The sequence below is a fragment of the Peromyscus leucopus genome, chromosome 1 (assembly GCF_004664715.2).
Source record: "Peromyscus leucopus breed LL Stock chromosome 1, UCI_PerLeu_2.1, whole genome shotgun sequence".
NCBI classification, from domain to species: domain Eukaryota; kingdom Metazoa; phylum Chordata; class Mammalia; order Rodentia; family Cricetidae; genus Peromyscus; species Peromyscus leucopus.
Window position 1 is genome coordinate 178300550 of NC_051063.1, and position 69470 is coordinate 178370019.

Sequence of the window (69470 nt, forward strand, 5' to 3'; positions counted from 1 at the left end):
ATCTCTCCCCAAAATTTACAGCAAGTTCTTTGCCAAGGTTCACTTTCTGTCCATAATTTGTCATTTTTTCTTTAATTAAAGGTGCTACACTTACTCCTTCATCTATTCATGCTAATTGACAGTCTGAATTTTCCTTTTAAAATTAAGTAGATCTTTTCCACATAAATTTTTAATTTTTTACCAATTTCCTTGGTAGTAATATTCATTCCAGTATGTTGTCATCCCTCTGCACTAAAATTCCTGTAGGATAATGCTGAGACTACAAAATAACCAAAATGTAATCAAGCCTTTGATCCACACAATATACATGTCCTTCTTGTACTATCTATTAAACCAAGGCTAATTCTTTCAGCTTCACCTGATAATTCTCTTGGACTATTAAAGTTCTTTTCACCTTCTAAGGTTTTGACCAAATTACTCAGTTCATCATTTTTTACCCCAAAATAGTTTGTGTATGGGAAATGTTTCCAAATAATCTTTGAAATTAATTAAGATTCTATAATAGATCTCTCCTAATTTGCACCTATTGGGGCTAACTTTTTGTAGACCTATGTTATATTCAAAGTAATTAATAGATTCTCCTCTTTGTATCTTTTCAGGAGCAATTTTCAGTTCCCAACAAGGCAAAATTTTATTTACTTCTTCAAACATTTCTTGTAAATTATCTGAATTTGAATCATCTAGTAAAATGTTGTCCATGTAATGATAAATATAGATTTGAGAAACAGTGTATGTATTACTTCCAATGGTTGTTGTACAAAATATTGGCACAAGCCTACCTATAATAGGCTATCCTTTAGGTAACAGAGTAAGCAAAGGAATTCCAGATTGTAGAGATCACATTGGCTGAATTACTTTGTCAATTGCCCTTTGTTCTGTTATCATTTTCCATTTACCAGATTTCTTTATAAGAACATATACAGGAGATTTCCAAAGGCTGTTTGATCCTTTGATTTAATTCTGCTGATATTTAACTGTTCTTGTACCAGGTTTTCTAAAGCCTTCAGTTTTTCTGTTGTTAAAGGCCATTGCTAAACCCATACATCTTATCTGTTAACCATTTTAAAGGTAGAGCTGTTGGTGTCTATGAAACATCAATAGTTGTTGAGTCCTGTACTTGTACAATCTGGATGACCAGTGATCTCTCTTTGTAATAATATCTCCTAATATTTCTCTCAGAAACATATATTGGTTTATGGTTTGCTTCTGAGCTTGGAGGAATGTTAATCAGAGTATTCCATTGTTGTAATAGATCATGGCCCCATAAATTCATAGCTATGTTAGTCACATATGGCTGTAATTTTCTTCTCTGTTCTTTTAGACGTATACATTCTAGCCATCTAGAGATCTGTTTCACTTGTGATAATGTTCCCATCTCTAACAGCTGAACATTTATCTCCTGAAGAGGCAAATTTGGATGCCAAAATTCTGGTGCAATTAGTGTAACATCTGCACCTGTGTTTAACAAATCTTCCAAGAGATTGACATTTTTCATATTTTTAATTTGGTATTTGTTCATTTATAGAATTTTGCTAAAAAATTGCTTTATGATTTCTCCTGCAATTTCTGTTTGCACTGCTAAAGCTGTTCTATCACCCTGAGCAGCCTGGTTTATTCCAATAGGCATTTGGTTATTTAATTGTTCTGAGAAGGGGTTTCTTCTATGTTGACAGGAAAGGTCTGAACTTAATTTGCTGTGGGTACCTGCATAAGACCCCTCTGGGAGTTTCCCAAGGGTAGAGGAAAAGGATTACCTTGTCTGTCCATTATTGATTTACATTTGTTGGTCCAATGTTTACTCTCACCACACTTTCTCCATAATCCAGAATGGAGGGGCCTTCTGTTGCTGATGTTCCTTGAATTAACATTCTTTCTAGGAAAACCTTGTTTATACTCCCTTTTCAAATGACTTTGTTTCTTAAACCTGAAACATCTGACATTATTTTTCCTCTCTTATCCACATCTCATCATGGTCATGAGACTCAATATTAATTGCATCCCTGATCCAATACTCCAAGGTTGCTGATCTGGCCTTTTGCAGCCTGATTATTCTTTTCCATACCGCATTCACATTTTCAAAAGCCAAATATTCAATTATTATCTCTCTGTCTTCTGAATCTGGTATCATTCTATTTACTGCTGAAGACAGCCTTTGTACGATATCCATGAAGGATTCTCTGGGGCCCTGTATAACTTTTGTAAATGATTCAATTTTATTTCTTGCTTCCTCAATTCTGTCCCATGCGTTCATGTATGCCACTTAGCACAGAATAAAGGTTTTGTTATCATATAAACATTCTCTTTGTATATCAGTGTATGTTCATTCTCCAAGAAGCTGATACTGGAAAATTTCCACACATCCATGCCTACATTGTTGCTGTATTGTTTTAGCTTCCTCTTTGAATAACATTCTCCATTGTAATTGTTCCCCAGCTTCTATGACAGCCATAACAAATTCTTTCAGGTCCAGAGGGAAAATTCTGTTACAAGTTGACCAAAAATTTAACTCAGCCTAACAAATGGAGAATGCATACCATATGAAACTATAGCTTCTTTATATCTCCTTGAATCTAATATTTCAACCGGAGTCCAATTAACTTTTATAGGCCCTTGAACAGGTAATTTCTATAAGGTTACCAGTAGATTAAGTTTGTTTGTTTGAAAACAGGCTATATCTCTGTAATCTTATAATTCAATCCTGAAATAATTTCACCTTTAAAAACTTCTGTGTGGGTCTAAATTTCTCTATAAGTCATTTAAACATGTTTTTCCAAAGTCAATTTTAGATGAATTTCTAGTCAGTCTTTTAAATAAGAAACAGAGTGCCAAATACAGGACTGAAAGCTGAAGAGATCAGAGAAATAAGCAGAGTCATCAGCTAACCTTAGGTCAACATGCTTCTGTAGCTTCCAAAGCAAACCAGCTTCTTCCTGTCTAACCTGCACCTTTTATTGTCTTGCTGTCCTTCCTTCTCATTGGCTTTTACCCAGCCACATCGCTTCCTCATCAATGCCTGTCTGTACAGACCTTCAAGTCTTTATGGTTGGCACTGGGATTAAAGGTACATTTCACCACTCTTGGCTGTGTCGTTCAACAACACAGAGATACTCTGCCTGCCATGTGATCTTATTAAGGACATGTGCTACCACTGCCTGACTTTTGTTGATGGCTAGCTACATCCTCTGATCTCCAGGCAAACTTTATTTATTAACATACACATAAAATATCACCACAGTCAATCCTGAGTTAGGTTAACATTTTAATTCTCCTCACTGGGTCTGAATTTCTATATTATTCATTTTAACAAGTTTTTCTAAAACTCTCATCCTGGCACTTAAGTTGATCAAACACTTTTAATACTATAATAAAGATGATTAAATAAATAATATTCATAATTGATGTTATATACATCCCATCAACATTAATTATACTCTCATTTAATTGTTCCATGTTCAGACTCCTAATATCTTATCAAACAGAGACCAGATTCCTTCCCTTGTAAAAATATTTACCATTTTTTAATGTGGGAAAAGTTTGTTTTTGAACTAATTTTACCATTTAAGATATCTTAATTGACTCACCCAATCTGTTTTCTGCATAGAACTCTACAAAACTGAGGGAATTTCAAAGCAGCTACAAATTGTTGTGGCAGTACAAGATGGAAATCCAGCGAGAGGCAGCGGTGTTTGGAGTCTGCTACCCACAAGTAGAGAGAACACCAAAGAGATTCTGGCCACATGCTTGGGCCTGAGTTGTGCAAGGAGTAGTGGAGCTAGGGACTCTGTAAGCCCAGAAGCAGTCTGGCTGCATGTAGCTCTGGTCACTTGCAGTTCTAGCTGAGGGCAGTGCCTGGCTCTGGTGGAGCTGGGGCCCTGCAACCCCACAGGCAAGTGGATTTTCTGTGAATTCCTGCCCCACAGTTGGATACTAAATGTAGACAAGTCTCTAAATTGTCTTATTAAATAAATAAAAAAGCATGGAGCCAACTATAGGGGTGAGAGCCTTAGAGAGATCAGGTAAATAGGAATAGCCACTAGCCATCCTTACTTCACCAACTCTGCAGCTTCCAAATACGAGATACTTCCTGTATACCCACATCTTTATATGCCTTGCTTTACTACACTCTGGTTGGCTCTTAGCCCAGCTACCACACTTCCTTGTCACTGTCTGTCAGTACAGACATCTAGGTCTCTATAGTTGGTACTTGGATTAAAGGCCTGTGTCACCACACTGGCTCTGTTCTCTAGTATGGGCTTGAAAACACAGAGATTCTGCCTGCTAAGTGATTAGATTAAGGGCATGTGCTGCCTGACTTTGTTTACTTAAAATGGTTGGCCTTTTAACCCTGATCTCCAGATAAGTTTTATCAGAGCACAAATAACTATTAAAACATTTCAGCACAAATAAAATATCACTACATGGTCTAACAAAATTAATATTTAACTAGTATTGTTAGTAGTCAAAGTCAATGTCTTTCTAAAATAAGAAAGGGGGTATGATAGAGAAATGTGTTATATGGAAATGATAAGTTAAGAAATTTGATTATTGAATCTACTATAAAAATATAGAAATGATAAGTTAAAAAAGTACATTGTTGAATCTACTACAAAAGGAAAAAAAGGGATATAGAAAAGAGGTAGATTACTGAATCTTCTCTAAAAATGTCATAGAAATGATAGGAAAAATGGGTAGGTTACTGGATCTAATCTTAAAAATCAACTAGTAGTTTTAAATATTTTACATCAGATTGGATTTTTGTATGTTGTATACAGATTTTGTATATGAATACAAATTTGATTTGTTAGACCATGTAGTATTTCTTCTTCTTCTGAAGAGTTCTCTGAGATATAAAGTAAGCGATTTGGTAGACACAGATGATTTAGGGCTGATTGTCCAAGAGCATCGAAAACTCTCTGTGTTGTCTATCTGTTTGTTCCCCACTGCTTTGGGAGAAAATTTATCTAATGATGACTGAACAAGTGACTAATCTGAACATAGCAGAACATCATTAGTCATCATTTTCACAATATTTTAGACCAGTATTATTTGGTTTTATCCCAGTCTCTTGTCACCAAAGCAGTGTCTGGAATGCATCCCATCTCATGGAGCGGGCCTTAAGTAAAATCTGTTACTGGTTGTTTATTGCCATGAGATTTGTGGTATCATTGGCCTATCATATCTTGCAAGATTGACTATGTAAATCAATGTTTCCTGTTCTAATTGTCTGGTCCCAAATAAACAACACAAAGTCTGAATGTGAATTATGAATGATTAGCTGATAGCTTAGGCATTTTACTAGCTAACTCTTACCTTTAAATTTACCCATTTCTATTAATCTATGTATTGCCATGTGGCTTCTGACTTTACCTATCTTCTAGTATGTTTTGCTTCCTGGGTCAGAAAATTCCATTAATACTAACAGAATAGCATAGAATAATGGTTTTTTAACTGAATTACATGGAATTTGAACCACTTCACTTATTTGTTTTTGATTTGAACAATTTAAGGCAGAATCGAATCAGCTTTCTTTATAAGTTAACCTCTATCACTTTTGGGATATTTACTTAATCTCTTTCCACATGTTTATTTGGAGGCAGGGATTCCAAAGGGTATGTCAATAAGGGTGTCTCAGTCTTGGCATGTAGCAGAGGATGGTTTTAAACTATTGATCCACTTGATGAATATGTTGCATGAATGTTGTCATTGAAGGCTTGCACCATAATAGTCAGCCTGGATATTTATTATTTTGTTACATTTTCATTGATGTTTATCAGGTGATGAGACCTAATGGCTGGATGTAAAAAAAAAATCTATGTGTTAACAGGGAGTAATGTTCAAAAAGCAAACAAGTAAATACCTGCCTCCTGGTGAAGTGTGCTATGAGGACAGAAAGTTTACATGACAGAAATGGGAAGAATGATATTTTGTATGACATTGGGATGAATGATTCCCATCAATACCAAAACATGTTGAGTGAAAAGAATTGACGGTATGAATCAAGGTTATATGACATTGTTAATAATCACATCAATGAACAGAGTGAGGAGAATAAATTATCTCATAGAGACTGGGGTGGAGAAGCAGAGAGGGAGTGGGAAAGATAGATATGGGGGAGCAGAGAGAGAGAATGGTTTACATGGGCATTCAGATAGTATGAGACGCACTAGAAACTTGTAGTTAATGAAATCATTTTCAAGAGATTTATTTTTATTTTTATATATGTTTGTTCATAACCAGAGGAGTGTGTATGTGTGAGTTTGCCTGTGTGTGTGCTCACTGAGGTTTGCAGAGTTTCAGTTCCCTAAGCTGGAGTCATTAAACAATTTGAACTACTTAACGTGAGTGCTAGGAAACACATGCCACTCTTCTAAGTACTTTTCTCTAAGTATTTCTAAGTACTTTTGATTACTGAAGTGTCTATCCAGCCCTAATGATATAATTTTGAAGAGTAAGTTATAAAAACAACTTTATTTAAGAAGGAAGTGTAGAAATTTTCACAGATGACATACACAACAAATAATTGTAAATAAAGTAAATAAATATACAAAAGAGAATGATGGCATTATGAGATAACAATGGGTAAAAATACACATTGTTCATTATAAACCTGATGATCAAACTGTCTCTGTTACTCACTTATATCAGAAGTAGAAAAGTAATTCTGCAACATTGTTCTCAAGTTTTCTCAAATGTTCTTTGAAATTTGTGTAACCACACAGCCACACATGCACACATACACACAGGATCAAAATTAATAAGATATTTTTATGGCTGGGGGTGGGAGGAATGAGGAAGGTGGATCTAAGTGTGGTATGTGGAGTGAGTAGAAAATTTCTTAATAAAGAAAAATGAAAAAAAATTAAAAAATGATTTTAAAAATGTATGTTTAAAGGAAAAAAAATAATAGTGTGAAGGCAAGATGGCAGACTTGCGACAATCCAATAAAAACAAAGGTAACATGATATGAAGATAAAATTGGGAATTCCAGGATATCTATCATCCTATGCAAAGATGAAATATAAGTTCATAGGTGTAGTAAACATTTTATGATCATTTCTTGTAATTAGGAAATGAGATATTATGTTTAGTAGCTTTTGATGTTAATTTAACACATCCTATATCCACCTTAAAAGAGATTTTCAATGAGGAATCATCTAGATTACATTGGCCTGTGACCATGTCTTTGAAAGAGTATCCTGATAGTTCATTGATAGTGTAGAATGATGAATCTCATTGTGGGCAGCATTATTCCCTACTCATAGGAGTCCACATAAGTATAAGGGAAGAGAAAGCTAGTTGTAGGTAAGAAAGCAAGAGTAAATACTTTGTCTGTCTGATTTTGACTGTGAATACAGTGTTTTAACTTCCTACCAAGACTTCTTATCAATGATATTCTGTACTCTGGAGTTGTAAGTAAAACAAACCCTTTTCTTGCTAAGTTGTATTTTGTTAGAATGGATACACATTCAGATACAGACAGAATTTAGAACCTCAAATAGACAAGACCAGAAAAGAACCACCTCTCAAAATAGTATATTTAAATAAAAAATATGTATTGACATTGGCAAGAGAGAAACATCAAGACAAAATTAAAGGAAGATCTGTCAGAATAATAGATTTTAGCTGAGATTTTGAAAAGCAGGAGAAGCTGGAAAGCTGTATTTCATGTTCTAAAAGACAGCTAATGACAATTCAGACTACCCATCAAAGCTGCTTGTTATTACTGAAGGAGATATAAAAATTTATATGCTAAAAATATGCAAAATGAAATTATGACCAACAATACAGCTCTATAAAGCATATTTAAAGACAGGAGTTTTTACAGTTAAGAGAAATATAAGTGTATCCTTAAGAGTGCAACAAGCAAAATTTATTTCACCAGTCAACTTGACACAACCTAGAATTATCTGAGAAATCCTCAGTTAAGCTATAGACCTCATCAGGCTGACATGTTACAAGATGTTTGAGATGTCGTCTTCATTGATGATCATTGTGTTTGGACCCACAGCATAGGTAGCTGAGACTGAGTTGTATAAGAAAGAAACTGAGCATGAAACATTGATGAAGATAACAAGCAGATTAGTAAAATGGTGTCTCCTTCAGTTCCTTTTGGAGATACTGTCTTGACTTCTCTAATAGATAAATTGTGACCAGAAAGTATAATAATTTCTTCCCCTACATTGATTCTAGCAAGAGTGTTTTTTCACAGAAACGATAAAGCAAAGTAGTGCAACAGCTCAACAAAAAATTATGAAAGGAAAACAGCTTGAGCACATTGGCAAAATGATCAAAATTGCAATCATGAATAGGCACCTTTCAGTAATATCTTAATTATAATGGAATCAATTCCTTAATCAAAAGACACAGGTTAGGAGATTAGAATAATAAAGTATGAAGTATTTTTTGTTGTACATCATCATAAAAGACATATGTAACCTTAAAATGAAATGTTGAAAAAAGATATTTGAGGCAAATGAAGCTTGAAAACAAGCAATTGTTGCTGATGCAATCTGACAAAATAGACTTTAAAACACATCTAATGAGAAATGATAAATATCACTTCCTACTGATTAAGGGAACAATTCATGGAGAGAACTGTACAGTTCCACACACAGGTACACCCAGTACTACACAGAAAATACTACTAGATGTAAAGCCAAAATCTATCACAGGCATCATAGTAGTTCATTCTAAGAATTAATCTTTCATCCCAAAACAAGTAGACAGACTTAAATGAAATCAAAGGTAAAATGGCCTGAAAAGACAACTATAGAATATTGTATCCAAACATTGTAGAATACAAATTGTTCTCAGCAGCCCATGGAACTTTCTTTAATATAGATCATATATTAAGACACAAATAACTTCGGAGCAAATAAGTAGAAACTGAAATATTTCCTTTTAATCTACATGACAACAATGAAATAACTTCAATAAACAAGAGAAACACTAGAAGGTAAAGAAACTCATGGCGGTTTAACAACTCACAACATAATCATGAATGATTTCTTGAAGAATCCAAGAGTAGAAAGACTCCTATAATAACATGAAAATTAAAACCAATCAATGTACTTTAATCAGTGAGATGCAATGAAAATAGTCCCAACTGAGATATTTAAAGGTCAACATGCCTACATTAAAAAATTAAAGAGATTTCTAATAATTTAGTTAATGATTCACCTTAGGGCTCTGGAAAAAGAACAAGTTACACATCAAAATCAGGAGCTGGAAAGAAAGCACTGACATTAATGAAATCAGTGAAATGCAAACAGCTGAAAAGGAAACAAACCACAGAGTCAATGAAATTGATTTTGGTCCTTCAAAATATAAACAATATTGACAAAATTTACATAAACTATGCAAAAGGAAGCATGTAAGCCAACGCTGAATATGTAAGATTCAAAAATGGAGTCATTATGACAAGCAGCAGTCAAATTCAGAAAATTATTAGAGTTTACCTTAAGAACATTCCACTAAACTGGAAAAATCTAAGACATATGAATAAATTTCTAGAGAGATTAAAAACTACCATAATTAAACTAAGGTGATGATTTAAACATTTAATCAATGTGGATAGGGATAAGGCTCAGCAGTTAAAAGCATTCACTGTTCTTGTAGAGAACCAGGATTCAATTTCTAGTGCCTGTTTAACAATTCACAATGCCATTGCCTAGATTCTTGGGGCACCAGACATTTTAAACAAACACATATATGCATGCAAGAAAATCACTTCTACACATAAACTAAAAGGAACCTTAAAAATAGTCAGGACTGGCTCTGCCCCTTGCTCATCACCTCTGGGGTGGAAAAGGGACAGCAAAGACCATCACTGAATAATTCAGCTACAACTGAGGCCCAATCTACCAATGAGTTGGGTCACCCCAACATTGGCCATATCTATGAGCTGGTGGAGAAGGTAAAAAGGGCTGGTCCTTCAGAACCTAGTCACAGGATATCCATGACTGTGTGTGATAGTAACATATCCAAGATGTGTCTAGGTGAGGATGCAGTATTGATGGTGTAATGGAATGCGGAGGCCCTGTGTAGCACGAATCTTAAAAGTTCTTATTAATAAAATCAAACCCGAGGCCAGGTATTGGGGTCAATGCTGGTAGATCAGAGAGACAGAACAGGCCACAGCTAATCTCACCTGGCCAGATCCTCAGCTGGTCCTGTTTCCTCAGACTAGAAGCTTCTGTGTCCTCATCCCAATGGCTCTCAGCTGAATTACTGCTCAAAAGCCTTAATGCTTAACCAGCCAAAATCTTAACCAGCCAAATGCTTAACCAGGCCAAAATCTTCTTGTTTCTGGTCCTCATGCCTTATATATATATATCTTTCTGCTTTCTACCACCACTCCCTGGGATTAAAGGCTGGCTTTCTGGGATTAAAGGCGTGTGTCACCATGCTTGGCTATTTAAAATGTGGCCTTGAACTCACAGAGATCCAGAGGGATTTCTATCTCTGGAATGCTAGGATTAAAGGTGTGAGTGCCACCGTTTTCTAGCCTTTGTATCTAGTGGCTGTCTGTTCTCTGACCCCAGATAAATTTATTAGAGTACACAATATTTTGGGGAACACAATACCACCACAGCCCTGAACTAGACCACCAGCTCATTGCAATGTACATTATCAGTAAGTAAAGCTTTTCAGGCAAAATGATATACTGCATGACACTCCCCAGTTCCCTATGCCATTATGATGAACAAATAATGGAGATGTGGGGAAAATGGAGTAGTAAAGTGGGACAAGTAGGTTGGAACTGAAGGCATGACATGTTTGACTGGTATGAGAGAAGACTGCTATTGATAGTGTCGCATATCCATAGCCAGAGTGTTCGACAAGATTTGATTTATGGTTTGTTTGTTTTTCTTTTCATTTTAAAATAAATTTACTTATGTATATTTTTACATTCAAGCCATAGTTTCCCATCCCTCCTCGCCTCCCAGGAACTCCCTGAACCTCCCTTTGTAGGCACCCCTCAAACAATTCTTTCTATATTTCTGATTAGGAAGGGGCAGGTCTCCCATGAATATCAACAAATCATGGCCTATGAAGTTGCAGTAAAACTAAGCAATTCCCTATGTATTATAAACACAGTTGCTGTGAACATAGTTGAACAATATCATTGTTGTATAATTGTGCATCCCTTGGATATATGCCCAAGTGTGGTATAGCTTGGTCTTTTTGTAGGTTGATTTCCAGTTTTCTGAGAAAACTCCACACTGACTTTCAAAGAGAATGTACAATTTTCCACTCTGACAAGCAATGGAAGAGTGTTCCCCTTACTCTACCTCCTCTCCAGCATGAGCTGTTTGATATAGATACATATAAGATAAAAGGGTAGATTGTTGAACCTACATTTAAAAAGCAACAACTTGTTTAAAAATGTTTTACATTTCTATGGATTTTAGTTTATTGATACAAATTTAAAGTTAATTTTGTTATACTCTATATATATTTTTACTCTTATTTAAGGTATTATGTTCATCTAACTTATTTAAATTGTAATAAAACAATTAGTCCTCTATGATAGTCAGTCTTCAAGGACTTGAAGTTTTTGTCATGCAGGTCTTTCAATTGTTTGGTTAGAGTTATGTCATGAATAAATTACTTCTACTTTAGTAAGTTAGCCTTGAGCAATGGCATATAACATTTTCCCAGTCCAAATTCCTGTTTTCTTTGTATGGTCTAATATGAACTCTCTAGCTATGTGTTGTTTGATAGGTTTTTTAAATAACAGTGAAAATGCTGAAAAAAATAAGAAACTAATACTCTTGACAATAGATTAAACTATACTGGGAGGAGTCTCGAAAAAGGAAGTGAAATTAAATACAGTAAATATTTAAGACTTAAAGAAGCACCTAAAATGAACAACATGAACTGGGATGACACTCTCCAGCAATACACTCTTTACTGATTGACAAATTCAATATTATGAATATGATTAAATTAGCACAGAAAATCCATATTAAAATTTTGTCAAAATTCTAATTTCATTTCTTATTTTAAAAAGTTGTTTCAAATTTATTACTTAATTTTTGAGTGTTATAAATACATGATTATCTGGGTACCTCATGCATTTTGGGTGCCTGTTGAAGCCAGGAGAGATTATTGGATTCCCTAGAACTGTAGTTACAGATGGTTGACAGTGACATATGGGTGAAAAGATGGAATCTGTGTTCTTTGGAGGAACAAAATATACTCTTAACAACTGATCTACATTGTGCCTCTCCCATTTTATAATCTTCCTATAAGTGAGAAGATTTTCCACAAAATCAATGGAATATTTACTTCTCACAGTCCTAATATCTTGTATCTTCACCCATGACAATTAAGATTTGTTTCTTAGATAGTGTTTCTATTGTAATGAAGAAATAAAATGACTTCAACAACTCCTATAAAGGAATATATTTAATGGGTGGTTAGTTTACGCTTCAGAGGGTTATCCCATTAACCTTATGGTAGCATGAAAGGTAGCAAGCAGACAGATAAAATACTGAATCTGTGAGTCCTCACATCTTTATAGAATGACAACAAAATGTGGTCTGAATCACTGGGAGTAGCTTGATCATTTGTCAAATCACAAAGCCCACCCCAACAATGTCACACTTCCTCCAACAAAGCCAATCCTACTCCAACAAAGTCATACCTCTTAATATTACCACTCCATTTGTTGGACATTTCGTTTCAAACCAACACAATTTGGTATCAGATAATAATAATTAGTTAGGAAGCAAATCAAAATGATACTCTTTTGTCATGGCATATATTCTATAATGTTAGTTTCACTATTTCTTCAAAATGAAATCCTGTTAAATATCAAAATAATAGGTAAGATCAAATTTTATTCAACTTGTGGGGCCTAGTGTTTCCTAAAATTGATACTAAATATATTTTGAAAAGCCATATGAAAACCCACTAACTTAGATGCTTTCTAAAGTAAATAAAATAATTTAAATTGTATTATGACATATAGGGATGATCATGTCCCAAATAGAATTTATATGCTGTCAATTAAAATCTATAATATCAGGTATCTGTCAATGTTATTGGTTACTTTATACAACCTGATGATAAGGCCCTATTCCTGAAGACAGAACTTCACTTATATCATTCACCATGGAGAAACTGCGCTGGTGTCTAACAAGAAGCTCCATCTCTAATGATTATCATTAACAATACTGGAAGGTACTCTGCACACTACAGGAGGATAAAAGCAATCATAAATATCATATATCTACAAATCCTGTGACCTATACAAGTGACCTACCTTCCAGATTTATTGGTACTTTAATAGAAAGAAATATTATGGGAATAGTCAACATCATTATTACTGGATTTAAATCCAATTCCATCAGAAGGAACCCACATCTGACACTGATAATGAGGCTAAACCTGATCCTAGATTGGTCATGGACCTATAGGAAAATCTATAACAATTACTGAAACATGCCCTGACTCTGAAACCATTACCAAAGAAACACTCTTGGTCCCTAGAATCAGAGTCAGTGAATGAAATATTCCCTACCCTTAGAATTAGGTTGAAAATGCCAAGAAAAGCCAGTAAAAGAAACAAAGTTTGGTTCTGAGATCAAGGCCAACTCTGCCCCTAACCCACAAACTAACCAATTCCTGAACAGAAAAAAACTAACCAATATTTGGTTGACTCTATGCCGAAGATATTCTATATAAAGCACCCTGAATGTTCAATTGTGGGCTACTCTCTAAACCTTGTTAGAGGAAGCCACTCTACTAGACTACTCCTTTCCATATAAATTTCTTTCTCAAAAGAGTTTTAGGTGTGAAGATCTCAGTTCACCCTTTCATGCTGAGCTGTCCTAGAAGTTAGAGGCCTGACTCTCCTGAGCAGTCAGAATACCTTCCCTTCCAGGGCTGAGCTGTCTCATTGTAGATCCAGCCATCAGAGCTGTCCTAGCAGCTCAAGATATCTGGGAGACCTTCCCCTCCAGGGATGATCTGTCCTAAGCAAATCAAGGTATTTGGGATACCTCCAGGGCTGCACTATCCTGTCAGCTTGAGGTATCCCAGATACCTCACCCTTTAGGGCAGAGCTTTCTCATTGCAGCTCCTGCTGTCAGGGCTGTCCTAGTTGTCATCTGACTCTCCACATAGTTAAGATACCTTTCACCCAGAGTTGCAAAATTTATAATTTGGTGCCAAAACCTGGGACCAAAAGAACAGAGTTGCAAAATTCACTTACATTTTGGTGCCCAAAACCAGGACCAAACCCACAGAGTTTCAAAACTTTTTTTTACAATGAATCCTTTCTACCTAAGGCTTGTGAAAAACACAGAGCCTGAGGATATCTGTTGGTAGGATATATCCTACAGACATGACAGAGCAATACACCTTTGAACACTCACCAGTATATTTATACAAATGAACCACAATAATGGCACAGTTGTTCCCCAAATAATGATAGGGGAAATTTTGCATTGTCTTATCCATAAAGGAAAAAAAACAAACACAACAAAACAGGTCAATGAAGGTAGAATCAACTGCCTCAGGAGGGGAAATCGCATATTGGTTATTCAGTTCCTAGCGCTCATCTAAGGATATATTCACATACAAACAGAATTAAATGGACTCTGCATGTTATGTAAATGTGTGATCATATCAACAAAGCAGTGAAAATTAAAGAAGGGATCATGAATACGGGAAAGGAAAAAAGGCAATGGAGGGGAAAAATGAGGCTGAGGTGTATCGAAGCCACTATATTTATCCAAAACAATCACTACTTTTAAAAAAATGATTGTACATGACAAGTTTTTTCAGAGCAACATTTTTTATGGTCTCTGTAAATTTTTTACACATTTGAAACCATTGGCAATGCTTAATTGTATTAGAAAATATTTTAACTATGCCTCATTTCAATGTCTAAATAGTTGTTATTGAGTTTCTGGTTTGGGGCCATGACCTCAGGCTCACAATTATCTAGAACAATCTCTAAATAGGTTCACAGTTGCTTAATACAGCAACCTTTGACTGGTTTCTGCAATCTGTATTTCTTCCTATCAGCAGCTCATTTTGTACAAACTTTGGGTGTTAATGATACTTGACTGCACTATAAATTTTACCTCTCAGCATTTGCTTTAATCTGAACAGGTGATCAATGCTGGAATTCCCACAGCACCAAGAAAGAGTATTTTGGGATGTCAGCCTACTTTTGGTTTGAAGGAATACCTTTCCCTGCTACATTGTATAAAAGAGAAATTATTAAAGAAAGTCGTGATAAGTTTGTGATCAGAGATGAAGACACTGTCATAGTGAGTTATCCAAAGTCAGGTAAGAACATCATTGAGAATGATCCTGAACTGTCTGTGGAAATTTTGGGCTTTAATCATCCTTCATTTAGGTGGTGAATGGAATGCTTTATATATCTCATGTGTTCAATGGTTTGTGGGCTTGAAGACCTGTATCAGAGCATTTTCACTCAGAGGAAGAACTCTAACCTAAGCAATGTAGTCAGAGGAGCAGCTAAGGCATTAGCAGTTCCTGAGCTGATCCTGGGGGCAATGGCAGTGTTTCCTAAAGCAGACTGTGGCATTCGTTTCTCTGTGTGGAGGAGATATTGATGATAATAAACAGATAAAAGAACATCAAGAAAAAAGGCATGAATGTAAGATTATGTGGAGGAGAGGACAAGGTCAGGTAAAAGAATTAACATGGATGATCTTCAAGTAGAAGAAATAGTCTCAAAACTCAAGGAACCAAGAAAGGCATCATGATCATTGGGGGAGGAGTGTGGTGGGTGGCAGAAGCAGTAAACATTGGTTAAGTATTAGGTTGCTAACATCAAAGAGCAATAACATGGAAAATCTAAGGACAGTGGACTGCAGGAAAGGGATTCAGATAATATCCCAGAGAATAATGCTAGAGAAACACTGATTGACAAATGAGCATATAATCACAAATACATTGTGTATGGTAAATAGACCATGGAATTTATTTAATCTAAAATGAAGCAGTACCAATACATACAGTGCAGGATGATGCACTTAATGATACTGTATTAAATAAAATGTTCCAATCTCTAGGACAGATACCATGACTGCATCCCTGACAAATATCTGGAATAGTTGAATTCACCAAAACAGAATGGTTCTTCAAATGAGTGTCACTAACTTTTCCTTCCTTTTCAGGTACTAATTGGCTGATTGAGATTGTCTGCTTGATTCAGACCAAGGGAAATCCCAAATGGATCCAATCTGTGCCTACCTGGGAACGTTCACCCTGGATAGAGACTAAAAAGGAACTTTCAATGTTGATCAATATGGAAGGACCACGCCTCATGTCCTCCCACCTCCCTTTCCATCTTTTCCCCAAGTCTTTCTTCAGATCCAAGGCCAAGGTCAGTGTCCAGTAGTTGAGAAATCTTTGGACAAATGCTCTTTGCAATTATTCTACTTCATTGGGCCCTGGAACTCTGCCTGAAATGCATTCTGTGTAGAATCGAGAGGGAAGTTGGGATTTTCATGCACTAGGTGATGCTAATCTGTCCCCTCCTCAGACTATATCAGAATAACAGAATATCAACCACCTCTCAGTGATCCTTGGCAGATATAATGTGAAAAATTTTGTTATCACAGTAGGGCATTCAGGGACTACACACACAGGTCAAGTAGAGCTCAAACTCTAGTGTACAGTGGATATTACTGTTTTGTTATCATCAAAGACATTTAGTTAAAATTGGTTCTATATATAGCCAAAACTTAATGGATGAATCACCCAAGCAGGGTTGCTCATAGGGGAAGCAGCCTGAACAGGCTCTGAATGCTGTAATTTGCGAGATTGTTCAACAATCATGGCTTATCTGTATCCATTGTGTCTTGCTGTGTCTAGCTTTCCATTAAGACCAGTAGTCACAAAAATCACTGACATCACTGATAGAGGATCTGCTAAGGGAATCAGAAATATCCAGGTTCTGACACATCATTGCTCATTGTTAATAAGAAAGTTTTGTGGAAATCCCCATACCTTAGAAACTATAATTATTTATGCTTAAGCACAAAGACAAATGTAGAAAATAATGTCTCTTGAAACTATCACAGTGAAGTTGTGATCATAAGGCTATATTTATGTGTCTTAAGTAGATTTAGAAAACTTATGTCTGGAGAAATTAAGGCCCAAAAGATGATTTATATAATAATGTCACAATGAGCATTGGGACAAAATATTTATTTCATTTCATTAATTTTTTAAAATTATTTTTTCTGTTTTGAGATTATACTATAATTACATACATTATTCCCCCTTCTTCTTCCTGTTCTCAGGCTTACCATCATATCGCTCTTTTCTGTCTTTCAAATTTGTGTTTTTTCATTATTTGTTGTTACATCTGTATATGTATCTACATAGTCCTAAGTACCTTGGTACAATCTGCTCAATATTTGCAATGTTACTTGTATTATGTTTTCAGGGCTAAGAAATTGGTATTGCATAACCAATTGCTATGCTTTTCCCATTTTTTCCCATCCCAGCATTTTTTAGGTGCTCATGGGTTTTTGTGTTCATCATTTTTCAATGAAACATTAGCATTAAACTCTGCATAATGATTCTTTTGAGAGTATTCTTTTATAGTTACAGTTACAGAAACCAATTAGGTTGTCATTTTTAAGATAAATTTAGCATAGTATGCATAATTCCGTGTATATAAAATATTCTTTCAGAGTGCATGGATAGGCAGGCTTTCACCCTGTAAAATATTGATCTTTACAAGTATTGAATCAATCTTGTCTTTTTATTGCTGTTGTTGGTTTTATTACAGTATTACTGACCTAAGTCATTTTGCTGTTACATTTTTATAAACAAATAAAATTATAAAAGAAGATTCTGATAAATAAAAACATTTTGAACTTATGTTCATATTTTGTTCAAATAAAAATAATAAATATTTTTGGAAACCTCATTGATATTTGATTGACTTTTCATATAAACTAAGCCAGACCAAATTGTTTTATGACTATATTGACCTTCATTTACATATTTTTCCATTTAAGGTGATCTATGTCATCAGAAATCCCAGAGATGTTCTTGTGTCTGCTTATTTTTTCGGTCGTAACACAAACCTTATTGATAATCCAGAGTCACTAGGAACTTACATTGAATGCTTCCTCAAAGGAAATGGTGAGTGTCCTGTTAAATACAGGGGTTGAGGGAGGCTCAGTTACATTTATGAAGATAAGGTGTGATACAAATTAGGCTGGCCTTGAATTCTCTATGCAGATAGGAATTACCTTGAAGATCTGCTCCTCTTTCCTGTACTTCATGAGTACTAAGACTATAAGTACTCACTTCAATATTCTGTTTATTTAATCATGGGATTCAACCCCCAAGTCATTTATGTTATCTAACTTGGTTACAGTTCAAGCCTTTAGTATATTCTATAATTTTCTCTTGGCTCAATCTTATTCCTCTACACTCTACCAACCTATTGATCCAAGGATCATTACCATAACAAACCTAATTGTGAAGTCTTCCTGTTCTCACAAGCCACTGCATAATGGCACAGCTACAGCTTGACCTATGACTAACCATCCTGGCAATATTTGGAGTAGCTAGGCTTTCTAATATTAATGAAGATGTTATACCTTGTGGTTAACAGAGCAACAGTGATAGCAACAACACTAGGACCTATTTCCTTCTCATCATGAATATTTGAACATGCTGACTATATCAGATGTGAAGTCTTATCAATCAGAAAATGATTGGTTACTCTGATACCACAATTGCAGTTATTGCACCAATGGGTGTATGTTGTATGGATGGTTGAATTATAGAGCAGTGTCAATAGCTCAGTAATATTATTGACAAGATTCTCCCACTAGAATCCTACATAAACCTTTTGTTACAATGAGGGCTATACAGCAGAAAGATATATTTCAGCTCATTCCCAGTTTTCTTTCCTTATGTTGTGTGACAAGACTATGAGATTGGCTTTAGGAATAGGGTCTTAGCCAGGTAGTGGTGGTGCACATCTTTAATCCCAGCACTCTGAGGCAGAGCCAGGTGAGTCTCTGTGAGTTCAAGGCCAGCATGTTCTACAGAGCAAGATCCAGGACAGGCACCAAAATTACATAGAGAAACCCTGTCTCGAAAGCCAAAAGAAGAAAATAATAATGAACTAGGTCTTACCAACCAGTTTTTGTGGGCAATTGACAATAGTGACAATTGCCTACATTATTTGGATCCCCAGGCCCATTTTAGGCAACAATTTCTAGTGAGGAATCCTAATAATAGCAATACAGCTTTCATTTTATAACCAATAACTTTTGGGAATATTAGTACCTGCTCATGAAAGCTGCCTTGATATAAACTCTTTAATAAATTTTTAAATGAGCTTACAACCTAATGGCATTTTCATATATTCTGGGTTTTGGTTAATTCTATCCCTAATTTACCCACCCCATCTTGCATCCACACAATCAGTCTCATATTCCCTTCCTTCATATTGATACCATATGTGTCCTGGTGCTTCTCTCTCCTTAAGGTCTCTTTTTTTCTTGCTACTCTTCTAATGGTTCTTTTATCCCTTCCTCTCCTTTATATAGATCAAGGTAAACATGCTAAGAATTTGTCTAGAATCGAAATATGAGAAAAAGATGCAGTGTTTGTCTATCTGTGCTTGTGTTACCTCCTTAGGTATATTTTCCAGTTCCAAATATTTTACTGTGAATTTCATAATTTTGTCTTTATAGCTGAATGAAATTTTATTGTGTGTACATATAACAATCTCATATACTTTCAATTGATGGGCACCTAAACTAAACATGTTCTATAGCTATTGTGAATAGAGCTTCAATTAGCACAACTGTTCAAGTATCTATGTAGTTGTATATACCTAAGTCTGTAGTAGTATATACCTACCTAGTTTGAGAATATACCTAAGATTTTGCAGCTGCATCATATGGAATTTCTGTTTTCAGAATTTTAAATCTTCCCACAGTGATTTAAATAATGGCTGTGCAGTTTTCACTCGCAACAGTGTTTTTCTTTCCCCACAATTTTTCTGAAATTTAAAAAATAAGTTTTATTATAAAGCAACTTGTACATAAATAGAAACCAGATCCAGCAAAATTATTGAGATTCAAAGTCTATACAATTTAATGAATTCATTTACAGTTAGAATTGATATCCAAAAGGAAGCTGGGAAACATCATATTATGTTATAATTTCAATATTGCTTATATTTCACCCAATTTTTGACCACAAAAAACCCAAATCCATGAGAAATTTATAGCAAGGAAAACATTGGCCTATATGCTCATTCAACAGTCTTGTCCATTACTTACATCTACTCCTTTCTCATCCCTTTATATTTAAATTATCTCCTCTTTTCAAACATTTTCTACATTTACTTCAAAATTTTTTTTTCCTTTTTGTCTTTTTTGCTGTTGTTTCTGAGACGCATTTTCTCTGTGTTCCAGCTCTGACATATTTTTTTTAATACAGGTGGCATTCTGACATAGATAAGATGGACTCCTAAGTAGTTTTTAGTTTTTATTTGTATTTCCTTGATAGGTAATGTTGATGAACACTTTCAAAATTCATATGAGGCATTCTCTTTCTTTTACAGTATACTTTTTAGTTCGATAAAACAAGTTTGGATCAATTTCTTTCTTTATATTGCATATTTTATTATCTTTAATTTTTTATATACTAAATACACATTGTCTTGAAGCATATAACTAGCAAAGCTTTCTTCCATTTTATTAGTTAAATCTACACATGGTTAATGATTTCCTTTGGTGGATAGGAATCTTTTAATTTCAAGTGGTCCCACTTGTTGAGTATTTGCCTTATTTTCTGAATGAGATGAGTAGCATTTAGAAAGTCCTTACCTGTGATTACCCCTCAATGTACACTTCCTGTATTTTCCTCAACTGTGTCAGAGTTTTGTGTCTTTTGTTCAGGGTCTTGATAAATTTACAATTGGTGTGAATGTCTCTCTCTCTCTCTCTCTCTGTCTCTCTGTCTCTCTCTCTCTCTCTCTCTCTCTCTCTCTCTCTCTCTCTCTCTCTCTCTGTGTGTGTGTGTGTGTATGTGTGTGTGTGATGAAGGATTAAGAACGAAATTCATTCTTCCACACATAGCAATCTAGTTTCCAAAATAATGTGTACTAAAGATACCAAGTTCTTTCTTCCAATGCATGTTTTCAATATGTTGTCAAAAATAGAGTGCCTGCAGTTCTGTGAACTTATGTCTTGGTTTTCTATTCAATTAATTCACGCATTTGTTTTGTGTCAGTGCTTTGCTGTTTTCATTATCTATGTGGTATAACTAGAAATAAGGAACTATCTTATTCCAAGGTTGCTTTGATTATCTGCAATTGTTTGTGCTTTTGTATGAATTTATTATTGAACTTGTTCTTTAGAAATTACAAAGATGTATATATTATATTCTGCTTATTGAAACCCTTTTCCCTCTCTAATCTCCCTCTCACATTTAGTAACCCCCATTCCCTACAGTTCTCTTTTATAACTTACATCTTTTTATTGGTGACCCATTCAATTTAACCATGATTTTTATCTTCTGTGGGAATGAGGGGGGTTTTGACCACCAATGGAAACCTAGTTGGCACGTCACTGGGGACACAACTTAAGACAGTGTCTTCCTACCACCCAGAATCATTCAGTATTCATAATTTTATTTTGGAGTTGTAGTGTCCAGTGAGTATCTTAACTGCTCTATGATAGCTCATTTTTGAGCAAGTCTTATGCAGGATCTTTGCAGCTGCTTCAGTTGCTTTAAGATCATGAGTACACTTGTTCTGTCATGCCCACACGTCAGCATTTTCTAGCCCTTCTCTTTCTCTTTTTCAGCTTCTACATTATTTACACTGCCTTTTCTGCAATGATCCCTGAGGATTAGAAACAGTTCTGTAGTGTTGAGTTTAAGAATGAGCATCCAACCATTCCATAATAATTTGAAGATTATTAATTTTTATTTCTATTGATAACACTCTTGATTGGTATTGTATTGAGTCTGTTCATTGCTTTCGGTAGGATGGACATTTTTGTAGCCTGAATTTCTCTAGTCTGTGACCATGGGAACATTTTCCATCTCCTAACATCTGCATAAGATTCTGTCTTCAATGTGTTGAGGTTTTCAGTAATGAGGGCTTTGCCTCCTGGGTGTATTCATTACTTTTCTATTGCTGTGATAAAACACCATGAACAAGTCAACATATTGAAAGAATGCTTTGTTTGGAACTTATGATTCCAAAGTGATAAGAGTCAATTATTACCATTAAAGGAAGTAAGGCACCAAGGAGACAGGCATGGCATGGGCGTAACACCTGAGATCTCACACCTCAATCCACAAACAGGAGGCAGAATGAGAGCACTCGAAGCAGTGCTAGTCCTTGAAACCTTAATTCCCAACCCTGTGACATATTTCATCCAGCAAGTTCATACTTGCTGATCTTCCCATAAGATACACCAACTGTGAACCAAGTTTTCAAACCTAAACATTATATGGGAAATTTTTAGAAGCTGATACACTTGTTTAGATTTATTCTGAAGTGCTATCTTTAAACATTTGTTAACAGACTATCTCTGATTTGTTTCTCAATTTGTTCATCATTGATATAGAGAAAAACTATTTATGTTTGTTTGATAATTTTGTACCCTGTCACTTTGTTAAAAGACTTTATCAGATCTAAGTGTTTTCTGCTAAACACTTTCAGTGTTGCACTGATAGAATCAAATCACTCAAGAATAGGTATTTGACTTGTTTTTTTTTCCTATTTGTACAGCTTTTATTTGTTTATTTTTTTTCTATCTTGGTATTTGGCACTATATTAAAAAAGAGTGGAGTAAGTGTAAATCATTTTCTTCTTGCTTGTACTGGAAATATAGTGGACTCCCCCTATCTAGTGGAATGTAACCTACACTTTTCCTACATAGGGCCAATACTATGCTGAAATAATTTCCTTCTATTATAGTTCTTTGGCATTTTATACATGAGGTGATGATAAATTTTATCAAAAATTATTTTCTTTATCTACACAGATTACAATGGGTTTTCTGTTCTTGAGTCCATTTATACTATTTAATTTATATTGATTGATGTCTGTGTATTGAACCAGCCCTTCACTGAGTCTCTGGAGTAAAGATCATGGTGAATGGCTGTTTAGATAGTGTGTGTGTGTGTGTGTGTGTGTGTGTGTGCATGTGTGTGTGTGTGTACTTGTGCATGTGCAGGTACATATATATGTATATTGTGTGGGTCCATGTATACCCAAATATGCAGGTGCAAACCAGAGAAAAACTTACAAGAATGTGTTCTATCTTTTGACCATGTGGATTTTCGCCTTAGGTTTGGCAATAAACAACTTTACTGCTCAGCCATTTTACTGTCCACTGATAAGATCCTGAATATGTTAACAAAGTATTTTATTGAGAAACTTTGCATCAATGTTAATCATAGATCTTGGTCTATATGGTTTGTTTGTTGGTGAATATTTTTCTGTTCTTTGTATCAAGATGATACTTCAAAAAATATTTTGGTAATGAGCCTTATTTTCTTTTATATAATAGTTCAATAATCTTTGTGTTCTCTGAAGGTCTGGGAAAATTCATCTGTTCTGAACATTTCTCTTTCTTTAGAGATTTTTAATTATTTTGCAAACTCGTTGATGTTATAGGCCTTAGAGTATTTTTACAACATAATTTTTATTGATTCTTTGGAAGTTTTCATCATGCATATCATTCCCACTCATTGTCCTGTCCTTTCATATCTACCCTCCACCCTTGTATCCTGACACCCAAAACATAATAAAAAAATGAAAACAAAAATAAAAACAAAAACAAAAAACAAATATCTCACTGACCCCTCTGGGGAATGAAAATCTCTGCTGTCAGTCAGCAGTTTTCTCTCATACCAGTCCCTGCTGTCACGTCTCCAATTCTGGCATAATTGTCCCTGTTCACTCCTCTGTACTCCACATCTACCCACCATATATTTGTTCATTATAGTTGCACTGGGTGCTGCTGTGTGTCACACCACATACCTTTTGCCCAAAAAGCTTTAATTTGAAATGTTCATTGCAATAAATGCCTGGTCTGGTTCAGGGCCTCTGGCTTCTACTACACCATTAATACTGGACCCTCATCCATACTCCTCTCAGATATCCTACTATATCTCAAATTCAAGGAAATCCTGTGTCCATGGTTCCCCAGGACCAGCTCTTTCCATCATCTCCAGCAGCTCATAGACAGGGTTGATGTTGGAGAGAGCCAACTAAAGGCTGAGGATATGAACTTCAGTGATAGCTGATTTGTTCAGCCTCAGTATTTGCTGTGCCCTCCCTTGGCTCCTGAGGTAGCAGATGAGAGGTAGGGTCAGGCATGACTATTTTAAGGATTATTTTATGTTATGTGTAGAAGGGATTTGTCGCACATATGTGTGTTTTTTGGACATGTGTGTTGTGCCCACAGAGGCAGGAAGATGGCACTGTGAGCTATCATGTAGGTACTGGAAATTGAATCCTGACCCTCTAGAAGAAAAGTAATTATTTTTAACTGCTGAGCCTTGTCACCACATCAACACATTTAAAATTTTAATATGACATTTTAGTTTTATTTAGATAGGTTTTAACCTATGTAGAAATTTAATCCATATATTTTAGATTTTTCTGGTTTAGTGGAATGGTTTTAATGTAAACTTTAATAATTCTGTGAAATCACTGGTGCTTGTCATAATGAGTGATTTCTTTTCTATGTCTTAAATGTATTATCTTTTGCTGTTTCACTTCCTTTTCTTAGTTTATCCATGGTGATATTTTATTTGTGCTGAAATGTGGTGACATTTTACTTTTGTATTAATAAATAAAGTTTACCCTGAGAGAAAAGGAAATAGCAAGCCATTTTAAGTAAACAAAGAAGTCTGGCAGTGGTAAAACATGCTCTTAATTCTATCACTTAGCAGACAGGGTCTCTGTGTGCTCAAGGCCACACTAGAGAACAGAGCCAAGCATGCCTTTAATTCTAGTACCAACCATAGAGGCCTGGAGGTCTGTACAGATAGAAAATGACTAAGCTGTGTAGGAAGAGGAAGTGAGGTATCTGGGCTAACCGACCAATCAGATGGCAAACAGCAAGTCATATAAGACTGGTTAGATGGGAAGTCACTCTCCATGGAAGCTGCAGAGTTGGTGAGTTAAGGTTGGCTGGTGGCTTTCCCTTGTTCCCTGATCTCTCTAAGGCTTTCACCCCTATATTTTGCTTCGTGTTTTTTCTTTAGTAAGACCATTTAGAAATTCATCTACATTTATCTGAAGTTTTGTCAATATTATTTATATGTTGAAGGAAAAACTATTTCATTGACTCTCTGGATTTGTTTGCTTGCTGTTGCTGTTTTCATTTCACTAACTTTTTTTAATATCAGTGTTTTCTTTCCAGTTTGTAATTTTGATGTTTGACATATTCCTTTTCCAAAGCCCTAAGGGGATTCCTTAGCTAATTTATTAAAAATATCTTTGACATTATAATGTAGTTAATTTGAACTTTAAACATCACTCTTCGGGCATTTTTCATTGCATCTCATAGGTTAAAGAATATTGTGGTATTTTTGTTTCATTTCATTGTAAGAATCTTTCCATTCTTGATTTCATCAAGAACTCTTTCATCATTAAGTTTTGAGTTGTTTACTCTCCATGAGTTTGTTTATGTTCTGGGTTTTTTCTTATTTATTTATAGTCATTTTATAATTTTGAGGTAGAACATAAGGAATTATTTCATTTTCACTATGTTTTTTAAGATGTTCTTTATGACCTTGTATATGTCTATTTTATAGAAAGTTCCATGTACTTCTGAGAGAACATGTTGTATTCTTCAGTGTTTATGTTCAATATTCTATAGATGTCTTTAAAGATCATTTTACTTGTGATGTCAGCTAATTCTAATTATTTTCTATTGTGTTGAAGTGTTAACTATTGGAAATGAAAGTACTGTGATGCTTGCCTATGGCTTTACATCTAGTAGTATTTTCTGTGTATAATTGGGTGAACCTGTGTTTGTTATTGTACAGTTCTCCCCATGAATTGTTCCCTTAAGCATTAGATAGTAATGTTTATCAGTGCTCAATAGATTTCAAGTCTATTGTGTCAGATAAGATCAGCAACAAATCCCTGTTCCATTTCCCCAGAATCTTTTTTTCCATTATTTCATGGTAAGGTTATACCTGTCTTATATGATGAACTACAACAAATATAAACATCCTAGTACTTTAATCCAATGTCCTCCACTGTGTCTTTTGATTAAGGAATTGGCACCATTTATATTCAGTTACTAGTGTGTAGCTGGAGTTTTCTTGTGTCCTGGCCTTCCAGTAGTCAGGGCAAATCTCTCCCACTAGTGTCCCCCATGTAAACACACAGAGACTTATATTATTTAAAAACTGTATGGCCTAATGGCTCAGGCTTCTTGCTAGCTGTTCTTATATCTTAGATAAACCCATTTCTATAAATCTGGACTGTAGATGTAACCAACCATCTTATTAAATAAGAAACACAGAACCAATGCAAAGAAGAAAGTCAAGAGATCAGAGCTAAGAGCCTTACCCATCTGCTGCAGCTAGCCTCTTCAGCCAAGAGACCTACTTCCTGTGTTTTTGTCTTTATATAAACTTTCTGTTCTGCCTCCTCATTGGTTGTAAACCAAGCCACATGACTGCCTCGTCACTGCCTGTCTGTACAGACCTCCAGGTCTTCTATGGTTGGTATTGAGATTAAAGGCGTGTGTCTCCAATACTGGCTGTATCCTTGAACACACAGAGATTTACCTAGCTCTGCCTACCAAGTGCTGTTATTAAAGGTGTGCACCACCACCTACCAGCTTTCACTAAGGCTTTAACAGCTCTAACCACTGGGCAACTTTATTTATTAACCTACAAATAAAATCACATTTCAGTACAAATAAAATATCACCATGCTATAATTTGCCATGTGGCTTGTGGCTTACCTGTACTTTACATCCTCCACCCCATAGCAGGATGGCACCATCTCTCTGACTCAGCCTTATTCCACCCAGCATTCTCGCTCTCCTTGTCCTGCCTACACTATCCTTCCTGCCTGACTACTGGCCAATCTGTGTTTTATTTATCAATCAATCCTAGCAAGATATATTCACAGTATATATGATATCCTCAACACTTCAGCTACACTAGTGAAAGATCATTGTTGATTCCTCTCATTTTGATGATTTTACGAAGGTGATTGACTTGTTGTCTTATTTAACTATTGGTCTAGTTTGCTTTATGATCTCTTGAGCCAGAAGCAATATAGGGGAGGAAATTGTTTATCTGGCTTAACCTTTCAGATTGCAATTATCTATGGGTGAAGTCAGAGCAATTTCTCCAGAAAGAACTGAAGCAGAAAACATTTTACTAATCTGCATGTTAGCTTGTTTCAGTGTCTTATGCTGAGCTGTCTTTCTAATAAAATCCAGTCACAGAGACCTATGCTGTGGGACCTAACAAACCAATCATCAATCAGGACAAAAACTCAAATACTTTGTCATCAGCCAATCTCATCTGTACAAACACTTTTTTCCCTTTTATTTTATTTTACAATACCATTCAGTTCTACATATCAGCCACGGATTCCCTTGTACTCTCCCACACTGCCCCCTCACCTTCCCCCCCCCACACCTCCCATTCCCACCTCCTCCAGGGCAAAGCCTCCCTCAAGGACTGAGATCAATCTGGTAGACTCATTCCAGGCAGGTCCAGTCCCTTCCTCCCAGACTGAGCCAAGCATCCCTGCATAAGCCCCAGGTTTCAAACAGCCAACTCATGCAATGAGCACAGCACCCGGTACCACTGCCTAGATGTCTCCCAAACAGATCAAGCCAATCAACTGTCTCACCTATTCAAAGGAGCCAATCCAGTTGGGGGCCCCTCAGCCTTTGTTTCATAGATCATATGTTTCCATTCACTTGGCTATTCGTCCCTGTGCTTTATCCAACCTTGGTTTCAACAATTCTCGATCATATAAACCCTCCTCTTCTCACGAGTTAGACTCCTGGAGATTTACCTGGGGCCTAGCCGTGGATGTCTGCATTCAGATTCCTCAGTCCTTGGATGGATTTTCTAGCATGACTATTAGGGTGTTTGGCCATCCCATCACCAGAGTAGGTCAGTTCCGGCTGTCTCTCGACTATTGCCAGCAGTCTTTTGTGGGGGTATCTTTGTGGATTTCTGCGGGCCCCTCTAGCACTTTGTTTCTTCCTTTTCTCATGTGGTCTTCATTTACCATGGTCTCCTATTCCTTGTTTTGCCTCTCTGTTCTTGATCCAGCTGGGATCTCCCGCTCCCACAGGCTCTCTTTCCCTAGACCCTCGCCCTTCATTACTCCCACTCATTTCCAGGTTGTTCATGTAGATCTCAGTCATTTCTCTGTCATTATCCACCATGATCAAGTAGGCTTCATCCAAGGGATGCAAGTATGGTTCAACATACGAAAATCTGTCAATGTAATACACCATATAAACAAACTCAAAGAAAAAAACCACATGATCATCTCACTAGATGCTGAAAAGGCATTTGACAAAATCCAACACCCCTTCATGATAAAAGTTTTGGAGCTATCAGGAACACAGGGAACATACCTAAACATAATAAAGGCAATTTACAGAATGCCCCGAGCCAACATCAAATTAAATGAAGAGAAACTCAAAGCAATTCCACTATGATTTGCAGAAACTCTTAAATGAGTCTCTCTCAGATAATTCTAGGCTGAATCAACTTGACTTGGAAGTTAACATTTGCTTTGTTGCAGCCTTATGGATTCATTTTTTTTCTCTTTACTGGAAAAGATTCCTGTAAGTATATTTTGTAGAACTGTTTTGATGGTCATAAATTCATTTTGCATATTTTTAGCATAAATTTTTTTATCTTTCAATTATGAGAAGCAGTTTTGATGGATACAGTAGACTGAGTTGTCATTGGTTGGCTTTAGAACTTGAAATACAGCTTCCAGGCCCCTTGGCATTTTAAAATCTCTGTTGAAAAATCTATTATTCTGACAGACCTTCCTTTACATTTGCTTGGTGTTTCTCCCTTGCTGGTTTCAATATAATTTCTTTGATTATAATTTTTTGAGGGAAATATATTTTCTGGTCTTGTATATATGGTGTTCTATATTCCTCCTTTATCTTAACTGGCATCTGTTATAACAAAAACAACCTAGAGAAAAAACGGTTAATTTTGTGTATGACTCCAAGTTACAGTTTATTTTTTGAGGAGAAGTCTAAGAAGATAGTTAAGGCACTGTGTTCACAGACAAGAGTAGACAGACAATAAATATGCTTGCCCTTGCTTTCTTGTCCTCAGTTTATATTCTCTTACTTTATGCTTTCCTGAACCCACCTGAGTAGAAAATGGGGCTGCCACAATAACCCTTCTCCTTTTACATTATCAAGTAACAATCAGAACAATCTTTCATTGATATACCCACAAGCTTTTGTGATCTAGATAATTCCTCAATAAAAATCTGTTCCAAGGCAGTTATAGGTGTTATAGGTTGTAGCAAGTTAACAGTAGGTAATTTTAATGTAACATCTCTTAGATTTGTTTTTCCATGGAATGACAGATATCTTGGAATTCCCACTCATATCTTCTTCTTATATTATCTCTGTTCTTGTTGCATTGCCCCACATCTTTCACTTTGCCTTCATACCGTGATATATTTTTCTTTTAAATTTTTCTTATTTATTGTGATCTATTGTACGTGTGTGCTTAAGTGTCTGTGTGGGTATACACATCTCACTGAACATTTGGAAGAACCGGAGAAAAACCTTGTGGTGTCAGTTGTCCATTTCTAATTTATATGGTTTACAGAGACTGAGGTTTGGTCATCAGGTTTATATGATAAGCATTTTACCCATTGTCATATCATTATCCCACCATTCCTTTTTATATCACTATTTAATTCATTTACAGTGTATTTGTTGTGGAGATCATTTTGTGCTACTTTATACTTTTCATTGTACAGTATGAATTATTATTTAAAATTATATTATCATAGGAGTATAACAGATGGCTCTGGCTAAAAGAACTTAATGTTTTTTAGAAGAAGGTGCTTTGTTTCCCAGAATCCTCTTAGAGTGGCTTTCTACTTCCTGTAACTCTAGCTTCAGTGGAAAGCAACAGTCTTACCTCTGTAGACACACACTCACAGACTTGTACTCACATAAGAACACATAAACATACAAAAATAAAAATACAATAAACCATTTAAATTTATTTCTTTAACTACAAGTTTCTAGAGATTTGTATATTCTCCAAATATACATGTTTACAATCCCCAGTCTCTCTCTCCTTTTCCTGCTCTCTCCTTCTCCACTTCCCCCATATCCCTCTCTCTCTACCAGTTCACTTTTACCTCACTCTGGTCATTAATGTAATTATTAATGTGGTCATAAAACCTTGATACATACCTTCATTTAATTTCACTCAACAGGTTGCTTTATTGATGGGAATCTTCCTTTCTGTCATATTATGAGTTGCCATGCTTTACATATTTGTAACTGGAGCTTTCAGACTTCCTCTGGTAGTTTTCCAGGTGGCAAGTATTTACTTTACTGGTTATTGAATATTACTCACCACTGACACTAAAATTTTGTTGTTGTTTGTTGTAGATACAGCCACTAGGTCTCATAATTTGATAGCTATCTATTAAAATATCAAAAATAATAAATTTACAGGCTGAGTAGGATGATGTAAGTATTAATTGGGTGGAGATGAATAGCTCAAAAATTCAAGACCATCCTTGTTTACATACTAAGATTGAGGACAGCCTTGTGATGGGGAAATGTCTTTCTGTATTCTTTGAATATGTGTTGCTCTGATTGGTTGATAAATAGAGGTATCTGGCCTATGGCAAGGCAGCTTAGAAGCAGGCAGGAAGTTCAAAGAGAGAGACAAGAAGAGATGCCAGCGAGCTGCCCAAGGAGCTACAAGTATTGGTATGCAGATAAAGCCAAGGACGTGTATAGATACATAGATTAATATTTATGGAATAATTTAAGATATAAAAAATAGCTAGCAAAAAGTGTGAGCCATGACCATGCATTTATAATTAATATAAGCTTTGTGTGTTTACTTGTGGGATACAAGTGGGAGGGATATGTCCCTACTGCCAGAAGGTCAGGACACAGGAAATCTTCCAACTACAGCCTTGTTGGCATACACTTTGTAATTTATGTCCCCAAACAAATACCTTTTAAAACAACTTCCAAAGCAGAAATGCTATTAATTATTATCAGTATTTATCACTGGATTATTTTTGGTGCACTCACTAAGATGCTGTCATTTTTGTGTTTTGAGACAAGATCTGTTGTATCCCAAGTTGACAAGAAATTCATTATGTAATTGAAAATCACATTGAATCCCTGGTATTTGGGCTATCCCTTCTTACTTTTCACATTACATATATGTGACACAACATTTCACTTGGCTTCTAGCTTTTCCTTTTATGCATGTATGTACTTGTGTTTATGTTGATGTATATGCAAATGTGAGAATTTAGGTGTTCTTATGTTAAAGACAGATGATAATATCATGTTGAACCTTGATTTCTATCTTGTTTGAGACAATCTCCTTCTTCTTGTACATCCCTGTTTGTGGCATATTGGCAGGTCCTAAGCTTGTAGGCAATCTCTTGTTGCCACCTCTCATGTCATAGAAGGGGTACTAGGTATAAAAAAACAGGCTGCATCACCATGTTTCAATGGTTTTTGAGGATCCAAACTCAGGTCTTGTGACATACAAGGCAATTGATTTCCATTGAGCTATCACATGAGCCCAGCTTTCAATCTCCTTAAGTGACTTAATTCTCTTATATATTACACAATTGACTTTATCTCTACACATTCTCTGTCGATCATTAATCACCACCTGGTTTCAATCAAATCTTAGATTCTCTGAATTCATGTATCCTACTTCTCTGGCTCCTGAATTGATTTAGTTGGTTCTTCAGAAAATGGGGAACAATACAAGCCTGCAATGGAGAGTGAGGCAGGAAGAGACAGCACAACTAGACCAGGAACAGTTAGAACACTCTTATTATTGAAAACACATCAACGTAGTACTAGGAATGTAAATGAAGCATTTAGTGAATGTGGGAAGCTATGCCTTGAACATCTCTTCCTGCCTATGTTTTGGTGTCTTTGGTCTTAAGGAGTCACTATTCACAAGTTGTGGAACCTTAGAGGTGAAAGTGTGTGGAAAGAGATCTCCCTCCGAAGGGATTAATAGAGTTCTCCAGACATGATGGTAATAAAAAGTCTCAAGCTGGACATGCTCAGAATCCTCTGACTTCCTGTACTGTTGTGATCACATATTACCAACTCATGCCTTTGTCACTGCTACGTGCCAATAGGATGTCTCCTTATGGCATCATTAGTAAATCTGTGAGGTGATGAGTTCACTAATGAACTGGATTTTATCTGCTTACTAACTGTGTGTGTGTATGACAAATGATATCATTGAAATGATGACCAGATTTCAGGAGCTCAAGGATTGAAGGGGAAGCCTTGGAGTCAATAAACTAATCACTTAACTTGACTTTTTTATCTGAGGGTGTAAAACATAATTTGCTGGGGCCAGAGAGAGAACAAAATTTAACAATCTGGGGCCACCAAAAAGAAAAAAAAATGCACAAACATTTATAATTCTCCATCATGTTCTCTATTCTTCCTCAATGTTTCTCTTACAGCTTTTATATCTGAACAAAATTTCTCAGGCAATATAAATCTTACAATGTGGAAACATTCTATTTTTCAAGTGCATGACTACAATGAGGCTTATTCTTATTTGTAAATACATGGGCTTAGTTTGACTTGTTTCTTCCCAGCTTTCCTTAACTTAAATAATCTCATCTACATTTTGCCTCTGGGATTTTTCCATTCTCTTACATCTGTAAATCTTACTCTTACTCTTACTCTTACTGGCACTGGCTCTGTATCTGGTTGGCTGACTTTGATGTACTCCTTCTTCTCTCTCATTCCTTGATCTGTTTTACTCCCAGAATTCTACATATTCTCTGCCTGCCAGCCCCTTCTTTCCTTTCTCATGCCTTACTCTTGCCTTCAGATCTTTATTAGACCATCAGGTGATTAGACAGGTACCATAACATAAATTCAGAGAGTTAATAAATGCAACATAAAAAGTAACATACTTTAAAATAATATTATTCAACACAATGGTTTTTCTTAATCATTAACTTAAACCACAATCCATATGTAACCTCAAATAAAACTACATATGTGAAAATTCCTTCTTCTTGTTTTCTATCCTGGGCAGGATTTACCATGGGCAGGGGAAATGCCATATCTTGCTTTTGACTTTATTAGTTTCCCCACTAAACTAAACTCTATCATAATCAATTACTATATTTATTAAAGAACCCAAATAACCAAAATCCCATTTAAACTGACACTATTATTTTGTATAAAATCATTGCACTAAACAGAATAGCTTAGGAGGAAATCATTTTTATAATAATCCACAAATAAAAATGCCCAGTAGAATGGGATATTTCCCAGAGATAGTCATAATAAATTAAGGGAATTGGGGATCTTCCCGCATGCATTCACACCATGCTAGATATCATAGGAAAATAGCAGTGGCATAAATGTTAAGGTGCAACATTAGAAGAAGACATTCTAGATCCAAAGTCTTTGGGCCTTAACTTTCTGAGACTCACCCATTAGAACTTTCCTTCCTGGTGGACCAACCTACTGATCTTCAGTTGCCACCTACTGCTCGTCTGACATGGCTACATAAAATATCACATTAAATGTAGTAAATACTGGTTTTGTTTTTCTTAGTAAAGTCGTCTGCCTATTGTGGAAAGTGATTAATAATAGGCAGACCTTAATTTTATTCTTTGTAATCAATAATTCCCTTCCCCTTTCACACAGTGCCATATGGATCATGGTTTGAGCACACCCGTGACTGGCTGTCTATGAGAGAAAATGACAACTTCTTGTTACTGAGCTATGAAGATATGAAAGAGGTAACTGTCATTCTTTCAGAAATCACAAAATCCTTTAGCAATTCATACCATGCCACATTTTTCAGTATCCCTATTCCACCTTCACTATGAATAATGAAGAGAATAATGAAGAGTCAATAAATGTGAGATTATACCCTATTTCCTTTATTAAGGTGCATCTGTCATTTATTCTCCAGCCTTCTGGTCCACCCTACTAGACCCTGAATTAGGTTGGGAAAGCTCAAACTTGTTCTAGTGGTGTTTCAATCCTATATATGCAACATTTTTGATACAGCTGATAACCCAGTGGTAGTGGGGAAGAAGTAAACAGTGTCATACCATTGGTGTGCTAAAATGTATGCCATCTCCCTTTGATGAAAAGAAGAGGGACAAAGGCATGCAATCTTTCAGGAGGAAGGTGTCCTGTGCTCTGAAGTACTGAGGGTTTCTGCATGGTGAGCTAGAAGACACTGGAAATTTCAATAATCTTATAAGAGAATATCTAAAATGTTTCAACACTAAGTAATGAAATGTATCTAAATATTCTGATAGGCCACACCCTTATGTTATTTTGCAGATTTCATTTCCCTGAAATGTCCCACTGAAAGTCTTAAACATGTTTGAGTAATATGTGCATGTCATAAATATCTCTTACTTTAAAAATTAAAAAAAAAACCTTATCTTGGCAGGGTGTCACATGATTGTAAACCTTGCACTGAGAGGTAGAGACTGATTCGGGACTACAGGCCATCCTTGGATGTCTAGTGTGTTTGAGGCCAACCTTGAATACAAGAGAACTTGTTTCAAAAGACTACAAAGGAAATAATTATGAAGTTCATTTTTCTATTTTATTTTCATGAAATTAAAAAAATTTTCCCTCTAATGATGGCCACATAATAATGAAACCAAGCATATAAGCAAAAAAGTATTCTCATTTGATCAGCAACTCTAAAATTTAAGTAGTTTGAAAGTTTTATGTGATATGTAACCATCATTTACACATTTATATACCAATGATAAAGATATCAAATGTACTTTTTACTGAGCAAAACAAAATTGTGCTGAATAAACAGTCAGTTAGAAAAAATACTTGTCCACCATTAGAATTCTTCAAAAATTTAGTTAAGGAGAAGCAGTCTTTTTTATATATAATTAATTTAATTTTGCATATCAGCCACGGATTCCCTTGTTCTCCCCCCCTCCCACTTGACCCCCCACCCCACCTCCCTCCCAGCCCACCCCCCAATCCCATCTCCTCTAGGTCAACGGCTCCCCTGAGAATTGAGTTCAACTTGGTAGATTCAGTCCAGGCAGGTCCAGTCTCCTACTCCCAGGCTGAGCCAAGTGTCCCTGTATTAGCCCCAGGTTCCAAACAGCCACTTCATGCGCTTAGGACAGGTCCCAGTCCCAATGCCTGGATGCCTCCCAAACAGATCAAGCTAATCAACTGTCTCACTTATTCAGAGGGCCTGATCCAGTTGGGGGGATCCTCAGCTATTGATTCATAGTTCATTGTCAGGGATAAGGACAGATTCTCTAGTTATTGGAAAAAATACAGACCCCCGATAAGACAGGGAACTGCAACATCTTATGGACAGGTTGCCCAGCAAAAGGACACTGAGTCAGAGCCCTTGACCTTTTCACCCTGTCAACATCTTGCATAAACAACCTATGCAAACATCCTGCACCTAAGTTGGCTTGCCCCACCCTATGCAGATAATAGCTTCCTGCTCCCCCCACCGTGCAGGAACTATATAAACCCTCCTGGAGAAAAATAAAGTTGCACCTTGATCATAATCTTGACTTGGTGTATTTCTTTTGTGTCTCTGTCCCTATTATTCTGTCCTTACGGTGGTCGAGAACCCTTTGAAGGCCTGCTGGCCGGGGCAGTTCATGTCTTTCCATTCGTTTGGCTATTTGTCTCTGTGTTTTTTCCAACCTTGGTCTCAACAGTTCTCACTCATACAAACCCTCCTCTTTCTCATCAATTGGACTCCTGGAGCTCCACCTGGGGCTTGGCTGTGGAACTCTGCATCTGGCTCCCTCAGTCATTGGATGGGGTTTCTAACACAACAATTAGGGTGTTTGGCCATTCTATCACCAGAGTAGACCAGTTCAGGTTGCCTCTCGACCATTGCTAGTAGTCTATTGTGGGGGCATCTTTGTGGATTTCTGTGGACCTCTCTAGCACTTTGCTTCTTCCTATTCTCATGTGGTCTTCATTTATCATGGTTTTTTATTCCTTGTTCTCCCACTGTGTTCTTGATCCAGCTGGGACCTCATGCTCCGCTAAGCTCTCTTTCCCTCGAAACTTGCCCTTCATTACCCCCACTCACGTCCAGGCTGTTCATGTAGCTCTCATCCATTTCTCTGTCATTGGGCGATCCTTGTGCCTTTTTGGGGGTCCTGTTTTCTAGGTAGCCTCCCTGGGTTTGTGAATAGCAGTCCAGTCATCTTTGTTTTACATCAGTATCCTCCTATGAGTGAGTACATAACATGTTTGTCTTTTTGAGTCTGGATTACCTTACTCAGGAGGATTTTTTTTCTAGATACCAACTTATGCCTGTCAGAATGGCTAAGATCACAAACACTGAAGATACCTTATGCTGGAGAGAATGTGGAGGTAGGGGAGCTCTCCTCCACTACTGGTGGGAATGCAAACTTGTACACCACTTTGGAAATCAATATGGCGCTTTTTTAGAAAATTGGGAATCAATCTCCCCCAAGATCCAGCTATACCACTCTTGGGCATATACCCAAGGAATGCTCAGTCATTCCACAAGGGCACTTGCTCAGCTATGTTCATATCAGCATTGTTTACAATAGCCAGAACCTGGAAAGGAGAAGCAGTCTTACAGCCACTGCTAACCTTGTAGAAGTAGACTCTGGAGATGACAAAGGCTTCTGATAGATGTAACTTCTTGTTTGTTGCTTTGATTTATCTTACATTTTTTATTGTTTAAAACAATTATATATTGTTTTAAACAATATATATATATATATATATATATATATATATATATATATATATATATATCATCATCATTTTTGGGAGACAGGGCTTCAATGTGTAGATTTTGGAGCCTGTCCTGGAACTCACTTTGTAGTCCAGTCTTGCTTTGAACACACAGAAATCTGCATGCCTCTGCCTCCTGAGTGCTGGGATTAAAGGCAAGCACCACCACACATGGCAATTTAAATATATTTTCATCATATTCTTTCACTCACACAATTCCTCCAAATCATCTCCTCTTCCTTATACACCCAACTTTAAATTCCTTTAAAAAATCTCCAAATGAAAACAATAGCAAAAGAGAAAAACACCATGAGACTGGACTAGGCCCTCTACATAGGCAAGACAGTTGAGTAGTTTGCTCTGCTTAATGGGTACCAAGACAGTGGGATCAGGAACCATCCTTGGTGTATAGCAGGCTTTTGAGAGTTCACACATCCTAGCGTGGGACAACTTACACAATCTTGGTGCAGGAGTAGGGACTTGGACCAGGCTCAACTGAGTGTATTAGGCTCTGCTGACTCCCCATTGTAGGTCTTGCATTGGAGGAGATGGAATTGTGGGTATGGGTTCAGAGGGATGGCAATGGGGGTCAGAGGAAGGTGGGGAGGGGATATGTGGTCACTATGTAAAGTGAATATAAAAATTCTAATACTAATAAAAAAGGAACAAAAGAAAAACAATAAAGTGTAACTAACTGTGAGCTCCTCCCCGCCACACACTCAAACAAAACTATGGAGTCTATTATATATCGGTCAATTAGTCCCAAACATGAAGACTGCCCTGGATTGGTTGATATATACAGGGTCACTGCACTGGAGAAACCTGATTTTTCCTCTCCCAGAAGGAATAATTGACAGATCAGGTGTTAACCTTTACCCTAAGTGGCTAGATTTTCATCATTCATTCATTCATTCATTCTTTCTTTCATTTGTAAAATGTATAATAAAATAAAGTACAATATGATGAAACAATACTATCATCTTAGAGTTGGACAAGACAAATCAACAGAACAAAAACATCACAAGAAATGGCACAAAAATCAGAGATCTGTATGTTTGAACACTTGGGAAACCCGTAAAATCATGAAACTAGAAACTCTAATTTATAAGTAGAGAACTGGTGCAGACATGGAGCACAATGCAGCATGCTGCAGAATGTGGCTTCATATGTGTTTTTCTCATGCTGATGTGGAAGGCCTTGTTTTCTTCATGTCCTCCCTCCTCTCTGGCTATTACACTTTCTTCTTCTTCTTAGGAGTCCTCTGAGCTATAGAGGGAGGGATTTAGTCATCTGGTTGGGTTTACAACCAATGAGAAGGCAGAACAGAAAGTCAATAAAAAGACAGATACACAGGAAATAGGTCTTTTGCTCAGGGGAAGGACAACAGTGCCTGGAAGGGTAAGAAGGTGGTTTTAAGTCACAGCTCTTACTACTGCTCTCACCTATTGGGCTTTTAATTCTGCATTTGGCTCTGTGTTTCTTATTTAATAAAAAGACTTTTAAATTTACAGAGATGCCACCATATTCTATTGTCTCTCCTAATTCTCTCTCAACCCATCCACCACCCACATGATCCCTCCTGTTCCCATATCCATTCTACCTTCTAAGTCCCTCCCCCATCCACTAGCAATGTCCATGTTACTTCCTCACAGTGAGATTCATGCATACCCCCTTGTGCATACCTAGTTATTTAGTTTCTCTTGGTCTGTCAGTTGTAGCTTGGATCTCCTTTACTTTCTACGTAATAGTCATTTGTGATTTAGTACAAATCATTCTTGTATTTCTGTGTCAGAATTGCCTTAATCATGACTATCTTTTCTACATCCATCAGTTTGCCTTCAAATTTAATGATGTCATTGTTTTTAACAGCTGAGTAATACTCCATTATATAAATATACCAGATTTTCTGTATCCATTTTTCTATTGGGGTTATTTACAGTTTCTGACTAATAAAAATAAAGCTTCTATAAACATAATAGTACAAGTGTCCTGTGGTACAGACTGTTCTTTTGGACATATGCCCAGGAGTTGTATGGTATAATAACTGAGTCTTGAGGTAGATCGATTCCCAAATTTCTTAGAAACTGCCATATTTATTTCCAAAGTGGCTGTATAAGTTTGCACTCCCACCAGCAGTGGAGGAACATTCCCCTTTTCCTATGTGCTCTTCATCATAAATCTGTCAATGGTAATTTTGATCTTAGCCACTCTGACAGGGGTAAGATAAAATTTAAGTGTTGTTTTTAATTGCAGTTCCCTGATGGCTAAAAATTTGAATATTTCTTTGACTATTTCTCCGCCATTTGATACTTTCCTGCTGAAAATTCTCTGTGTAGATCTGTACTTCATTTTTAAATTGGATTATTTATGTTATTGATATCTAGTTTTTTGTGTTCTTTATATGTTTTAGGTATCACACCTATGTCAAATGTAGAACTGGTTAAAATCTTTTTCCATTCTGTGAATGGCCTTTTGGCCTATTGACAGTTTCCTTTGCCTTACACAAGTGCTTCAGGTTTATGACATCCCATTTGTTAATTATCAGTGTTAGTGCCTGCTCAATTAGTATTCTGCTCAGGAAGTTGTGTCTTGTTTCAATGTGTTCAAGGCTATATCCCACTTTCTCCTTTATCAGGTTAAGTGTATCTGGATTTATGTTGATGTCTTTGATCTTCTTGGACTTGATTTTTGTACAATGATAGATATACATTTATTTGCATTCTTATACATGCAAACATCCAGTTTTACCAGTGCCATTTGTTGAAAATGTTGTTTTTTCTATTGTGTGATTTTGGCTTCTCTGTCAAAAATCAAATGTCCACAGGTGTGTGTATTTACTTCTGGGTCCTTGATCTTATCAAAAGAACAATCTCTCTGTTTTTAATGACAAAAGCATATGAGTTTTATTACTAGTACTTTGTGGTATAGCTTTAAATCAGGGATAGTGTTGTTATTTTCTCGTCCAAGATTGCTTTAGCTATCCTGCTTTTCTTTTTATTTTTTCATACAGAGTTATTTTCTGATCTGTAAAGAATTGTGTTAGAATTTTGATGGGTATTGCATTAAATCTGTAGATTTCTTTTTATAAACTGACCAGTTTTACTATGTTAAACCCGATGATCAATGAATATGGGAGACATTTCCATGCTTTGAAATCTTCTCCAATTTCTTCCTTCAGAGTCTTTAGGTTCCTGTCATACCAGTTTTTCATTTGCTTTCTTACAGTTACACCACGATATTTTGTCTTACTTGTGGCTATTGTAAAGGAAGTTCTTTTCCTGATTTCTTTCTCACCTCATTTATCATTTGTATATATGATAGTTACTGGGAATTTTTTAGTTATTAATGTATCCAGCTACTTCACTCAAGATGTTTATCAGATTTGGATCTCCTTGGTAGAATTTTTGGGTTAGATTATGTATCGTATTGTATCACCTGCAAATAGTATTTTTTTTACTTCTATTATAATTCTTTTCCCATTAATCTCCTTAAGTTTTCATATTCTTGTATACAACATTTCAAGTGCTGTGTTAAATAGATGTAGAAAGAATAGAAATCCTTGTCACATTCCTGTTTGTTTTTTGTGGAATTGCTTTGATTTTCTCCCCATTTAATTTGATGTTGGCTAGTGGTTACAATATATTGCCTTTAGTATGTATAGGTATGTCCCCATATCCCTGATCTCTCCAAGATATTTATCATGAAGGGATGCTTCTGTTTGTCAAAGGAATTTTTGTTTTGCATCTAATAGGCTGATCTTGTGGTGCTTTTCTTACAGTTGGTCTATATGATGGATTAAATTAACAGATTTTCATATGTTGAATCATCCTTGCATCTCTGTGATGAAGCCCACCTAACCAGGGTGGATTATCATTTTGTTTTCTTTGATTCAGTTTGTGAGTACTTTATTGAGTGTTTTACTTTTATGTTCACAAGAGAAATTGGTCTGTAATTCTATTTTTGTTTCTTCTTTGTGTGGTTCAGATATCAGGTAACTGTGGCCTCATAAAATAATTTGGCAATATCCCATCTATTTCTATCTTGTGGAATAATTTGAGGAGTATAGGTATTAGCTCTTCTTTGAATATCTGGTAGAATTATGTACTAAAAATCTAATCCTGGCTATAATTGGTTGGGAGACTTTTAATGATTGCTTTTATTTACTGGAGGATTATGTATCTATATATATTGTTTTGAACTTCAGATAACTTCAGTAAGTGATATCTAACACAAATGTTGTTCACTTCTTTTAGATTTTCCAAGTTTGTGGTGTAAACATTTTTGAAGTATGACCCAATGACCTCTTTAATATCCTAAGTGTCTCTTGTTATGTCTCTCTTTTCATTTCTGATTTTGTTAATTTGGAAATTCTCTCCCTGCCTTTTAGTAAGTTTGGATAAATGTTTGTCTACCTTGTTGTTTTTCCTCAAGAACCAACTTGATGTTTCATTGATGATTTGCATTGTTTTCTTTATTTCCATTATATTGAGTGTTGTCCTCTATTTGATTATTTGCTAAATTCTTTTGTAGTACTTGTGTCTGCTTATTATTGTTCTAGAGCTTTTTTTTTTTTTTTTTTTGGTTTTTCGAGACAGGGTTTCTCTGTGTAGCTTTGCGCCTTTCCTGGGACTCACTTGGTAGCCCAGGCTGGCCTCGAACTCACGGAGATCCGCCTGGCTCTGCCTCCCGAGTGCTGGGATTAAAGGCGTGCACCACCACCGCCCGGCTGTTCTAGAGCTTTTAATTGTGCTGTTAATTATATGGTATGAGAATTTTCTAATTTCTGCTATCAGGTTCTAAGTGCCATGAGCCTTCTCTTAACACAGCTTTAATTGTGTCCCATTAGTTTTGGTAGGACATGAAATTATTTTAATTGAATTCTAAGAAGTGTTTATTATATTTCTTTCTTTTTTGACCCATTATTAATTCAGGTGGGGATTTTCAGTTTTCATGATTTTATAGACTTTCTATATTTTCTAAAATGCATATTTTACTCACAGTGGGCTCATTTTATATTGTGGGTTATTTCAATTTTTTTTTTAATCTGTAAATACTTGATTTGTAACTGAGTATCTAAATGATCAATTTTGGAGAAGGTTCCATGAGGGAATGAGAATCAAGTATAAGCTTTTGTGTTTGGGTGAAATGTACTATAGATGTATGTCCTGGTCATTTGTGCCATAATGTTTGATAATTCCATTATTTATCCATTTAATTTCCTTCTGGAAGGCATGTTCATTTGTAGAAATTTGATGCTGAAGTGTCCCACTATAAGTCTTTGGGATTTGGTGTTTGATTTAAGTGTTAGTCATATTTCACTTACAAATATGGGTGCCATTGCATTGGAGAATAAATGTTAAGAATTGAAATATCATCATGGTGGATTTTTATCTTAATAAGTATAAAATACCCTCCACCTTCTCTTTTCAATAATTTTGGTTTGAATTCTCACTTTTACATTTAAATTAACCCATTTTTATTCATCTTGGTATTGTCACAGGTCCTGTGGCTTTACCTGTCCTTGAGCAACTTGCGCCTTGGGCATCTCAGATGTATATCTCCACTGTGCCCTTCTTCTTCCCCTCTGTAGTTCAATTTTTCCTCCTAACCTCATCTAGCCAGGGTATTGGTCAATATGCTTCTTTATTAAACCAATCATAACATAATTTACACAGGGTGTAGAAATACTCCACAACATTTCCCTCTTTTTTTTTAAATTAATAGGAAGGTTTTAGCATTAACATAGTAAAGCTATATAAAATGGAAAAAGTTATTAAGATTTACAGTACCAATACCCAATCCATTTGTGTTTAGCAAAAATAGATAAAATAATTATTTAACTTATCTTAGTCTAAAGATTTGTATCTAATTTTCTTTCCATTATAACTAAGGAATATTTATTTATAAATATTTATTTTTCAACTCCATCAAATCCCAGAAGAATGAAATATAACTCAATGACAGGGACATCAGGCTATCTCAACAGTCACCCAAAGATCCTCTGCAATGATGGGGCATCCATCTTTTGCGTACAGGCCTGGAATATCCTACCGACTTTACTGTGCAGCAGACAATTCTGAAAGACTTCCTACCTTGTCTTGGCAAAGTTTGGCTGTCCCCACTTGTTGTTTTCCCCTATCCAGTTTTTACAGTGACTGTCAGCAATTGAAGCAAAGGCCGTTTCTTTGCCCACATTGCTAGCTTTATTCATAAAAAAAAAATAAACTCCATACAGTTTCTTTGATGTTCACCATCTATTCTGAGGTAGATTGGTGCTGCAAGGACAGACTTATCTCACTTTCATGAAAAGCTTAAATTATTAAAACATTTAAAATGTCACATTTTGTACTTCTTTGAATGTTTTGAAGATTGCCTATCTATTTAAAGTACATGATTCTATACCTAGAACATCTAACTAACAAGACTATAAATTTGAGTATTATCGATGACTACTGATCAGTATTGCCTAACTATACATTACATTTATTACTGAGTTGCATAAAAATTACCTTAAGCAATTGTGGTAGTATACATACATTATAACAAAAGGAACTTTAAATTTGTAAAAATAAAGTGAAATTCATTCCAACATAAAATATTTAGAGATTAACAGTTTTTTGGGGGGATTAAATATTCCATAATCTACTCTTTTTTTCCATCATAATAATCTAACATTTTTCTATCATTTCTATATCATATTCCCTTTCTTCTTTTAGAAAGAGATTATGACCAATTTCAATTTATAAACATCCCTTCTTAAATGAAAACAAACATTTATAACAAATATTTTGGGACTGTATATCTAGATTCCTAGACTATTTTCTGCTGATTGGTGGGTTCTGGTAAACTTTCAGGAACTCTGAGAAAATCCGGATCATTGTTAAGGTTTGGCTTGAATATTTTGTGAGGCTAGATCATCACAGCTAGCAATATTAAAGCTATTTTGGATGTTGGATCACCCTCAATATTTTTATAGTTGTTTTGTCCTCTTGGTCTGAAATATTTAAAGGTTTTATATATATATATATATATATATATATATATATATATATATATACCTTTATTAAAAATATAAACTGTGCATTGTACACTATATATATATATATATATATATATGTACCGTTATTAAAAATATAAACTGTGCATTGTACACAAACTAGCCAGAAATAATGGTTTTTTGTTTTATTTTGGAGCAGGTAAAATATACACCATTTTTCTTGAATTTACTTTAGGTTTGTTTTTTCATGTCTGTAGTCAGGATTTTAGGGGATCTTTCTTGATCAAACCTGATTTTAGTTGACTCAGGATGAATTCACAGGCTCTTATTTTCTGTGGAAACAAAAGCATATCAAATGTCTCTGAGACATTACCACTCACTCATAAAGAGTCAAAAAATCTAAACACAACACACAACTTTATATAGAATCTAGACTCTGTTTTTGATCTATATATGGCTAATAATAATTTTTATTGTTCTAATTATTTTTTAAGGATTTTACTTAATTGTTTTTAAATCATTTAAATCTATGACTGTTTCTATTCTTTCTCTTCCTCTCCCATGCCTATACACATTTTTCAAACATGCTGTGACCCACTTAGAGGCCTTTATGTCTGAATATGTCCTTATTTTGTATCTCTAATACTTTCTGTCTTTATGAACAAAAAACATAAATTTGCCACCTGCCATGTGGCTAGAAGATGCCTATCTGTATCTCATCCTGTGTGAAATTGTGATGACTTGTCATGCTTCAGCTCAAGCCCACATGTCACAGCCAGGAAATGTGTCTCTGTATAGTGGCACACATGAGAGGCATGAATGATAATGCTGGTCTTGGCTCTGTTTTTGTGTGTCTAGAAGCCTTTTTAAGACATCTCACACTGTGGGACACACAGTGGTTGCCATTTGTAAATCAACATTTCTCTCCCACATGCCAGTTCTGAAATTATCACTCAGAGGTTTATATTAAATTCAAAATGCTCATCCAGTAGCTCAAGCTTGTTACTAACTAGATCTTACATTTAAATTAACTCATATTTATTAATCTATGTTGTGCCACATGTTCTGTGGCATCAACTGCCTATAACATCTTGCTTCTTAAGTGGCTCACTCCCACTCTGCCCTTCATTTCCTCCTCCATAATTTGGTTGTATTGCCTAACCATATCTTGCTTGGCTATTGGCCACTCAGCTTTTTCATTAAACCAATCTGGGCATAATTTATACAGTGTACAGGAACATTCCATGGCACTTAGAAAAGGGGGTGGCCTATGAGTGGTAATAGGAAGAACATCAGGATGGAAGATAACAGAGTTTTCCACAGGAACTACATAGATAATCACCTGGAAATGGGGGCACTGAGTGAGGACAGGCCACAGCAAAATTTTGATGTAAAGTTGTGAATGAAACTGAATGATTGCCTTGAGATAACAGAGGTAGATTGAGGCTCTATATATAGCCTACTTGCTTTCCTGGTCAGAGTGGTTTCTTATGGAGTGTTTTCTTGATTTGGAGGTGAGGGGAAAGCAATGAGTAGGTAGAAGGAACTTTGGAGAATAAGACCTATGTTATACACATTATATTGGGTAATTTGGGGGAGAGATGATACCAGGTGTTCTGCACAGAGATGAGGATGAAACTAGGAGAATGGACTTGAGGAGGAAATGGAGAGATAAAGCTCTGCATTGAGTCTATTATTTCCATGCCCAGTTTTGCCTGTGAGTTCATGGGAAATGGTTGATTGAGTTGAGGTGTATAGCAAATCAACAATTTATGGTAGGGGTATTTAGGAAGGTCTCTGAGATCCACTAGAGATGGAGGAGGCTGATGTAGGTGTTTTGATGTAGAACTGGGGATAATACTGGGGGATGGGACTCAAAAATGGAGAGTGAGCCAAAAATCTAAAGTTAGCTTACCTTTTTCCCTGTAAGAGAAATCTGTGGGTTCCCAAGAAGGTCCAGTTGAAGTAGGGGCTTGGGAAAATCCTATGAGTTGGAAGAGTCAGGATAGGAGGAGAAGGTTTTGAGGATCCACACTAGATGGGGGGAGATGCCACAGATTTTCTATGGCAGAATGTGGGATCATACTTGGGTATTGGAACTGGAAAAGAAGAAGAAAAGGAGAAAATATGTGGTCAGCCTACCTACTTCCCTGGCATGAGGCAGCAAAGTAAATTTTGATGAAATATACTAAGGATAAAAAAAACAGAAAAATTGAATCATTCCAAAATAATTTTCTCTCTCGATATTATCTTCCAGGGGATTTTCTATGTAAAAAGCAAAGCCATCCATCAGATACTTTATCTTTTGAGAAATATTTGAATGTTTCATTATAAAATTCATTTTTTCCCGGGGAACGTCACTATCCACCTCTGTTGCTTGCTTATTCATTTTTCCATGAGTCTCCTTTGCAAACATTCAATGCACTATTTTCAGATATTGCCATGGTTGTTTACCTTTATATTAAATATTAACAGAATCTGTGTTAAAATATGTAATAAAAGTTTAGAGCCAAAAATTCCTCTATGAGCCCATGTGTAGGGCTTGGATTCCAAGCAAAGTCTTTCTTATTCCAAAAGTTTGCATTCTTATGACCAACTCCTAGAATTGAGCCAGCTATGGCAGTGCACAGTTATAATGCCAGTCCAGGCATCTGGTTGTGAATTTGATGCCCATCTAAGTAAGAGCATGAAATCATAATTCAAAACAAAATCAAATATTGGCAATAGTCCCAAGTAAAAATTATTGAGAACATTTTTAATGAAAGTGTTTTAAGTCTGTGTTATTATCAGTTACCCATAGGAAAAAGTATCATTTGGCATAAACATGAACCTCCATCAAATTATTTGTGCATATTGCCTTCATTCACCTTGACTGCTTTCTAGAAGTATTTCTTTAAGTATCTTTAAACACCACAGGGCAGGTTGGGTATGGTGGTGCACACCTTTAATGCTTGCACTTAAGGGGAAAAGCCTCTTTGTGTTTGAGGTCAGTCTGGTCTCCACAGCAATTTTCATCAGACCAGATAGGACTCCCTCCATAGCATACTGTCTCAAGACACACATCCCATTGTATTTAGTAGGTAGGTTGGCATACACCTGTGAATATAGCAATAGACAGTTAAAGACAAGATGATCAGATATTGATGGTCTTCGTTCAATACCAAGTAAATTTGAGGACATTCTAAGTTATATGAGACTCATCTAATGTCAACTCCCCTATAAAAAAATCACAACTTCTGTATTTTAGGGGCCAGAGATCAGTCATATTGCAAGTCGACTAAATATACAAATGTTGTGTTTGAGTCTTGCCCTCTTTACAAGGCCTGTTTCTTTTCTAAACCCGATTGAATACTTTTCCATTTCATGGTGCCATTTCATTCTTCATGTTTCTTTTTCCATCTTCCATCTGTAGTCACCTTCTCTGCATCTGCTCTCTCAGAGCTCTCTAATTGTTAACCTCATTTTTGTTTTGTTTCCTCTTTTAGAATACAAGGGGAACCATAAGGAAGATATGTGACTTCCTAGGAATGAAACTGGAGCCGGATGAGCTAGAACTGGTCCTCAAGTACAGCTCCTTTCAAGCCATGAAAGAAAACAAAATGTATAATTTTAGTATCATCCGAAAAGATGTGAATATTAATGGTTTGGTCCTCATGAGAAAAGGTGAAGAAATTCTTTAGTTCCAAAATATGTAAGAATAAGTGGAGGGGTTTTTTTTGTTCCAATGAGGCTCTAAGAAATGGTTGTGAATGTGTCAACAGTCATTGCTAATCTCTCATAGTTTCTCAGAGACCTTCGAGGAGAATTGTTCCGTGGTGATGACATGGACTTCAGAAACACTGAAAAGATTGATTTTTTTTCTGGGAGATGATGTTGGCATTTTAGAGGGTGGTGTGCAATATCCTCAATGGAAAATGAGAGCCATGGTTTTGTGAGTTTTTGTTAGGCTCTTTGTATCATAGCCCTAAACTCTAAAGAAAATGTTTAATGGAAAGAACCAAACATATATATTGGATGATAGCCACAAAATACACTTCCATTCACTGCTGGAAAAAGATGTTCAACAGGTCAAGATTGCCGATCCACTGTAGGCTAAGAGTAGAATTTCTAAGGACTAAGTGAATTATCCTCCAGTGTTAAAATATGATGGCATTTGCCAAGCTAAATTTGGATTGATTCTTGATCATAGTTACTTTTCTTTTTGTTGAATTGTCTCCTTTGGAATGGGAATACCCATCCAAATGTCTGTGCCACCTCTCTATGTTATGAGTAAATTGTTTGTATGGTTTTATGGCTGTGCAGTTGAGGAGTGACTGCCAGAATACACCACACCAAATTAGTGAATAATTGGTGGGATGGGACTCAGGTTTGAAGAAGGAGTGAGTTAGATGTGAAGTATTTGGGGGTGACTAAACAACTTGGGTATAAATGCAAGAAGTGGAGAGTTATGGGTTTAATTTCCCTCTTCCAATTATTTACATGCTTCAGCCTTAATCTTTAGTCAATCTCCAACCTACATGTGAGGATAAGGTCATAAGACTCTAAGGACAACAGGAATATATAGAGAGACATAAGTAAGTTAAAGTCATTAGTGTATTGCATTTAATTCAGTACTCCTGGTACCTTCACAGGAGGAAATTATACTTAGATTTGGGCACACAAAAACGTCAACTCAAGAAAATGGTCATCTATACACGAAGGACTGAGGCCTATGGGAGGGTCCACTGTCATTGACCCATAACCTCAGACTCCTGTGCTCCAGTCTCTATGGAGATAGAGTTATTTGTACAAGAAGTGAAGACCTCAAGTAAGGGAAGAAATAGCCCATTTTTGGATTTCCTGTAATGAATAACAATTTGGCAGAGGTAAAAGAGTATGTGTACATAAGTGGCTCCAATGAAATGCCAAAACAAAAAGGTGGCTTGTTTAATAGAGAAAGGCTACTGAAACAAACAAAAGTTTTATCTGAGACACACTGGAAAAGATGAATTAGAATTTGGTACAAAATTACATGAAGAAAACTGTAATTTCCTCTTTTCCAGCTATGTTTTTCCAGAATGAAACCTCATTGGGATTTTAGTTTAGTCTCTTCTAAAATATAGAATTTTCATGTATTATATTTTTGGAGGAAAATATATATAGTAGTTATTTCAAAAAACTGGATATGGCCCTAAAGTCATATGTTCTTTAATTATCATAGAGATCATATAAGACACCCATTTCTTTTGCATTTGAAAATAACTTTTATTCTGAGAAATTGTTTTCCTTGTATTAAACTCACTATAAGCCATGAATCCCACAGGATAACAGGTCAATGAAGGGGTAGACAAACTTCATTACACCCCTCAACCTGATTCATTACTCCAGTACAGAAGTTGCTGAGATGCATATGTTGGGAAACATTTTGAAAGAATAAGAAGAATGAGGAAAATGTTGATCTTCTTAATTCCTACATTAGATTGATTCCTTTTTTAATATGGAAAGTATGAGTAGATCAAAGGTTAATTCTAAAATTTATTTCATTACTTACCATTAGATACCTAATCCTTAAACCGTAATGCATGAAAAGTTGTGTTAAATGTTATACTAGCTTTGACCAAGAGGAATTCTCTCTACTTATTTTTGTTGTCCTTCAGTTGCTTTTCTCAGGACACCAGAGAGATACATTTCCTTGCCTCTAGAGAGATACTCTGAAGAGCTACTCTTTACATAGGAGACTCACTTATCTGGCTAGATGGGATTAATTTAGTTTAAAGCTCCAATGAAAAATTTTCAACAAACAATTTTGAAAATTATGATTCAATATTTAGATATTTTTGGAAATACAGACCAGAGAGATGTTCTGTTTAGTTGATATAACTTTTATACAGACATTGTCATAATCAAGACACATGGGAGGAAATATCTTCTGACAAACTTCAAAAGTTTCACCTTCATTAGTTCACAGTAGATATTTAGTGTAGTACTAAATACTAGACATGGTACTTGAGTCAGTACTCATATTCTCTGGTGTACAAAAAAAGATATTAATCTGAGACACAGAGGGAAGACCTATGGAGACGCCCACTATCTACAGGTCAAAAAAGCCAGGAGGGTATGGACAACAACATTTTATGAGACCTGCAGCCTCTGAAACTAGGAGGAATTTCCTTTCCAACAGGAGTTAAGCCACTATGTATTAAGGTTTTACTGAACCTGGACACATCAGAGTTTGAGGAGGTTTTTAGAAAGAAGCACTGAAGAAAAATACTTGCATGAAAGGAACACAAGATTTTGAGATTGTTGGACTGAGAACTTCATGAGTACCCCTCCACAAACATGATTCTTTCATCTGGACTGATTCATTCAATTTGGCAGACAGAGTGAATTTGCTGAGAGTCTGGTAGCTCAGCATCCAGTCTGGTTTATGAGGATCAAAATTGCTGTGGGATACAATAATGCAACTTGTTCCAATAATGAGTATTATAATGAAGTTGAAAGTAGCAATGGGCATTGATAGATTCCAGTATTAATAGAAGACACTCTTATAGTCATCGCAAGTAATTGTATATTATTTGACTATTGTGTATCAATAATTCTATTTCCTTTAATGTGTACCACTGGCCATTTAAAGTTAATTCATGTGATACACAAAGATTGTATTTTAGTAAGGAAAAAAACATGACTTCTATTGTCAGTCTTGTTGGCTTCAAATCTACATGCATAACTATACTGCTGGAAAAATCTCCAGGGCTAATTTTTTTCGTCAGCAAAATGGCAACAAGGCCACTATCTTCCTTACTCTTTCACAAATCCTTTCAATAATTCCACACTGAGAATGTTTTTGTATGTCTGATACACTTTGATAAATAAAGCCTTTGATAATTTAAGAAATATTTTACTCTTCAAACATATTAGATGAATATTTCAAGCATGTTTAAAAAGAGGAAATTCATCAAAGTATCACAGCTATAAAATAAAATACAGAAAGGATAGGGCCTGTAGAATTCTACATGGAAAGAAGATAGCAAGAGATGTTCACCATCACACAAATAAGGAAACAGATGAACAAGAAGTGACTATGTGGAACACATCAGCACTTCATGGATAAGGAACACATAATACAATGTGAGAATTTGGACTATTGGAGATATCTAAGTCCAAACCTAAAGACCTCCTAGAATGTGGTTATGAGAACCAAGGTAGGGTAAAAAAAAATACCTGGGATGAAATCATCTTCATGCATCAGCTTACTCCATACTGACTGAAAACAGGCATCCTGGGATGCTCTCAGCAGGCAGTATTTTGTGTCTCTTATTCCTGTTGGAAATATCAAGATGACTGATATGTACCCCACCATTGTGTGTATATCCAGCTCTATGGTATCTGATACCTTCAATCTCTGAAGGCATGTGCATTCATATGCAGCTACAGACACATAATTAGAATTAATTTTAAAGGTGTTTTAAAAGTTGTGGCATGGTTTGCAGAACAGTTATAAGTAAACCCTAAAGGAAGAAAGAACAATTGAAGTGCATTTGGTTAATTGAGATATGAAACTCTGCTGGGCTTGGGCTCAATAGTATGATGGAAGCATGTCTAGTGAGAAGGAGAAATAATCTGGCCATTAAAAATATAGATCCAGTGTCCATGTTGTTAGATTGTGGAGTTGATATGTTGGTATAAGAGATGGTTGACATTACTTACACAGAGATACAAGACTGTTTGCATACTTTTCAAAACGTTAAGAATTGTTCTCCATCGAGTAACTGTTAGTTCTACTTTATTAACTGTGTGGTTCTACGTAAGCAGAAGGTAAGATCATGTGAGTAAAGAAATGCGAGCAGATTTACAGTCATCATTAACCCATCTCTGTGTCTGCTTCACATTTTCCAGGTGTGCCTGGGGATTGGAAGAATCACTTTACAATAGCTCAAGCTGAAAACTTTGATAAAGTATTCCAGGAGAAAATGGCTGGTTTTCCTCCAGGGCTGTTTCCATGGAAATAAACTCTTAAAATTTTAAAATCTTACATGGTCACTGGTGTTTAATTTCCTGTCCTTGTACAGGTGACTGAGTGGATATGGTCATAGAATACATCCTATTATTGAATTGTGTAGGGTTTTTTCTAAAATATATTAGTAGTAATAATAGCAGTAGCTATAGTGGTAGCAGTAGTGGAGTAGTTGTGGTTGTTTTATGTGAGTCTATGTGTGTGTATGTGTGTGTGTGTGTGTGTGTGCACAAGTGCATGTTGATGCAGGTGTGCATCATGCACATGGGTGTGCACATACATTTCTGGGTGTAATACCTTTAGGGATGAGAAGAATGCATTGGTTCCCATGGAGATGCCATTGCATGTGCTGTAGGCTCCTTTATTTGTGTCCTAGGAACTAAATTCAGGTCTTCTATGAGGGTAGTACAGTGCTCATAACCTCTGAATCATCTCTCGGCTCAGAATCTTGTAGTCTTAAGTTATCAAATATTTGTTTCTATTATGACTGGTTTACTATACATTGCCAGTTAAGTCCAATTTGCTTCACAGAATTGCAGCTTAAAACAACCTTTGTAATATCTTCAATATAAAACACATTACAGAAATTTGTAGATAATTTTTGGTCTGTTACATCTGGGCAAAAATAAATAAATTGTATTTATAGAGACATTAAAACCTAATTTAACTAGTCTATGGTAGAAGATCTTCATAAACTTAAATTTCTGCTCACAGCTGTGTATTTGTATTTCAGCTTTTTTCTTCTTTCTGAATAATTTTTACTGGGTGCATACAATAATGGGTTTCATTATAAAACTGGTTCATACATGCATATAATTGTCATTTTCTCAGTATTTCTCCTCCATTGTGAAGTGCCATACATTCATTCATGTTAGTACTTTATCCTACCACACAGCACCTCTATGATTGGGTGTCCTATGGACACACTTATATTAAATTAGGGATGTTCAGCCAACCCGGACCACATTCCTGGGCACCAGCCACTCCAGGAAGACCTGCCCAACTTGGCCCCAGGTTCTGGCCACCAGGCAGATCCCCTTCTAGCCCCAACGGGAGGGATCCCTTCTCCAAGCTACCCAGCAGCCCCTGTAATCTCCGCGCCCTGCCCCCACGCCCATCTGCTGGAGACCCCAGCCACCTCCTGAGACTTAGAGACCGGCCCCCAGCTCCCATCCTGCTCCCAACTTCCCTTCTGGACCAGAGACTTCTGGTCCAGATAAGAGCTTCCATCCTGCCCCAGAGTTCCCATTTGGACAAGAGAACTCCCATCTGGACAAGAGAGAGAGACTTCCTGAATCTGTCAGCTCTTTCTGAACCAAGTACATTGATAAGACCAAGAAAGAACCACAAGGAGATGGGCAGACATAAAGGCAGAAGTACATACAACAAAATGAAGAGCAATACAGCATCACCAGAACCTAGCCTGCCTCCAACATCTAGACCTGAATATCAAAAATTGGAAGAAGCAGAAGAAAGTAGCCTTATGAGTAACATCATGAAGAAGGTAGAGGCTTGTGTAGAGGAAAAGACAAGAAAACTGGAAGAACACTGTAAACAGCTAGAGGAAAGGACAAACAAATTAGAAGAAAACAATAAAGTCCTACAAGAAAGCAATAAAGTTCTGGAAGAAAACAATAAAGTCCTAGAAGAAAACAATAAAGTACTGAAGGAAAACAATAAAGTACTGGAAGAAAACAATAAAGTATTGAAAGAAAATCATGAAAAAAGCAATGAAACAAACAAAAAAAAACAATCCAAGACCTGAAAAGGGAAATTAAAAAATAAAGAAGACACAAACAGAGGGAATGCTGGAAATAGAAAACCTGAGTAAAAGATCAGGAACTTCAGATGCAAGTATAACCAACAGAGGGCAAGAGATGGAAGAGAGGATCTTTGGCATTGAAGATACAGTAGAAGAAATAGTTCCATCAGTCGAAGGAAACACTAAAGTCAACAAAGTCATGAACCAAAATGTCCAAGAAATTTGGGACACCATGAAAAGACCAAACCTACGAATTATAGGGATAAAAGAAGGTGGAGAATACCAACTCAGAGGCACAGAAAATATATTCAACAAATTCATAGAAGAAAACTTTCCCAACTTAATGAAGGAAATGCCTGTGAAGATACAAGAAGCCTATAGAACACCAAACAGACTAGACTCCCAAAAAAGTCCCTTCAATACATAATAATTAAACAACTAAATGTACAGAATAACGAAAGAATATTAAGAGCAGCAAAGGAAAAAGGCCAAGTGACCTATAAAGGTAAACCCATCATAATAACACCCGATTTCTCAATGGAGACTTTGAAAGCCAGAAGGACCTGGACAGATGTAATGTGTACACTAAGAGACCATGGATGTCAGCCCAGACTTATATAACCAGCAAAACTTTCAATCATCATAGACAGAAGGAACAAGACATTCGAAGACAAAGCCAGATTTAAACAATACCTATCCACAAAACCAGCCCTACAGAAAGCACTAGAAGGAAAATTCCAACCGAGGGAAGTCAGATACACACTCGAAAACACAGGCAATAGAAAAAGCCACAACAGTAAACCCAAAGAAGAGAAGTACACACACACTACCACCAAAAGTAACAGGGATGAACAATCACTGGTCGTTAATATCCCTTAATATCAACGGACTTAATTCACCTATAAAAAGACATAGACTTACAGAATGGATATGAAAGCAGGACCCATTTTTCTGCTGCATACAAGAAACACATCTCAAATTCAAAGACAGACACTACCTAAGAATAAAAGGCTGGGAAAAGACTTTCCAATCAAATTTTCTTAAGAAACAAGGGGGTGTAGCCATCCTGATACATAACAAAATAGACTTCAAACTAAAATCAATCAAAAGAGATCAAGAAGGGCATTACATCCTCATCACAGGAATGATCCACCAAGATGAAGTTTCAATTCTGAACATTTATGCCCCAAACACAAGGGCACACACTTTGTAAAAGAAACATTACTAAAGCTTAAACCACATATAAAACCCCACACATTAATAGTGGGAGATCTCAACACCCCACTTTCACCACTTGACAGATCTCCCAAATTGAAACGTAACAAAGAAATAAATGACTTAACTGATGTCATGACCCAATTGGACCTAATAGATATCTATAGAACATTCCATCCTAACAAGAAAGAATATACCTTCTTCTCATCACCCCATGGAACTTTCTCTAAAATTGCCCACATACTTGGCCACAAAGCAAATCTCAACAGATACAAAATAATTAGAATAACCTCCTGTGTTCTATCAGACCACCATGGTTTAAAGATAGATTTCAACAAAAACAAAAACTACAGAAAACCTACAATCTCATGGAAACTGAATAATGCTCACCTGAATCACCAATGGGGTAAGGAAGAAATAAAGAAAGAAATTAAATACTTCCTAGAGATCAACGAAAATGAAGACACCACATACCCAAACTTATGGGACACTATGAAAGCAATGCTAAGAGGGAAATTCATAGGGAAATGCCCACATAAAGAAGTTGGAGAAATCCCACACTAATGACTTAACAGCACACCTGAAAGCTCTAGAACAAGAAGAAGCAAAAGTCTCCCAGGAAGAATAGATGCCAGGAAATTATCAAAGTGAGAGGTGAAATTAATAAATTAGAAACTAAGAGAATAATACAAAAAATTAATAAAACAAAGAGTTGGTTCTTTGAGAAAATCAACAAGATAGACAAGCCCTTATCCAAACTAACCAAAAGACAGAGAGAGAGAATCCAAATCAATAAAATCAGAAATGAAAAGGGGGACATAACAACAGACATTGAGGAAATCCAGAGAATAATCAGGTCATATTTCAAAAACCTCTACTCCACAAAACTGGAAAACCTAAAAGAAATGGACATTTTCCTGGATAGGTACCACATGCCTAAGTTAAATCAAGACCAGATAAACTATTTAAATAGTCCAATAACCCCTAAGGAAATAGAAACAGTCATTAAAAGTCTCCCAACCAAAAAAAGCCCAGGACCAGATGGATATCAACGTGTAAAAGGCTGCAAATAGATCCATATCTGTCACCGTGCACAAAACTTAAGTCCAAGTGGATCAAAGACCTCAACATAAATCCAGCTACTCTGAACCTGCTAGAAGAGAAAGTAGGAAGTAGTCTTGAATGCATTGGCATAGGAGATCACTTCCTAAATATAACACCAGTAGCACAGACACTGAGACAAACAATCAATCAATGGGACCTCTTGAAACCGAGAAGCTATTTTAGAGCAAAGGATATGGTCAACAAGGCAAAGCGACAGCCTACAGAATGGGAAAAGATCTTCACCAACCCCACATGTGACAGAGGACTGATATCCAAAATACATAAGGAACTCAAGAAATTGGACATCAAAACGACCAACAGTCCAATTGAGAAATGAGCTTTAGAACTAAACAGAGAATTCTCAACAGCGGAAACTCAAATGGCTGAAAGACATTTAAGGAATTGCTCAACATCCCTAATCATCAGGTAAATGCAAATCAAAACAACTCTGAGATATCACCTTACTCCTTTCAGAATGGCTAAGATCAAAAACACTGAAGACACTTTATGCTGGAGAGGATGTGGAACTAGGGGAACTCTCCTCCACTGCTGGTGGGAATGCAAGCTTGTACAACCACTTTGGAAATCAATATGGCGCTTTCTTAGAAAATTGGGAATCAATCTCCCCCAAGATCCAGCTATACCACTCCTGGGCATATACCCAAGAAATGCTCAATCATACCACAAGAGCACTTGCTCAGCTATGTTCATATCAGCATTGTTTGTAATAGCCAAAACCTGGAAACAACCTAGATGCCCCTCAACTGAAGAATGGATAAATAAATTGTGGCACATATACACAATGGAATACTACTCAGCAGAGAAAAACAATGACATCATGAGGTTTGCAGGCAAATGGATGGATCTAGAAAAAATCATCCTGAGTGAGGTAACCAAGACTCAGAAAGACAAACATGGTAAGTACTCACTCATAGGAAGATGCTACATGTGGAACAAGGATGACTGGACTGCTACTCACATCACATCACCAGTGAGGCTACCTGGAAAATGGGACCCCAGGAAAGACACGGAGAAATGGATGAGATCTACATGAACAGTCTGGACATGAGTGGGATCAATGAATGGCAACGGTCGAGGGAAAGAGATCGGGAGATCCTAGCTGGATCAAGAAAAGAGAGGGAGAACAAGGAATAGGAGACCATGGTAAATGAAGACCACATGAGAAGTGGAGGAATCAGAGAGCTAGGGAGGCCCACAGAGATCCACAACGATACCCCCGCAAAAGACTGCTGGCAATGGTCGAGAGACGGCTGGGACTGACCTACTCTGGTGATGGGATGGCCAAACACCCTGATAGTTGTGCCATAAACCCCATCCAAGGACTGAGGAATCTGGATGCAGACATCCACGGCTGGGCCCCTGGTGGAGCGCTGGGAGTCTAATTAGTGAGAAAGAGGAGGGTTTATATGAGCGAGAATTGTTGAAGCCAAGGTTGGATAAAGCACAGGGACAAATAACCAAATGAATGAAAGCACATGAACTATGAACCAAAGGCTGAGGGGCCTCCAATTGGATCAGGCCCTCTGAATGGATGAGACAGTCATTTGGCTTGATCTGTTTGTTAGGCAGCTGTGTGTTGTTGCCGGGTCCTGGGCTCGTTGCATGAGTTGGCTGTTTGAATCCTGGGACTTATGCAGGGACACTTGGCTCATTCTGGGAGCCGGGGACTGGACCTGCCTGGACTGAGTCTATCAGATCGATCCCGGTCCTCGGGGGAGACCTTGATCTGGAGGAGGTGGGAATGGGGGTGGGCTGGGGGGAGGGGGCGCGTGGGGAGTGCATGGGAATCTGTGACTATTATGTGGAACTGAATGGTGCTGTAAAATATAAAATAAAAAATAAAATATAGGGATGTTCAGAATGGAGAAATAATGCAATATTTTCTTTCCTTTTTATGATGACAGGGAAGTTATTTATTTTAGGTATGATGGAGAATATACCTAGGGGCTTCTAGAAGAGTCCAGAGCAGAGAAAGAAAATAGTAGACAGAACATGACCAGGAGAATAGGCCAGGCCACTAAGTGGGGATCAAGAAAGCAAGACTAAAACAGAATAAACTGAGAGAGAGCAGCCAAGAAGATCAAGAGAGCCAAGAGTAGGCATTATCAAATTGACAGTGTTATATATAAATCAGAGGCTAGGGAATAGAAGTCTATGACCTGGATAAGTAGGTGAGAGGAGCAGAGAGGAGTCAGAATACTGAATACTTGTGTGAACTCGGTAACAGTATTTGCCATGAGGGCATGGAGGCCAGGTTTTTTTGTTTGTTTGTTTGTTTTTTTGGTCATGAAGGCCTATGTAATCAGTTCTGTGACTGTTTCTTGACTGAAATTATGATGGTGTTGTCAAGACCTTGGAAGTTTGGAGTGCTTATCAAAGATTAGAAGGAAGGAGTTGAGTTAAGGTTGGAGACATCTGTTTTGATTGCTATTCAGGTATACAGGGACAACCTGGGCAGCTTTGGAGCAGTATGAAAATTCTGATTAAAGCCAGAGACTCAGGCTTGTTTGGAATTCCATCAGAAATGTCAAGTTAATATGGTTTACAGAAAGTGTAGGGATAGCTGATTTTGATTTGGAGCAGTTTATAGTTTTCAAATAATTAGAAATATGAAGGGGCAGAAATAGACTGGAGAAAAAAGATAGAGTAAATGAGCATAGTGGAAAATTTTTTTCTTGGGTATACTCTTGAAACTTCCAGATCCATAGGGAATAGGGTGTGCAAATAGTCTGAACCCCAAGAGTATCTCAGTTAGACAGCTAGATGGACAGATAGATAAGTAGATAGTTAGATAGATAGATCCCAATGTTAGGAATTGGCAGTATGTAAGTAGGGAAGTTTAAGCTGTTGATTTACAGGAGTACTTATTAAGAGTATGAGTTGTGACAGATGGATCCAAGGTATAAATCCTTGAAGCTTACATCAATTTCTTAAATTTACACACTGAGATGAAAATTTTAGATATATTATCATTGCTACTGCTTATAATCTATACTTAAATTTTCACTGTTGAAAAGTCAGTTAACAGGTGTTTAAGACAAATTGCTAAATGGTCTTATTAATAAAAAAAAAAAAAAAGCGCAGAGCCAGATATTGAGGTAAAAGCTGAAAGATCAGAGAAACAGAACAAGCCAGCCACGTTTTTACCTATACAAAATCCTCAGCCTCAAGAGAGAGACTTCTTCTTTACTCAGGCCTTATATACCTTTTTCTGCCCTGACATTTTACTTTCTGGGATTAAAGAATTGTATGCTTCCCAAGCAAAGACATGAGATCTCAAGAGTTGGGATTAAAAACATGTTCCACCACATCTGGCTCTGTTTCCATTGTGGACTTGAACTCACAGAAACCTGACAGAGCTATGTCTCCTGAGTGATAGGATAAAGGCTGTGTGCCATCACTATCTGGTCTCCATTTCTAATCTAGTGGCTGGCTCTGTGCTCTGATCCCCAGGTAAGTTTTATTGGGGTGTACAATGTATAACCACATTTCCCCTTTTTGTATAAAATAATAAAAGATTATTTCTCCAGTCATTGTTTAAGTAGACTCTCAGGCTGGATCATCTCAGCTAACCAACTTGAAATTGTCCTGAGCAGTTTGTAGTCCAAAGCTGATCTTTGGGTGGTGATTATCATCTTAGTGGTATTATCATCCTCCTGATGGAATCCTTGTTGTGGGACCCCATCATCATTTCTGGAGACTTCAAAATCACTGTTATGTATGGTCATGGTACTCTGCAGAAAACTGATAGAGACTCATACCCGAAATCATGTACAGACAGGTAATTGAAGCCTTTTTTTCTAGGATTAGTTAATACCCTATGACCACTAATATCATGTCAAAAGTTTAAAATGTTCATATATACATATATATGTGTACACACACACACACACATACACACACACACACACACACACACACACACATATATATATATATATATATATATATATATATAAGTTATATATTAAGAAAAGTTTTAAAAAGTCAAAATAAAACCAAGGGATTATGAGATTAGTGACAATAGAATATTCCCTTATTTTTTCCCTATCCCATTTCTGGTAGGTCTTCTGACTTGATACAGAGATTTTTCATTTTCTTTTAACAAACATTTTCTTTTAACAGTGTCATTTTCCAGTTCACATGCTTGGGTTTAGAACAGGCAAGAACCATGCTCCACCTCCAAAAATAGCTATAATTTTTAATTGAACTTGGACTGCATTAAGACTATTTTTATTATATGCTTGTAGAGCTCATCAAAAACAAACTTTTAGGAAGACTTATGAAATTTTATCTTGTTAAATATGTGATATACCATATACCAAAAGGTCAATTTACTCTTTTTCTTGGGACATTTTTTGGATGTTTTGTCTTTTTCCTTTAGATGTTTCATTTGCCCAGTGAAAAAAAGCGTTTTTTAAATCAATAACTATAAGGGGTCATCCTTTAGGTAACACAGAAGACAAAGGAATCCCAGATTGTAGACAGCCCACTGGCTGAATTACTTTTTAAAAAGCTCTTATATCTGTTATCATTCTCCACTTACCAGATATCTTTAAAATAACAGATACAGGAGAATTCCAAGGCTTGAGAGTTTCTTCAATATGATGGGAATTTAACTGCTCTTGAAGCACCTGTTCTAAGGCCTGTAGTTTATCTCTTGTTGAATTGATTTTAATTCTAGTCATTGTCCTGAGCCCTCAATGTATTATTGGCTCAATAGTTTTATTATATATTTTATCACAAATTAAGTTACTATTTCCTGGGAAGGAAAGATCCATGGCATTAGCTGAAAAGAATGTGTTGATTGCTGCACATGGGACTTGTGAGAACCTGCACTTCTAAACAACAGAAACATCTGTGTAAGGAAGCTTCCTGGGGAAAATTGAATTTTATAATGAGAAAGTAAACTGTTTTACAATAGACTAAACAGTTGTGTTTGTGTTGCTACTTACACAGGAACTTTCTGTTCCTGGATGATAAGATTAAGATATCAATTTCTTTTGAATGTTCCAGTTTTTCTATTTTTATTGCTCCTTAATATTTGTCATTAAAAACATATTTGCTTTTGTTACTCCTGCCTGTGGTGATATATTGTGTACCCTAAAAAAGCTTGTCTGAAGATCACAGGAAAGAGCCAGCCACTAGATTAGACAGAGAGTTCAGGTAGTGGTAGCACACACCTTTAAATCTATCTCTCAGAAGGCAGAGATCCATCTGCACCTCTATAATTTCAAGGTCACCCTGGACTACAAGAGATTGACTCAATCTCAGAGAAAAATTGAGCCAAACAGTGGTGGCACACACATTTTAATCCCAGCACTTCAGATCTTATGCCTTTGCTTGGGAAGCAAGCATGCCTTTAACCCAAGAAGTAATATGGCATGGCAAAACAGGTCTATTGGGGTTGAGAAGATAGGATCAAAAATCTTTTATGTGAGGAAAGCTTCTTAGGGAGAGGAGTCCTAGCTGTAAGAGGTTGCTTATTCTTTTGCCTCTCTGAACTTTTAGTATTTACCTCAATTTCTAGCTCCAGGTTTTTTTATTAAAAGACCTTGTGGAATTTGAGTAACATCTAGCATACAACTTTTGGAGCATGAATTCATATAATAGCCACTTGCCTGTGGCCTTGCAGTCCCCTGCTCAGGCCTGATCTGCATACTGCCAGAGTCTTCACCTCAAGTGGGCTGGATTCTATACCCTACTGGCTAAGTTTTTGATGTAGTCTTTCTGCAGCCAATTCCAGAGGTATTTTTGGCTCCAAAATTGACAAGAGTTAGTCACTTTCAAACACTTTACCCATGCAGGTGGGTGGATATTTTGCTTCTTTCTTCTCCTTGTGGGTTTTGGCTTTCTTTCAGCAAACTCCTCTGCCTGCTGCCACACTATCATCTGATTCTCATTGTCAGCAAATTTGGTGATTTTGTTGGGATTTCTTAAGGAGATATTAGTTAATAGAAGGACTTCTTCCCACATTAAATATTGGAAATATTTTTACAATGGAGGAATTTTGGTTTCTGTTTGATAATGCAATTGATGCTCTAAAAAGGGAACAATTACATGAAAGGATAATTAATGCTGATGGGATTTACATAACATCATTGATAAATATTATTTGTTTGATCATTTTTATTTTATCATTTTAAAAAATTGGTTAAGATGAGTCCCAAGTTAAAAGTTTTACAAGACATTTTTAAACAGATAATAGAGATATTCAGACCCAGACAGAAGAATTTAAAAAAGAACCAATCTCAATATTGCATTATAAGGTAACAGAAAAACAATGTAAGTCTTTCAAACAACCAATGTTAATCTATCCAAAAACCTTCCAGGAACTACCAAGTGATTTGATATTCTTAAGACTTTGTAAGGACTGACTTGACTCATGAGCAAATGTTAGATTTGAAGAGATTCTTAGAAGCAACAGTCTCATATGGCATCCACTTATCTTTCATGAAGCTGATATTAAACCCATAATCAACTTATATTAAAATTATCCCTTAAGACTTGAGAGATTTAGTTATAGCAGTTTAGAGGCTGGTATTCAATTACTAAGAAGGTTCTGTGAAAAGATGAGAGTAAGACCATTGAACAACAAAATAAAGTTAGAGGTATAAAAATTTCTGAAGACAAACTTCTTGGAGAAAGTGATTATGCTGAAATACAAAGACAATCTTTATATAAATACCACACCCTGGCTTTATGCCCAATGGCTGACTTGAGTGCTTGGGACAGAAATGAAGACAGAAAAAAATGAGTCATTTACTAAAGTTATACAGGGCCAAAAGGACCCTCACTGATTTCTTAAAAAGACTGCCTTCAGCCATAAATACAATGGCACCAATTTCAGAAACTAAACAGATAATAATTGAATCTCTAGCTTTTAAAAATGCTAATGCACAATACAAAAGGGTAATTAGGCTGTTATAGGCAAGACTAGTACCTTCTGATAAATAGATCTGAATTACAATAAATATTAAATCCCATGACCATGATGATGCTTAGAAAAGAAAGGTGATTATCATAAGTTTGAAGAAAAATAGTTATGTCAAATATCTTAATTGAGTTTAACAAGGTCACCAAAGAAAGGGACTGAAAAGAGGGCATTCCTGTAAATAATCTTTTAATGAGAAATAATCCCAACAAAAATGCTGGATTATGCAAATTATGTTGTGGACAAAGAACATACATGAATAAGGAATGTTGATCAACAATGGACACATGAAGTAATCCTTTGCCTTTGCCATTAAGAAACTCCCTGAGGGGTCTTTCACAGTCTCCATGTCAAATTCTGTTGAATCCTTTTCTATAATCATGGAGAACACACCTTTTCAGAGCAAGTAAAGAATGTAATGCGTATTGTAAAAAAAAAAAAAAAAAAAAGCAAAACAAAATAAAAAAACAAAACAAACAAACAAACAAAAAGCCATACTGCTCTGAATGTTAGATGGTAGAAAAACTATAGAAAAGAGAACCAAAAATTACAGCTTTAGAAAACAAAACAAAAATTTAAAGAGAAATCACAAATCAAATTTGATGAAGATTAGAAAAGGGAAAGTCCCCAAAGTTAGGATTGGGGAAGGGTTTGTGTTTTTCTTTCAGGAGAAGGAATGCTAAAGAATTTGAACACCACTGGACAAATGAGACATCTGAAGAAGAAGGACAAATCATGCAGAGAAAATATTATAAGAAAGAATGTTAGAACCAGAGAAGAGAAAGGACAGCAAACAACAAGGCCTTTCACATCAACACAAGAAAAGCTCATATGACCCACAGACTGGAGCAACATGTATAGTGCCTCTCCACTCTGCACCAGTTTTCTGCTTATAAGTAATGGCTTCCAGTTTAGTGATGATATGAGCTTCCTGAATATGTGAACATGTCAGTTTCTGCTTTTGCCTTCTCTTGTGTGCTTTTCCTTCTGTTGGTTTGTCTTGTCCAGCTTTGAGGTGATAATACTATTTTAACATACTGTACTTTATTTTGCTATATTTTTTAAAATGAATGAATTAATGAGTGAATGAATGAATGAAAATGTATCCACTAAGCTAAAGGTTAACAACTCAGCTCTCATTTATACCTGCTGGGAGAAGGAAAATCGGTTTTCTTCAATGCAGTGACACTGGATATATCAATCATTCCAATGCAGTCTTCATGTTCAGGAGTACTTGACCAACATGTAATAGACCTGATGTGGTTGCTTCTTTTCTGCACTCTAATTTTAGCAGAAGAACAACCATATTCACACATTTGTATCCATACCATCATAAACAAACTTACCTATGCACATCAAAAGAAAAGGTAAAAGCCAAGTCAAATATGATGGCATCCATCTGTGATACTAAAACTCAGGAGGAAGAGACTTGAGAAGACCAAAGATCCAGTGTCATTTTCCAGTTCACATAGCATTTGTGGCCATCCTAGGATACAACAGATCTGTAAAAGAAAAAAAAATTTCTGTTACTACAAGCACAAAAATAACCAATATCATAAATGTAGCAGATAATTAACAGTTGTTCTAACTTGGAAATGATATTAAAAATATGTGTTTATAATAACAATTTTTAGCCAACCCATAAACATAGACAAACACCATAATCTATTTTTGGGAATATCCACACAGTTTTTCAGGCTACTTCCTTATTTGCTCTAAAAAGGAGTGTCCTCCATAATTACATAAATACTAAAAGTTCAGAGAGGCAAAAGAATAAGCCACTCTAAAAAGGAGTGTCCTCCATAATTACAGGAAAGGATTCAACTGAAATTGACAATGGGGCCTGTGAAAGGCCCCTCAGGGAGTTTCCCAATGGCAAAGGCTAGGGATTACTTCATGTGTCCATTGTTGATCTCCATTCATTATTCCTGTATGTGCCTTTGCCACAACATAATCTGCATAATCCAGCAGTTCTGTTGGGATTATTCCTCAATAAAAGATTATTTATATTATATATAGATTATTTCAGTCCCTTTCTTTGATGACCTTGTTTAACTCAATTAACACATTATATGTAAAAATTTTTCTTCAAACTCCCGAAAAACAGCTTTCCTTTCTAATCATCATTATGGTCATGAGATTCAATATTTATTGTAACTCAGATCCATTCATCAGAGGGTACCTGTATTGCCTGTAACAGCCTAATTACCCTTTTGTATTGTGCATTAGCATTTTTAAAAGGCAGAGATTTAATGATTATCTGTCTAGCTTCTGAAATTGGTGTCACTGTATTTACCACTGAAGGCAGTCTTTTTAAGAAACCTTGAGGGTTTCTTCTGGGCTCTGTATAACTTTAGTAAATGACTCATTTTTTCCTGTGTCTTCAGTTCTGTACCAAACACTCAAGTCTGCCATTCGGCATAAAGCCAGGGTTTGGTCTTTATATAGTTTGGCTTTATATAACAGAATAATCACCTTCTCCAAGAAGTTTGTCTTCAGAAATTTCTATACCTCTAGTTCTATTTTGTTGTTTGATGGTCTTAGTCTCATATTTCCACCAGATTCTCCATAGTAATTGAATACAAGCCTCTAAACTGCTATAACCAAATTTCTCCAATCTTTTGAGATAATTCTATTACAAGTTGATTATGGGTTGAGCGTCAGCTTCATGAAAGATGAATGGATGCTTCTAAGAATCTCCTGAAATTTAACATTTGCTCATGAGTCAAGTCAGTTCTTACAAAGTCTTGAGGGTATCAAAATCACTTGGTAGTTCCTGTAAGGTTTCTGGATAGATTAACGTTGGTTGTTTGAAAGACTTAGGCTGTTTCTCTCTTACTGTATAATGCAATATTGAGATTGGTTCTTTTTTAAAATCTTCTGTTCAATCTGAATATCTCTACGATCTGTTTAAACATGTTTTCTAAAACTTTTGTCTTTGGAATCATATTAACCAAATTTTTAATGATAGAATAAAAATGATCAAAGAAATAATATTTATCAATGATGTTATGTAAATCCCATCAGCATTAATTATCATTTCATTTAATTGTTCTGTTTTTAGAGCATCAATTGCATTATCAAACAGAGACAAAATTTCCCCCATTGTAAAATGTGTCACATATTTAATGTGGGAAGAATCCCTTCTATTAACTAATTTCTCCTTAAGAAATCCCAACTGTATTATCAAGTCTGCTAACAATGAGATTCAGATGACTGTGTAGTAGCAGTCAGAAGAGTTTCCCAGGAGAAAGCCAAAACCCACAATGAGAGGAAAGAAGCAAAATATCCAGCAATCCGCATGGGTAAAGTGTTTGAAATTGGCTAACTCCTGTCATTTTTGGAGCCAAAAAATACCTATGGAATTTGCTGCAGAGTGTCTGCAACACAAACTTAGCCAGAGGGTATAGAACCCAGCCCTACTGAGGTGAAGACTCTGGCCTTGTTTAGATCAGGCCTGAGCAGGGGACTGCAAGATCACAGGCAAGTGGCTTTTATGGGAATTCATGCTTCACAAGCTGTATACCAGATGTTACTCAAATTCTACAAGGTCTTTTAATAAAAACCTGGAGCCAGAAATTAGGGTAAATACTAAAAGTTCAGAGAGACAAAAGAACAAGCCACCTTCTACAACTAGGACTCCTGAGCCTGGGAAGCTTTTCTCACCTGAAAGGTTTTAGATCCTATTTTCTTAACCCCCATGGACTCGTTTTGCTACACCATATTAATTCTTGGGGTAAAAGGCACATTTGCTTCCCAAGCAAAGGCATGAGATCTGAAATGCTGGGATTAAAAGTGTGTGCCACCACTGTCTGGCTCAATTTTTCTCTGAGATCAAGTCAATCTCATGTAGCCCAAAGTGACTTTGAGTTTACAGAGGTGCAGATGGATCTCTGCCTACTGAGAACTTGGTTTAAAGGTGTGTGCCACCACTGCCTGACTTCTATGTCTAATCTAGTGGCAGGCTCTTTCATCTGGTCTTTAGACAAGCTTTTTTATGGTACACAGTATATCACCTCAGGCATGAGTAACAAAAGCAAATTTGTTTTTAATGACAAATATTAAGGAGCAATAAAAACAGAAAAACTGGATCACTCAAAAGAAATTGATATTAATCTTATTGTCCAGGAAAGAAAGTTTCCATGTAAGTAACAATACCAACAATTGTTTAGTCTATTGTAAAACAGTGTACTTTCTCATTATAAAATTCAATATTCCCCAGGAAGCTTCCTTGCACAGCTGTCTCTGTTGTTCAGTAGTGCAGTTTCTCAAAGGTCCCCTGTGCAACCATTCAACATATTCTTTTCAGCTACTGCCATGGTTCTTTCCTTCCCAGGAAATAGTAACTTAACTTGTGATAAAATATGTAATAAAACTATTGAGCCAATAATAACTTGAGGACTCAGGACAAGGGCTAGAATTCAAATCAATTCAATAAGATATAAAATACAGGCCTTAGAACAGATGGTACAAGAGCAATTAAATTCCCAGCATATTGAAGAATCAATCAGACCTTGGAATTCTCCTGTATCCATTATTTTAAAGATATCTGGTAAGTGGAGAATGGTAACAGATATAAGAGATTTTTAAAAGCTACTTAAGCCAGTGATCTCTCTATAATCTGGAATACTTTGCCTTCTCTGTTACATAAATGATGACCTCTTATAGTTATTGATTTAAAAAGCTGTTTCTTTTCACTGGACAATGAAACATCTAAAAGAAAAGGACAAAACATCCAAAAATGTCCCAAGAAAAAGAGTAATTGGCCTGTTGGTATATGGTATATCACATATTTTACAATATAAAATTTCATAAGTCTTCCTAAAAGTTTGTTTTAGGTCATCTCTACAAATATATAATGCAAATATAGTCTGTATGCAGTCCCAGTTCAATTAAAAGTTACACTTGTTTTTGGAGGTAGAGCATGGCTCTCGTTTTTTTCTAAATCCAAGCATGTTTGTTAAAAGAAAATGAAAAATCTCTGTATCAAGTCATAAGAGCCTCCAGAAATGGGATAGGGAAAACAGTAAGGGACTAGTCTATTGCCACTAATCTCATAATTCCTTGGTTTTATTTTGACTCTTTAAAACTTTTCTTAATATATAACTTATATATATATATATATGTATATATATATGTATATATATATATATGTTAAACTTTTGTCATGATATTAATGGTCATAGAGTATTATCTAATCCTAAGAAAAAGGCTTCATCTAGCTGCCTATACATGATTTCAGGTTTGAGTCTCTCCCAGTTTTCTGCAGCATACCATGACCATACATAACAGTGATTTTGAAGTCCAAAAATGATGATGGGGCCCCACAACAAAGATTCCATCAGAAAAATGATAATACCACTACTCAATGTCCTGTTGCTAGGCAACCTGACTGTAAATTGATCTAGTTCCCTGTCTTATCGGGGGTCTGTATTTTTCCACTAACTAGAGATTCTGTCCTTGTCCTTGACATCTCCCCCTTCTTAGTAATAATCTAAGGGCCAACATAAACCAGGTACGAATGGTCTAAAAGGAGGGCTCTGAAAGAGGCTTGGAGGATTATAATCCATGGAGGATTACAGAGGCCCTATCCCTCTAAAGGTTTTGAAAAGGTCCGAGAGGGAATGTTTCTCTAGACTCACGCACCACATGCGTCCCCATAGTGCGGGAATCAATGGACCGTGCAGTTTTTTGAGGGAGCGGAAATGGATAAGCGCAAGGCTGCTACTGCACAACCGCTATGCAATAGGGCATATAATCCAGGCTCTCGGGATTTGGGGCTACCACGGTCCCCAGCCTGTGCAGTCCCAGCTGCACTCCAATCATGCCTTAAGGGAGCCCTTTTCCCACACACAGATGCAGCCTCCCCGGAGTGAAGGCACCTGTGTGGGGCATCCTTCAGGGGAAATTTCAACCCTGGAGTCCTGCATATCAAAGCAGTGGTAATAAACCTGGATCTGCCTATACAGCAGGTCTGTTATTTGGCTTAGGATGAACCAAGTGAGCCAGGAAAATGCCCAAAGGCAAGGACCAGGAGCAGGCCTACAAACAGGTCCTAGGAGGGAGGAAAGAAGGGTTGTCAGCCAAGGGGAATTTGGAAAACTAATTCTAGAACCACCCAAGCTCTTGTTCTCCTTTTCTTTTTCTCTTTTTCTAGTCCTTTTTAAACCTTTACTATACTATCTCTGGCTATCCCAGTGTGGTCTGTAAAGAAACAACATTCCTCTTTGAGCACAGTACAAAGGCCACCCTGTTGTAAAAAGAGGAGATTGAGGCCTCTCCTATTCTGTAAAACTATCTCAGCTAGGGAGGAAAGGGATGACTCAAGGGCAGAAATTCTCTGTTCAAATTGGGCAATATCCTCATCTATGGACAGGTGAAGCTCAGAGTAATGTTGGTTGAAC

General features: G+C 36.3%; 1 protein-coding gene across 1 annotated transcript; it reads left to right on the forward strand.

The window, feature by feature from the left end:
- The first annotated feature begins 15074 nt into the window (after nt 1-15074).
- LOC114685242 (bile salt sulfotransferase 1-like) lies at nt 15075-52048 on the forward strand. The gene is made up of 6 exons (XM_028859827.2): nt 15075-15309; nt 16167-16375; nt 18024-18150; nt 33951-34045; nt 47523-47700; nt 51913-52048. Exons 1-6 carry the CDS (start codon nt 15177-15179, stop codon nt 52023-52025), a joined length of 855 nt encoding a protein of 284 aa, XP_028715660.1. The 5' UTR covers nt 15075-15176; the 3' UTR covers nt 52026-52048.
- Nucleotides 52049-69470: the final 17422 nt, after the last annotated feature.

What these genes read in the sequence shown, in the direction of transcription:
- LOC114685242 (XM_028859827.2), top strand. Translation starts at nt 15,177, where the DNA reads ATGTCAGCCTACTTTTGGTTTGAAGGAATACCTTTCCCTGCTACATTG. An exon ending in TCTTCAGATCCAAGGCCAAG is followed by an intron (nt 16,376 to 18,023) that starts GTCAGTGTCCAG and finishes TTTCCATTTAAG; the next exon opens with GTGATCTATGTCATCAGAAA. An exon ending in TTTGGTCCTCATGAGAAAAG is followed by an intron (nt 47,701 to 51,912) that starts GTGAAGAAATTC and finishes CACATTTTCCAG; the next exon opens with GTGTGCCTGGGGATTGGAAG.